Here is a 60295-nt window from a genome sequence, read left to right on the forward strand (position 1 = left end):
GGTGTTAGAAAAACCAGGGATCTGTTATGGGATTGCAGCTAAATGGCTGTCATGTGCCAATGAGAAGCTCATATTGTGCTAATGGTTTTAATGAGCCGTCTTTTCAGATGTTGCTGTGTTTTCTTTCTACAAGTCCAGTTTGCTAGGGCAGATACATTCAATCTGTATAGTTCTCCAGTATAATAACAGGCGCAGCTCCAACAAAATGCTGCCAACTCCCGAATCACCCGGCACAGCCAATTTTAAATTTAGGAAACAGATTATCCACGCTAGTGTTGTGGATTGTGACATTTAGCCTTTTGCCATTTCCTACAGGCATCATAACTAATAACCATCCAGGGTTGTATCCTGGCAACCAGCACATGAGAAGCAACAGAAGGGTCAAAAAGAGCAGTCACAGCTGCTTTGTGTACAATGCGAGAGCTGTTTACAGTATGTGCATACACCTGTGTGTGTGTGTACGTGTGAGAGAGAGAGAGTTTATGTACGTGCTTCACACACATTCAAACTCTGGCAGCAGTATGCAGGCAGAAACACACTAGGGTTTCATAAACATCACAACAAGCAGGCTGCAAAGAAATATGTGGTAATTACATATCGTGTAGAGCAGCTGTTGTGTGTTTCATAATATGCTGTCGCTAAGAGAAGACATCAGCATTACATTAGTGTGGGTTGTCGTGCCCGGATTGTAAAATAACCAGAAAAACACAAAGTGTGCTTAACAAATACTGGATATGTAGCTCTGCCTGGTTTCCTGAGAATGAGGTAGACTTTTGGTTTGGACTGTTTATTTGGTTCTGCGCAAGATATGTGAACCAGTAAGGGTGGAGGTGATTGAAAGAGTTGCATGTAAGATTCTTGTGTCTATTATCATTGTTTTGAATGGTTTCCTGTGAAGTTTTTTACGTTTGGCAGCTATGGTTCGCAAAGTTCTTGGCTTACTACAGCTTAATATGAAAAAAAAAAAAGTTTACTTGTGAACACATCACAGACTGGATATCCACGAGTTGCCTAATCAAAGACTGATTTTCCCTTTCTAAGACTCTTTCATCTGAAACTTTCGAAGTCCTGTGGGTGTAAAACTTTCCAGTATTTCACAAGAAAAGAGCAAAGATTTAAGAAAACACTGTAAAAATAGCTGAAGTTTGCTCCAATTCTCTTCCTTGGCAAATAGGTTAATCTTGTGACCTTGGATGTTCAACTCCTTGTATATGCATCAAGCACAAAAAGAAAGATACAACAAAAACAGCTTTATTTAACTGTCAATGCATTTTAAACCTCAGATATTGTCTATAGCCATGCTTGCATGCGGTTTTGAGATAAGTACTAACATCATGCACATGATGATGCTAATATAGTGATGATTTAGGCACATATTCAGCATCTTAGTTTATTGGTTTGCCGGTATTCCGTACCTTCATACATTAACATACTGGAAAAAAAAAAAAATTTGACCTGATGACGGCGCCAGATGAAAAATCAGAGGATCACTAATCTTTTGGGTACATGAAATTCTGTACAAAATGTTATGCCAATCCCTCTAGTAGCTGTTCAGAAAAACCACAAAAGTCAATATCTTCATGCCGTTAGAGGAGAAGTTAGAGGATCCAATAAAGACCATGAATATCTGGACCATATTTCATGGAAACACTTCCAATAGTTATTGATATTTCAATCTGGACCAAAGTGGTGGACCAGATGACAGACCAACATTGCCATCCCTAAATTGACTCTAGGATTGTCATGACTCGAGCCAATCCACAGTACAAAGAGTAATAACTGACCTTGTTTGCTATTTGCCATTGAAGATGCTATTTATGGGGAAATGCTTTCTGGGCTGCAGATTTTATTTTCCCCAATCTGTTTGTTGGTCTCAAAGACATAAAACAAACAGTAACAATATGAAGTGGTTTCATCAGTTTCAGCTGCCAATACAAGAACTTTTTGTTTTGCTGTTGTTGATGCGATTGATATCCAGCTTTATAAATACGTTGTTGCGCCATGATGGAAGCAATCTGCCTTGGATGTGTTAACAATGCAGGGTTCAACACATCCAAAATAATAAAGAAGTGAGAATGTCTTCATCACATTTTCTTCAACAAGAGGAACCAAATGCAGACTCAAAGGTGAAGTGAACAAAAGTAACTTTAATGGCTTACTAACAAAAAACGTCTGTCGAGTAGAGACGAAAGAAAACTGAGTTCAAGAATCCAAAAATAAATTAAAAGTCCAGTAGAAGCCCAAACAAACAAAAGAACTGGGAAAGGGTCAGGGGAAATACACAGGACGAGGGAACAGAAACTTGTACCAAGGAACTTTAACAGAACTCGAACACAAACCACAGTACTAGCCAAGAGCTACAGTATAACTTCACAATGAAGCACAGGGACAGGACAGACAACCAGACACAGGTGAAACTAACAAGGGGCAATTGAAACCAATCACAGAGGACCAGATAATCAAAAGTGGCAGGAAACACAAAGGCAGGAAGTTAATAAGCACAAGACTTACAAAATAAAACAGAAAACACTAAAAAACAAGCTCAAAGGTTTGAGTTCTGGAAGTTCTGTCAGGTAAGAAGTATACTCACTGCCAAGGTTTGCTGAGAAACGCTGACAGTTGTGTGTTTACAATGAAAACTCCACCGGGCAGCTTTAACAAGGAGCCCTGCTCGCTGCTGCTTGTTTCTGCGCTCTGATCCTCTTGATTTCAATTTATCTTTATTGTCCCTGTGGGGAAATTCTTCATGTAGCCAGATGCATGAAAGCATATAACACAAATACAGGCATAACACACTGACTCAAGAGTCATAAATCCCTGTGTTGATCAACCATAAAGCTGCATTAAAGTAAAAAAAAACAAAGTACAAACAATGTCCTTCTAACTACCTTGTAACAAAGTACAAATTCTTGTTTGCAGTGCATGCAACATTACAGTTGAACTGTGTTAATATCGTCTAGATTTGAGATCAGATATCTCTGTACTACATTGCTACACGTGCGTAAAAAAACTAGCCTTTTTTCCTCATCTTCTGCTGATGGTTTCTGAATGTGGTTTGGACTGAACAACAACCTCCCTCACTTCATCACGGATGTTTGTTTTTGCTGAAGTAAGATCTTGGCAGCAGGGCCAGCATTGTTTTCAGCTCACGATAATCTTCTCTTTAACTCAGCACAATAAAAAAAATGCTACTGTCCTGACCAAACCTGTGGCACACAAGTCCACGATAAACCACAAAAATCCACAGGTCCAAGGAAGAAACACACAACTCAGCTTTAATGTAGAAAGGGTCATATGGCACCATGACGCTACAGTTGAAAAATAATCAAGATGTTGATTCAAGTCGCAGAAGCACAATTAAATAATCCACTTCCTCACAATCAAAGACCAATCATGACTAATCATGATTACAATATCTTGCACCGTAATCAGGATTAGAAGACATAATCATGCAGAGTAAAGCTTTACACATCGCCACCCTCAGAGTTTTCAAATTAAGTTTTATACATTGTGAAAAAAGATTTGCCCTTTTATTTTCTCCATTAAGCTGCAGCTGCAATGAAGCATGACAGGCGGAACAGTAAACATTTAGATAGCCAGTCCACCCACACATATTGGCCACATGGAAACTTCTGTGTGTGTGTGTGTGTGTGTGTGTGTGTGTGTGTGTGTGTGTTGTATTTTGGTCTTGGGTCTTTTAGCCCTGTATGTGTGTGATTTGCTTGTTGTCCATCATTCATGCAGTGTTTTTGGTTGTTAGCCGCCAGTCATGGGTGGTTCGTAGCGGACCCCCTCTGGAAGACGGTTAAATGAAGTTGCAGTTTAGTTGAACTCACGATTAAAGAACTGACGTCATAGAGTTTAAATCCTTGATAAGGACTGAATCATCTTGTCAAAACAGTCAGAACACAGATGAAACCACACATGTCAAAATAATAAAAAAAAAACAACAACACAGAAATGATTGGGACATAATGACCAATGGTAAAATCTGAACCATGTGATACATCTGATACATTTCTTTTTCTGATTTTTCTAAAAAGGTTCTGAATGGTACAGAGGAAATTACTGTATAATTTAAGGCCATACAACATAAATAAACATAAACATACATTATAAATAAAATTCACTCTGAAGTCTGTCACCCATAGAGAAAGTTTGCAGAAAGTCTACAGAAAATCAATGGTGGAAGACGTTCACAGAAGTCGTTCACAGAATATGGCAGAAATATAATAAAATAAGCATGGAAACTACGTTTCCATTTGTGTATAATCTCTTGAAAATAGGAATGATTATGTTTTTGTTACTTTAAAATTAGCTTTTTATATCTACAGATGCTGTGGGTCCTCAAAGAGTCTGCAATGCTGAACCATGTTTCTACAGTAGCCCAGAATGGACAAACCAAACTCTTTCCTTTTGCACATTTTGTGGCCACCTTTTTTTCTCCATCATGCTATGAAGGAGAGGGTGAGATGGGGGGCAATTAGCAACTACTCCACTAAATCCTGCATACTGGTCTATTAAGTAATCAGAAAATTGTACTTAAAGTATCAAAACTAAAAGTACTGTGGGGGGACTTCATTTTCACTCTTCAGGCCTCAGTCGGATATTTCAATGTAACCACTTGGGAGAAAATGTTTCTGGTGGATGGTGGCATGATAACAGGCCACAACTGGACAAGTGCTTGTTTATAGGTGCGCACAAGATATAAAGCCTTTGGTTCAATCATTCACAATGCGTTGGTGTTTAAAAAGTTTCGCACATTTTATATCTTAGTATATCTGAAAAACAAAATAAAAACAGGCAAGAGATCACAGATGATAAAGAGTGTAACAAAAACAAAGCAACAAAGATGACAGAAGTGCTGGCTGCAGAGTTTATACAGTGGCTGATGACAAATGTGGAGCCGGTGTCTAAACAGGTGAGCGTTCAGGTGATGTGTTAGGCCAGGAAATGCAGTCCAGTGGGGACCACTGGTGGCCAGGTGAGGAATCATAATGTTAAAATAAGATTATTGCTCCACTGCAAAGATGTAGATGTAAATTTAATTCCATATGTGTTACACCGTAACACCTGTAAATATCAACATTGTCATAAAGTTTGACTGATAGAAGTTTAGTATGAAGGACATGGCCAGATTTCACAGAAAAATACATTTGTAAAGTCTGTTTTGGTCCACTTGGTGTCCACTTGTGCTAAATAAATCCAATATTCACTTTCTTTTGAGCTCTATTTTGGTCTGTTTTTGGTTTGGACAATCCCTGAAAGTAGTATATTTATATATAAATATATCTATTTTCCTCTGTTTTATACATTTTAATACATTCTTATGTACTTTGTTTTTACTTTTCTTTTCCCTTATCTGTTTTTACATTTAAGTCTGATTTATCACTTGCTATATTCTTTTCTTGAGTTTTCAACTTTTCTTTTTTTTTCTCCAGTGTTAACTCGTTGCAAAATGATGAGCTAGCACTTCTTCAGTTTCTCAGTTTGTGTTTGCGAGGGGTGGGGGTGGTTGTGGTTGTTTTATTGTGTGATGCACTTTGTAAGCACAGTTTGTTTGTATGAAAAGTATTGTATAAATAAAGTCGGATTGATTGATTGGGGTATTAGTGAAGGATTTAGCTGTTAAATCTGCTAAATGGCTATGCTATTCTGAGGTAGACAGGTAATGCATGGTGTGTTTCTAGAACATTTTTGGCTGAAAGGGTTGAGGAAAGTGATGATACTGAAACAAAATAGCCACAACAATGTCGTTTCAAGATCAAAGATGCTAAAATGCTTCATAGATCTGGGAGGAAGTGAAGTTGGGTGATCATTTTTTGTAAGTTTGTTCTCTACAAGTGACCCCTTTTACATTTCATACAAAGAAAACTGTGATATAAAACTAAACCTAAAGTGGATCCTGATTGGTAAAACCAACCTACAGTGTAGACTATAGGGTGTTTCATTTGAACCTAAGTCAGTGTGAATGACACCAATATCTGCTTTGTCACAGCAAAAGAAACCAGTGGGACCAGCTGGGAGAATGATCTGATTCCCAGTGGAGCGACAGCTCTGCCGTTTGCCAAATACACAGTGAGTTAACCAGCACTTAAGTCAGCAGCATCTCCCCGAATTAGAAAACAAAACAAAGCTCCAAAATTGCTGAAGCAGCAGAATGTCACACATGGGATCAAAAACAGATGTGTTGCCTCTGTGGAGCCTGACAGAGCGACTCCCAGACAGCGCAGTGACATCCGAGCCAGGGGTCTTATGATGGCGATGTTGTCTGTTTAGCATCCATCATACACTTCTATAAATGTTCTCAGGCTGGTGGCAACCAGAGCCTCGCTTAATCCAAGGCCCTCCTGCTGAAATAAAAACCGCAGAGTCAAAGAGGAAGAAAGGCCTTTTTCCAAAGATGGGACAACCATCGTCTTCCTCACACACACGCACAAGCGCACACACATCTATCTTTCTCTTTCATTTCCCAACAGCTCCGACTCGCTGAGGCTTTCATGTGTGTTGAAAGGCATCGGCTGGCTGCAGTACACACAGCATTAAGGAACACTTAGCAAAGGCAAGCCTTGCAGCTTTGGTGCAGATGTGAAATGGAGAGCGCCACTTAGATTGGGTGATAATTTGTAGAGCATTAATGTTGTTTCACATGTAAGCCTTCAGATGATGAACCGGTGATTTGTCCATCAAGCTGCAGAGCCATATGAAGACTAATGCTAATGAGAGGGAGACATACCGAGTGGTCTGTTGGGAGCTGAGGACATGAAGTGATACTGTACTGGAATGAATACTGTAATCCCTGACATCGAAAAAAAATGACAAAGGCCATTTCGCTTGTATGCCTGGCAAGAATGCTGCAGGGACAGAGTGTACACAGGGAGATTTACCTTAATTAAGGATTATAGGCTTGGAGAATTCCTTTCTGCATTATAGTGAATTATCTTAATGTAGATTCATCACAGGACATGATAAATCTGCAATATTCTATCTGGACTGACAGAAAATAACAGTTTTGAAGGTCAAATACTTGATCAAACAATCTCACCCCAATGTCTACTAACAAGCTCAGTCTGGAGCTTTTGACCAGCAGTGTAAATGAGCATGTGTATATATTTAAGGCAAACCTATGCACTCAGAAACCATGATGGTTTATTCTTCTACTGTTCCCTGACAACTGTGCAAACTCATGTGCTGATGAAGACTGTGTGATATGGGCAAAAGCTCCAAGTTCAGAAGTAATTTATAAAGTGAAGTTTATAAAGTGTTTTTTTTTGGGGGGTGTATTTTTAAGTCTGAAAGTGAGTATCTTTGGGTTTTTGATGAGATGTGAAAATGTCACCTAATTAACTCCAGACCTACTAACACTGAAACAGCACCCAGTTTTTTTAATCCAATATCTGAATTTTGTATATAATATGTTTCAAGTTGTTGTGAGGATCAGGCAAAGTTCACTGCTTGTTTTATACACATTCACAGTCAAATCAAAAGTCACTTAACACCAACCAGTGAAAACAAGAGCTTAGAATGCTTTTAATTACAAATCATTTAAGTCAAGCTGGGGTTTGCACTGCAGCTCTGTGAGCAGCTCAATGCCACATCCTTTTATAAATACTGGGAAAACTCTTAAGTCAACATGGAAATCATCTTAATGGGAATTATGTTTTGATGACGTTTGTGGATTCAAGGATGGGAGGGGGGGTCAAAACTCTGGAGGGTCTCCATGGGAAAATCGAACGGCGGCTCTTTAGCACCTTCCTTCAAGATGAATAGTGTTGAGATCTGCAAAATGCATTATGGTTATCTTGTTGGAACAACGCTTTTGGGAATCACTTTGTTCCAATCTGAAGTCTGCATCGTCATGATTTTATGAAGCACACACATGATTACTTTGCTGCACGGCCTCTAAGAAATGTAATCATGTGTTAATGGTAGCATGTTTCTTATGTCATTACTAACACAAATAGCTTATTGCTTACTGAAACAGCACCCGCGTCCATTTGAGTCGACAGGAATAACATATGTTGTATTTTTGTAAAGGCCATGTCCTATAATGTAACATGCAATGTTCACACTTTGGAAATATAGTGCAATTAATCCTTAAACACATCATAAGCTCCTCTGCCATTCGGTGAAGTCCAGCAGCCATCTGGACAACATCCAAAAACAGCACCCCCCTCCTCTAACCCTGCCCCCCAAGAAAATCAGGAAGACAGAGTCATGTCAGTCCTCGTGAGTGTTTTACATCTTACCATACTGTAGAACAATGTGCCCTTTGTGTATACAACCCTCTCCTCCTTACCTACAGGGAGAAGGTGGGGGGTTTGCTCCTGATGTTGCTCCTGCCTGATATCTTTCAGACCTTGCCATGTCACACTAGAGGAGATGCTGTGAGGTTTATTTGAATTCATCTCATATTTACCTCCCACGCTCTGATTATCATTGTGAGAGTTTTTATTATCTCAGCATCAGCGTGGTACAACCTTCCCAAAATGCTCCGGTCAACAGACCTCTCTGCAGGTCCAAGCCCCTCTGCTAGCCCGTAGTAATTTACCCAGATTTGGGCTGTCACTCTTCGCTGGGTTCACGGCTCCCTGCGTTTTCTCTCGTGGCCTCTCTCCCCTCGTTGATGGAGAAGATAAGCATGTTGCATTCCGAATCACTGAGCTATGACAAAAAAAAGGGGTTCTGCTCAATAAGCCAGATGTAAATAATTGTTGAAAGCAATATAGGGCCCTGCGTTGTGGAGTCCGCTTGGTGTTTTGGTTGGCTGTAAGCGAGGTGGCTCAGTTTCATTAGGGTCCTGAAATGCCTTTTTAAATGTTTTGTTCAGGCCCAGCATTATTTAAAGACTGCACAGAGTGACACTAAAAAAGAGGATAACTTACCACCCAAATGATTTGGAACGGGAGGTAACCACAACCTGAAAGTCGCAATTTTTAAAAAAAGTGCTGATGCTTACATGCATCTAAATCAGTCGCTTACAACTGCAGGGAAGAAAAGGTTTCTAAAGCGGCTTTTAAATAAATACTTTTTTTATTCTGTTATTGGCTTTTTACAGGTACAAAGCATACAGCATGTTATAGTTTTATCAAAAGTGGAAAATACTGATGTTACATATGTAACAAATGTAAAAAATAAGTCTTCAATCTTACTTTCCCCGAAAGTAAGGACATACATTTCAGCATATGAAAATATCCATAAAAACACAGCTTAAGTAATTTAAGTTAATAAACAGTACAAAAATGTAGAAACCATACATGTCAAAATAATGGACAAGGACACCAACAACAAATGACTCCATGATTTCTCATGAATTAAAAAAATTTACACAAGTTCATAGTGTTTTAGTTGGGGTCATGTTTATAAGATCCATACATCATCATTATCATCATCGTCGTTGCCCAAAAAACACTTGGCAGGTCAGAAAATGCTAACTCAAATTTGTGACAAACAACACTATCCCCCCAAAACCTCCTCTCCTACTGAACTTAGGCCAGAAAAACAGAAGAGGAAAAGTCCTCCCCCGAGCTGAAATCCTCAAATGTCTGTAAGGCAGGGGACTTGATTAATCCTCACTCTTGGAGCGTTTAGCCAGTCTTCTGTGAGAAAACACACCAGTAAAGATAGACACAGAGAAAAGGGATCATAACAGTGGTGAGGTCCGCCATACCGTGCGAGCAAAATGGTGCACTTACTTTCACACCGAAGGCTGTGTCCTGTCACGTACAGGTGCAGTCAGATCAAACACACATGCTTCCTTTTAAGTAAATTAAAAATTGACCCCTAAAAAGACTGAAACCGGGAGTTTTCTTTTGCTCCACAGCCCATTGGAATTCTCTTCCTGTGAGTGTTAATATTATCTACCTTCTTATCTCTCAGCTGTGAATTGTAGAAGTTTTTGGAAAGGAGAGGCAATATTGGTAATAAAAAACAGAAATGTTTGATCAAGATAGCATGAATGGAGCTTTGCAGTCAGTGAATGGAATTCAGACATGGATTTCTTTTTTCTCTTTTTTGAGCCTTTCGGTGTCAATGGATACGCTGTAATGAGGCCTCAGAGAGATGAATGCATGATTGTACAGTTTGGACCTAGAAAAGACTGGTAAACTATTCCAAGGTGGCTAATGACAAAATCTGTCAGATTACAGGTGCCATTTTTCTGCCTTACTGCATTGAAAGTCGTCTTATAATCTTGAATAATGTAAAAAACATGTAGTCCAATGTTCTCTTGAAATATACAGTCTTCCTTTTTCTTTTTTTTAAATGGAGAACATCACCATATTGTACAACATCGTAATAAATAGTCTCATACATATTGCTCAGCTTCTCCTTCATTTAGAATGGTCACTGAGCCATCCCCACTGTTCATTTCAATGTCTTTTGCTGCTGCGTTCTCAGGAAGCAAGGCTAAGTCCTTGAACACGTCTACATAATGTCCAAAACCAGGGCCCCAGTTCAACAGATTGTCCCAGTTGAAGCCCCCAGCTTGCTGGCCCAGTTTGTGGGGCAGGGTGTAGTGCTGGTCAGTAGGGGGCATCTGGGAAATGCCAGGCCCACCTTCTGCCCTCCGGCTCGAGTATCGCCTCTGCTTGAGCCTCCCACCATAGTCCTCATCATCAGCATCTGACTCATTGACTTGTGAGAGTTTGGGAACTCGGGAGCTGTAAGACACCGGCTTTTCCCGGTCATACTCCATCTCTGAGCAGGTGAAGGAGTCATGTGAGTCACTTTCTGAAGAGGACTCTGGGGCAGGGATGCCATCAGCAGGGTTACGGACCCTTGACAGCGGCCTACGGCAGTCCTCCTCTGAGCTGGAGCGCCCGTGATCAGCGCTGCAGATACTGGGGTTGCGTGGGCGTGGAGTATTCAGCCGCTCCACTTCCTCAATGGACAGCCCCACAGGAGGCCCTGTCTCCAGGGGAATTTGCTCGATTGGCTGCTTGAGCCGACTGCCGGGCCTGGAGGTGTGACCATGGCCGGCCATTGTCTGCGGGCTCTTGCTGCGCCTCCCCAGCCGGGTGGCGTAGTTGAACATTGGTGGTGGCTGGCACATGTCATTGTGCAGGTCCAGCGGGCTGCCCTCACGGCGAGCCAAGTTGAGTTCTCTGGTTGGAGTGTTTCGGTAAAAAGATGAGGGTTTGGTGAACGGGGCTGGGGAGTGTCTGGAGAGAGGGTTTGGCGTAGGGCATGCAGAGTGGGAGTGGCTGAGTGGGGTGGACCTCAGTGCTTGAGTGTATTGAGGCTGGTAGGTGTAGCTTGTTGCTCCAAGGGGTAAGGGAGACTGTCTGGCGAAGCCCAGTGGGCTGTGTCTCTGGATGGAGAACTTGGGTGTATGGCTGCGGAACTGCTTGTAGTGTTGGATTATATCTGCATCCGAAGGGGCAATACTGCTGGCATTGTCTATGTCATAGTGTTCAATGTCTGCCTCAGGGCCATTACAGGGGGCACAGGGGGCACTGGGGACGGTCTCATTATTGTGGGGAATGTCTGTTTCATCGTAGATTAGATAAGGGTTCTCCCTCTCAATAATGTCCGGTTTGGGATTCCCTTCTGGTTGCTTGCGTACCGTCATGTCATCTCCATACGGCGGGATGTTATCCGGGTCATCGAAAGCTACATTCTCACTACCCTTTTTCTTTTTCTTCTTCTTCTTCTCCTTGGGTTTCTTCTCCTTGGGTTCCTTTGGCACTTTGGTCTTGTTACGGCCCTTGCAGTGGTTGCACAGAATCAGGCTGAGAACCACCAAGGCAAGGACAGTGGCACAGCTGCCAACAATAGCGGGAACCGCCCAAATGGGGAGGACCATCGTCTCCGCTGTAGGGCTTGGACTGCAGACAAACGCTCCGTTGTTGGCCGTCTTGCAGACAGTACCCTCAGGACACTGGACGCCCAGACAGGCCACCAAGGTCTCACAAGTCTTGCCTGTGTAGAACTCGGAGCAGACACAGGTGAAGCCTGACTGGGGGTCTGGCACACAGCTGCCATGGTTCTGGCAAGGATTAGAGGCGCAGTCACCAGGGGGAACACACTGGTATGTATACCACTGGTTGACGCACATCAAGCCGTCCCAGCATGGGCTGCTCTCACACAGGTTGGGACCTCTGCAACCGATCTTGACAGATGAACTGGTCTTAGTTAAGGTGACGAGGCTGTGCTCTCCGGTAAATGGCAGGTTCTCCCCATTGTACTTCACATAGGCCAAGCAGCCATCAAAACCTTCAAAAGAATAAAGAGAAAACTGGTTCAGATAACAAGAAACAGCCATCAGCAGCTAACAAGGACATAACAGTGCCCTGGAGGGGAATAATTTCCGATTGCCACAAGACTGATGAGTTCTGAAAATGTCTACTGACGCCGGATTCCTTGAAAATAGCAGGAACTAGGAGCCATAATCAGAGCTAAAAGAATTTTGTTTAGAGAGATAATTGGTTCAAGATTTAAACAAAAATGAGAAAATTCCTTCTGGAAAGCACCTCCTTAAAAAAAACAAAAACATATTTTAAAAATGGGCCGAATCAATCACTGGCCAATTTGAAAGAAATATGAAATATTTTCTATCAGAGAATCCATCGTCAGAGCTGTTATAGCTTCAAGACATACATCTGGGTTGGATGAATGTCTCTGTGTCTAATTCAATCTTTTGCTTCGTGTGTTGCCTAACAGTACTGCCTCACTGATGTAAATAGATTTTTATTGAATTTATCCCAATGCAGATTAAATCCATTTGTGTCTTTTCATTAGCTCTTGAAAAGTGAGTACACAACAGAACATGACTGTTCAGACACACACTGAGGTAAGAACAGATGGGCAGCTTGCCACAGATCTGCATGCTCAGATTTTGCTTGTTTTACACATGCCCTGGTCATTGTGTAAAAAAGGTCAACAAATCATTAAAACTGCTTATTCTTACCATATTAGTCCATAGTATTATGTTGTTCCCTCCCTCCCCTCCCTTGAAATTTTGAAATTTACTGTGTTGCATTACCTCCCTCTGGAAACACTCTCTTTCACCTTTTCCAAACTGTTCTTAACTCATGCTCGAGGACATCTGAACTGTGATTTAAGTTTAAACTAAGAGAGAGATGAGAGTCCATGAAAATGAGGCGAAAACACCGAAAGTCGTCAAAGGAGGGTGCTCCAAGACAAAGTCAAATTAAATCAGTATTAACTATTTTGTCCATAAATGATACTCTGATAGACTCAACTACAGCAAATTCATAGGAGGTAAATCTCACCAGTGTCAAATAGAAACAGATTTCAGGCCAGTTTCACAGAGTCTTGTTGAACTGCCACCAAATATGGTCAGCAGTTTGCACCGCGGACTATTAATTCATTTGAGAGGAAAAAAAAGAAAAAAAAAAGGTTTGTCCTCGATTTATAAGGGCTCACGAGATCATGAGCGCTCTGTCACACACACACACGTATAGTATGTAGAGAAGGTTTCCATAACATGTGAAAACACTGCTGCGTTAGTAATTTACTGTGCGTAAAGAGTGGGTGAGTTTCTTAGCCAGCATTTGAAAGCTTCAGCATGTGTGTTTGACACAGCACGTAAATACACATGCACGTTCACACACATATATGGAAATATTGTGTACATGCAATGGAATCCAAGGATGTTGACAGTTTTGGAGAGGCCAATATCTAAACGGCGACTTTTAGACTTTTAGATATGACAAATGTCTTGTCAAAACATTCTAAAAATCAAGTGTTCTTTAAAAGGGTTGAAACCCTCTAAGGCAGTTTTTAGATCATCGTGGGACACTAAAACTGTCTGATGAATGATAAAAATGAACATGGCCCATCCCCACTACAAACATTAGGTACTCTAAATTGAAACTATGTTTAAAAACGTGCACAAAATCTTTAGTGGCTCAAGGACACCGGTAATGAGGAAGCTGTTTCTGCTTAGGGGTAAAATTGCCCATCTTCTAATCACAATGGTGTATTTATAATCCATTTGGGCTGAAGAAGAATGAGATAATTCATTCTGTTGAGAATGAGTGACTGCTTTTATTTTCGGGCTTGAGACTCACCTGCTGCAGTTTTCTGCTGAGCCGGTCCGGGTGGTATCCCTCCTAGGGAGAAGGTTAAAACACTGAGACCACCAAAGTCCTGTGTGGCATGCTGGATGACCCTGGAGTAGCTGCTGTCTACTTGGAGTGCTGTGGTCGAGCCGTTCTTGACCAGCTGGAGTGTGTGCCACTGGCCGTCAGAGAGAACTGCGTCTCCCACGGTTCGCTCCACCTTTCCTCCGACACCCGCGTCTGAGATGTAGTGGATGTTGCCATTCCTTAGCTGAGAGACAAAACAAAGATGGAGGATGAGTGGAATGTCACACATTAATGGGTAACTGATCACACAAGAAGTTATCAAATGACAAACTGACTTCAGGTGCTTGTGTTTTTTTGCTTTCCTGGGTGAAAGAGAAACACAAAAAGCTTTTCAGTGTTGAAATATGAAAAAAGAAAAATTTTATGTGTGGTGACATCACATTCAGTCACAAAAAGTTCAACTTGTGTTTGTTTTCATGTGTTGTACTACTGCAAATTAGTTGTTACATGCCGTGGCAGATTTTGGTAATATTTAACCAATAATTCATGTTGACAGAAGAACTATGAATTGTAACATCTTGATATGAGAACTTAATCTGTTCCACACAAACAAGACTAAAAAACCACATCCATGCTAGCAGCTTTGCGAAGCTTCACAGTGGCGTTTAGAGCTGAATCCAAATGTTAGTATGCTAACATACCCACTATTGCAATAGCATTGTGATCGTGAATTAATTTGGCCATGATAATCATGAAGTGAAAATCTGATATTATGACAGCCCTGAATTGGAAGTATGAAAACAGTAAAAATTTGACCTGATGATGCCGCTAGATGAAGATTCAGGGGAACGTTAAAGTGATTAAGTCATCTTGTTAGGAATATGAAAGTCTGAACCAAATCCATCCAATAGTTGTTGGGATATTTCAGTCTATACTAAAGTAGTGGACAGAGCGTACACCAGTCTGTATACAGTAAGTATATGTTAATATCAGCACTAAGCAGTGGATCATAGATTAGAGATGAATTGTCAACAGACTGAGTAAGATACTTGACAAACTGCTCGATCCCTAAATCCACATACTGTTAAAATTCTTAATTTCAAGTGTATGATAAATGATGTTATCTGAGGGGATTCATATTAACTGGAGCTAAAAATGCACTTTTTCTGATTAATGCAATGACATAGTATGATGTAGTATCAATCATAAGCGATAAGTCTTCTCTCAGTTTCCACAAAACTACCACCACACTGCTGATGTTGAGGGCAGAAATCGAAAACAAATATGCAGCTTGACGCTCATAAATCTTTCTCCCAGCAGGACATGCTGCAATGAATCATGTCCTCACGACTTGTGTGAGCAGCTTATGTTATTCAGATAGATGATGATCAAAAACTTGCTTACAACAGATTCAACAGAGACAACATGCTCATTCAAACGCCCTCTGGTTGAAGGCTCTTTCCAGAAAAGAGAGGACAGAGTGCGTCTTTAAAAGAAATTAATCAAGCTCGGTTTGGCATGGACAACAAATTTGCAGCTAGCACTGTGCATGGTAATCTCATATGTGTACTCCTCACTTTCATGGAAAAGTAATCCCGTTCTCCTCCCTTCAAAGACCCCCAAAAATCAGCAATGATAAGTAGCTTCCGGAAGAATTGATTTAAAATGGGAAAAGCGGATATCCCCCCAAGCCAGAGAATACTGAGTGCTCTAAACCTGGAAAACCAATCATGAACTTTATCTATTAAACATCTTGTTTTTTTTTTTTTTAAATCTCAGTATATAGTTCTGACTTTCAACATATGTACATATAGAGTTTGTATTCCCTTGCTGGTCTGCCTTTTTGGGCGTCATGGTGCTTATAATACTTTTCTGGACTATTTAGGAAGCTGTTATGGTGATTCGATGAGCACCAGAAGCTGCTCAGAGCCGGAAAACAAAATCATAAGAGAGACCGTCTGATACTAAAGTGGGAAAGGGGCTGGTGGTGTTGAGGGTGGAAAGGGTCTAAAAGGAAAATTGAAGAGGATGAATGAGCGTTCAGGACTTTTTGGGCAGCTGCCCAGGATCAGTCAGAGAGAAGGGGGTGCTGAACAGGATGAGAGGGAAAAAAAGAGGACTTAGACTAAAGGGAGGCGGCTGAGAAAGACCCATATAGTTTGTCTATAGTTGGAAAGAGTGTGGGGGGTGGTGACTGGTGTTGTATGAGGTGAATCAAAGCAAGGAGACGGTGTACAGACACACAGGCATGTTTGTATGCCATCCATTACAACTTACGTACTGTACATACAAAATTAAGCTAATGTTGGGATCCTGTAGTCCAAATATTCAGGAGACCTTTCAGCATTAGTGTCAGGATGTTTGGACAAACACAAAGCAACACGTGCTCACGACTGCAAATATGCTTTTGGAGATGCAACATATCATCTGGCAGCCATATTGTAGTCTTAAAGGAAAGGATGAGCCAAAGCTGTGACTAGAAATGAACCATAATCAGGAGACCTTTGAACATTAGCTCACGAGCCTTATGAATCTGCAGTGAAGCATAAATTACTGTTACCATTGATTTTGCTGTAATGTATAATATGTACATGGACCATTTCCTGTCATAGTATCCAAAAATCTAATGCAAATCTACCTTTACAGACTGATGCTTGACACCAGATTTGTGATACAAATACAAAACCTACTGTATATATGAATGATTACTGGGGTATTGAGGTTGACCTTAATTTAAAAAAAATAATTAAACGATGCATGATAACAGATTTCTTTAAAAAGATTGACCCTAGGACTATGACTGTTAATTTTCTGATGTAGATAATGCACATTAATGTATAATTTCCTCACCTTTTTTCTACACTACCTGCTGATAATACCAGCTTTTATTTAAGTATTTACTTCCCTCTCTTGCGTACCTTAATGGTTGTATAGTTGCTGCTCTCCTGCACATGCAGCAGGGTGCCGCTCTTGCTGCGTGTCCTGAACTTGACCTCCAAACGGCTGGGACTGGCTCGCTCAGAAGTCACACCCTGCAGTGATTGTCTCAGAAGGACATCACGTTTAGGGCCCTGCTTCAGGGAGTAGTCCAAACGGCCAGTACCATCCAGGGACAGGGCGGTGTCTGCTGTCATGTCTGTGGGAAAAAAAGATAGGGTTAGAATATCCTCAGTCCTGCCTGACTTCACAGACATTTCATTAGCGACTGTAAAACTAATATTTCCACTTGGAGCTGGCCGACAGTCATTTCCAAATGATTTTCCTAATCTGACTGCCATAACCACAAATTGGTTCTTAGATTCTCACCAGTGGTTAGAAATACCATAAGTGAAAGATAGAGGTCAATCCAGAGAACAGCCTGTGCGCCCTTAAGTTATACAATGAACCCATAGCTACACCCTCTTTAGAGATTCACCTCAATACGTGAAATGTAATCTCCAAGATTTCTGGTCTGGTTGTGTTAACCTCAAGCTTCGCTAATCTGCACAATGATCTCATTTTCTTGAGCTACAATTCAATAATTGGGTATAATATAAGTTACAGAAAACAAACTTTACAGTTTTATTTGAATGCACAATAAACTTTAATTAAGTTTTCTAACCCTGGTCCTAACAAGCACAAAATAATGTAGTCATGTCAATAAAATCCTTTTTTTTTTTTTTTGAGATGTGAGGCTCATTTAACAGAACCTCAGAACCCTTGTTACCCATTTATGTTGCATTTATATACTCAGTTTAAATGAAATGAAATGCAAATGGAATTCAAGAGTTTCCTCAAAGACGTGAAGATTTCAATGTAACGCAAAATCAGTTCAATGAAATAAAGCTGCAACCAGTGGACTTGAAGTGAAATAAATCTGTTTAATCATTTGCATTAAGTGACAAATTCACACTGTTGATGAATAGAAAACTGACTTAATCAATCTATCTATCTATCTATCTATCTATCTATCTATCTATCTATCTATCTATCTATCTATCTATCTATCTATCTATCTATCTATCTATCTATCTATCTATATATATATATATATATATATGTGTGTGTGTGTGTGTGTGTGTGTGTGTGTGTGTGTGTGTGTATATATGTATATGTATATGTATATATATATATATATTAGCTGTGTTGCACCATAAACTTTTATATCGCCCTGCTGGAGTATACTGTACATTGTTTTACTAACAGGAGTGGTTTGTAAACCATTATGGGACAGATGTTGATGCAGTTGAACTAGCTAGTTCACCAACCAGCCCTGTTAGAAGTCACTGCAGTCGAAAGAAACTTTCTAAAATGATTGTGACCACAAGAGTGCATGTGTCACGATACTGTTAGCTCAAAATTTAGACATTTCACAATAACCTCTTCCTCCTACAAAGAGGTTGTTTCTTCTTGAACTTCACTGAACTTCCTTTCATTTTTCTCTTTCGTGAGGATGACACACAGGACTCTGAGAGAGAACACTCCATTTGTATTAGAAGAAAGGTCCTGTGATCCTGTTTCGTGCCATGAAACAAACCAGAAGATTTCCCACAAAATGAAACCCAATGACAGAGAACAATCCAGTGTCGAGGTTCCCAGACTTCTAAATGTATAATGTTTGTCTCCAGCAACAATATGAAAGTTTCAAAATAAATGTGGTAATGATTATTGGTGACATTCCTAAACATACTGTAGCACCTTACACAGTAGCTGGCACTTTTTTGGGGCCTCAAAGGTTTCTCAGTCTGTTCTCATTCTCTGATGTCAAGTCTGACTATTTATACAATGGAATACACAAATGCTTTGAAGTAAAACTCAGAATGCAGTGATGTGGCCTATATTAAGCTACATGGTGCAATTCGATGACTCATGAGGGAAGAATCATAAATAGTCATGATAGAATATTCCTTAGTAAGTGCAGCCTCAGCAATAAAAAGACACTTCAAAGGCATATACTTACATTTCTCACAGAATTTGCCAGTGAAGCCATCCACGCACTGGCACTGCTGCCAGGACCAGTGGTCCAAACAGGTTCCCCCATGTCTGCAGGGGCTGGCGGTGCAGGCTCCTTCCAGTCTCGGACATCTACAGACACACAAACCGACAATCAGACAGTCAGTTTGACAAGTCAGCTGCACAGTCGGGCAGCTGGGGGGTCCGCCGAAAAAGAAACTCATAAAAAAAGGGGGCAGATGAGCTGTGATTTCTCTGCCCATGCTACAATACAAAAAAGCCCATAAAGAACCCCCGAGAGAATTTGCATATTAAAAGATCTGTCCTCGCCTCACTATTCAACAGCAGCACAGAGGAGAGAAAGTTTTCTCCGGAATTCTGCAATTGGTTTCCCTCGTCAAAAATCTGCCATTCGTATTAAAAAAACCCATCTTTTTAAAATCTCTCGAGAGGGTTTGAGAGTGTGAACAGATGTCCCACAGCGAGAGTCGAGGAGGTTAGAGAAGACGGACAGATGGGAAGAAGAGGGAGATGATGGAGAGTGGGGGTAGAGTTGTACGGACCTGTCAAGGATGCCACGCGATGCCAGCGCCTGACTGGGCTCCAGCGGGCGCCCGTTGACGGCGAACTCCATGATGCAGCCGACAAAGTCGTGGGTGGCGACCTGACCGCGCCGATGAAGGACGGGTTCTATTGATCTGACACCTCCCACCGAGAGCCTGTTGGGCTGCACGTCCAGGATCCTGCACACACACACAGACACACACAAGAGACACATGAACAGAAGCACACAGAGGCTTTAATGCACACAGACACAAAAGAACATATGCACAGGAACCCAAAAGCTTGCAAGTACATTCATGTATTCAGCAGCATGCACACACACTCATGCAGAAAGACACTGCGGGTCAGCGAGTTTCACAACAACATGGTCCTGAGACCTTTACAAATAAACCTTCTGCAGACCTCTGTGGCCCCTCCCCATCTGCCAAATCGATCTCTTTCAATGTCTCACACACACGCACAATACACACACACACACACACACACACATATGTACAGTCTCAAGTTTTCACCCCACATGGCCTGGCGCAGAGCTGTCTCTGTGTAAAGACCATGATCATTCCATAATTTAATGAAGGTTTACATCATATATTGTATATTTACAACAGATGACTTCATTTATACTTCACTGCACAAAAATGTTTGAGAAATGCATGTTGCATGTCAAGCAGTTTGGGTTAAGACAATTATTAGAAATGGAGACAAACAAGGGAGAGCTTTTATTAAAGTTTTTTTTAATTTTTTTTTATGTGTGACTCAGTTTAATTTAGATTTTGGCTAAAAGGTTAACTGCATGTTACAGATATGCTGGGGCTGAACATATCTGATGAAGAAATCTATTGTTAGACTAAAACCCAGTGTGGTTCCTTATCTACACCAGTGGTTCCCCACCTGGAGGTCAGAACCACCACAATGGATCATGAGATGAATCTGGGGGGTCGCCAGGGGATTATAGGTAATTATAGTAAATAGTCACAGTTTCAGAGTTTCATATGTAAACTGCAGGATCATTTTACCTCTCAAAGCCTATGAAATATACAAATAAAACCACACTATCTGATTAACTTGTCACAACTGGGACAGATGTGAGAAGTGATGAGTTACTCTAAAGGGTCAGAGGACAAAAAAGGTTGGAAAGAACAAACCAGTACACACTTTGTGAAAAAGATTGAACTCAGATATGGCAATGACCAAGTAAAAACTGGAGAGAATTCAGTAAATATGTTCAGACCAGGTGCAGAGAAACTTTTGGTTCTCTATTATTTTCCTTTATTTTGCCAGACATGGAAAATTTCATTACACACTGAGTTTTCCAAGCCTTGAAACAGAAACTGTCAACACTATTTGAATGTATACAGTTGGATCATAGAAACAGAACATCTGTGTACTGTGTGTGTGTGCATGTGTGTGTGTGATTTTCTTACCAGTCAGTGTGTACTGCCACATTGCTCACAGCACAGTAGCCTTGTTCCTGGTCATCGCCACACAGGTCCACAGTCAGGGATGCAGCCTACAAGATGACAGAAACACACACACGCACATACGCATGTCATGTGTGATTGTCTTTAAGGCTCACAGCTGTTAGGTCACACTGTTTTTCCTGGACGCGTTTCAGATTCTTGAATGGTAGGCTGTGGTTGACATAGTTGGTTGCAGAGCTTAAACATCAACAAGCTGTGTCATTCGCTGTTGTTCTGTGGCAGAGGGTGACCCATCAAACACTTAATCAATATCAGTCACTCAGCTTCTTTCTCTTTATCATATGGATCATTTGGGACTTACATGACGTAGTACTAGTACCTTATTGGAAAGGTGCTGTCTTGCACCTATCTCAATAGGAACTAGGTGAGGTAGAAAAAAAATAAAAACTCTTTGAATGTGGGAGAGAAGTCAATATTTAATCTTGGAGTGACTTATTATTTTCTAAGCATTTTTTTTTATCTCCTTTCCTATGATATAAAAGTCAATATTTTCAAGGAATTATGTAGAACAAACATGCATGCTAACTCCTGAAAGCAAAGAACAAACATATGTAACATTGCTGTTACAGTGCTGTATAGACAGATTTGTGATCTTTGAACAGAGCTAGGCTAGCTGTTTCCCAGTTTCCATTGTACCGTCCACCACATATGTGTTTTAGTGCTTCTTGTTTTAGGAGGCGAAGGAGCGAATCCTCTAAAGCATCATATTTGCAGCATGATCTCAGACTACATTTGTACATTTTTGGACCAAAGATGCACAGGAATGACTAATTTTCTTCTCATGCACTGTAGCGCAACTTTTACTGCAGGGTTCTGCTTCCACCTATAATTTCTTTCCGTTTATTTGTATAACTAAGTCCTGTTAAACAGTTAGTGTGAGCTCCGTCCACAAAATGGCTTGTGGGCCGGTTACTTTTCATCAATTCATCAAAGTGGTTGATGTGAGGGTGGCATAAAAATGCCACACATTACAGGAAACAATTCCTATTTCCCGTTAATGGTACCAAAGCGTTTGACCAGATGTGGGTTATTCTCTTGCTGTCTCTGTGCTCTGAGAGGGAACGACCCTACTAGGAAGAAAAGAAATGGGCTAGTGAGGAAACTGTCCGGAAAAGCGCGTGAAAGTGTTGAAAAACCGGGGCAATCATGCTCCACCTCTCCTGGATCTAAAGTAAACACGGACCACACTGGCCCGGATCTCAGACACAAATCATCCAGGAGAGCATGACCCCACCAAGCACACACGCACACACATTCTTGTTCTGTCTTTAGTACACTTGAGTCAGACACATGGACACGTACACAGAACCGAGGCAGAGCACTCATACACACCAACACGGTGACAACAAGCCGAGAAACAACAGGACTTGGACACATTCGTGACTCTCTAAAGGGCCATAAAGAACGTCAGAACCACATGAACATTTTATTAATGTCTTTCGATGGGATCAAAGGCACTACAGCCATTCTTTAAATAAAGTACACTGCACTCGCTGTCAAGTGTCTTACTCTGTGGTGGAAAAAATATTTATCTCAAGAAACCCTTCGGAAATGAATACTGAATGTAACACGAAAAGAGAAGTATCGTGTTTTGGTGCTTGGATAATACTGAAGGAAATGTGAAGAAAGCACCACTGGAGATCATTGTTTTCCCCATGACTAATGATGGAAGGACCATAGGATTGCTCTCTGTTGTGGTGCAGGCACTGAGTAACTTCTGTTACGCATTTGTTTTGTGCTTGTTTCTAGGACAAATAATTCAGCTAATCAAAAACTTGATGATTAGATGCTGTTGCTAATCAGCTACAGCAAGTCCTAATCTGTCAAACTACATTTACAGACCACATCCACAGAAGATTCTGTTGTTTGTTCTGACTTAAAACTCCAAAAAAAAAAAAAAAAAAAGTAGCTGCTCTCTTTTCCAAACAGTCAGTTACTGTCATGTGATCACACTAATTGAAGTGGTGATTTCCTGCCTTAAAAAAATTCATAACAGACGCTGCAAAACTGGAGAATCATTAAGGATCCAAACTACTTGGATCACAGCCCGTTCCTCCTGCTGTGATCAGGAAGTAGGTTCCGGCCACACCAGGCCAGCACTGAGAGGCTCAGGAAGAGCTTCTGCCCTCAGACCACTAGGCTCCTAAACTACAACCTTACTTAATACTTGCTCATTTACTCCTCATTACTATCATCATTGGTATAATTTAGGTCCATTACTTACTTATTACCTCAATCATAACCATTTTTTATTACTATCCTATTTGACACTAGTTTTGAATAGAAAAAATAATGAGCTTACAGAAATATATTAGTATTAATATAATTAGATTAATTAAAATAATTAGGATTGTACCTGTATGATTATATGTACAATTAAACCGCTGCAAGCTGCAGAACGAGCAGAACGAGCAGAACAAGTAGCCTTCTGTAGCACTATGATGATACTGATGAAGACTTATGTACAGGTGGCAACTTTGGCATCTCTGCATCTTTTTTGTCTTTAATCAACATTTTTATATCAACAGTGCATCAAATGAATATGTGTATTCTAAATTCACACCAATAGCAGGCAGTACACTACCTGCCCAGCACCAAGCATCAGAAAGACCATGTTGGTGACTAGTTAGTAAAAATATCAGAGCATTTACTAGTAATGGTCAAATGGTGGGGAACTGTAAGAAGAATACAAACTGGACTTATATGTGTGGCCAGACATGATTCAATCAGTAATTATATCAAAAGGTTGATGGCATTTAAACCAGTCTACATTTTTTACTGTATTTACTGTGAAACTCACTGTGCCACTATGTCAATTATAGCATTTGACAATCAAATGGATTCAGACAGTGATGATTGTAACAATATCTCTGAACTCTCTGCTCCCTCTGATTACTTGGAAGAAGTAGTGCATGACCATGTCCATGGTTTCTGTCTGCTTTAGACAGACGGCTCAGACTTCAGGAGGCAGGAACTGGGAACAGACCTAAAGTCTGACCACTGAAATGACCTAGGGCACCTTTTTCAAACATTGTGATCAGGTTCACTTTACACTGCCTGAGGGAGTTGGCACTTGGGGTATGACATAGACACACACACACACACACACACACACGCACACACACACACACACAAACATATATTTCTCTGTCATTCTTCAAGTGCCCTTACATGGCCCACCTCTGCATACTATGCACAGGGCACTATAGGCGGACAGAATCATCGTTCTCAACGTGTGCTGTATTCCTTTCCATCCCGTCACTCTGCACCATCTCTAAACTGACAATTTAACGATTTTACCAGCTTCCTATGAAACTCTCAGTGCACGGTGGGAAATGACAGATTTGAAGTCCAGCAGGAGAGCTACATTATAGATGGTTTGACAGGGCCTGGTTGGATTTTTTTCCCTCTTTTCTTGCCACTGCATTGCTGGCAGAGAGAAGCCTCTCATTCAGAGCACAGGAGAATTTCAACCTTCAGGGTCATTTTAGATCCTCGTATTGTAAATCACAACGCGCAATAAAATATAATTACAAACCATGAAAACCATAAGCTGAGCTACCCGTGGTTTGGGGGGAGTTTAATTATCATCTGATGGTGCAAAAAAGAATATAAGGCCAAATTTGGATGCAGGTTTCAGCTATAAAAGCCCAGGACATAAATGCTATTGATAGTGCAGCCCACGTACATCTATACCATGTGGCAGTTTTTTTCAGATGTTTATGCTACTGAAGCCACAAGAACTGTTAAGCCACTAAATAAATTTTTTTCCAAGAATCCATGAGCTAATTTCTACCATAAAAATAGACATTCTTACCATCCCGGCTCTTCTGGCAATGACTGTGTGGAACTGCCCATCTGAAACTTTTATCATGGTCATCAGTTTATAAGTTCCACTTCCTAAGTTGAAGGAGAAGCGCATTCGCCCCTCGAAGATCTCCAGAGCCAGAAACTCCGCCTTGTCTCCGGTCTGGTTATCGTGGTTGTACATAAGCAGAGCGTTGCTCTTCAGGGTAGCAAACTTGATATATATGTAGTTATTGTTGGGATCCAGGGACGGAAACTCCATGTAAGAAAGCTCCTCAAAGCCATAACTGTTGAGTTCACAGTGTTTGCCGAAAACCCCTGAGGACAGAAAACAGACCAGAAGACGACTCAGAGAGGAAGCCAATGAATGATTCACGGTGCTGCTGTAATAAAAATATCCACAGATAAAACAGAATCCTTATTGAGCGATATTATATGTTCTGTATTTAGCAGTAACAAAGAAGATATCACTGCTGTCTTGTCAGTACTCAAACTGGAGGCATACTGATGACAGCAGTAATACAAAGCATGAAAAATGGAGGCACAAAATGAAATGACAGCGTCCACATTTGTTTAAGAAATCACCGATTAATAACTTTCTCAACTTTCTCTTCTTTGGGAAGATTGGATGAAATTGTCCATCTTGCTTTTCAATTTAGCAGGGCTCACTAATACCCTAAAAAGTTTCCTACTATTACTTACCAAATGGACAATGACAGTAATATCCATCCACCCGATTCTGACAGGACCCGCCATTAAAACAAGGGTTACACTCACAGTGATTGATGATGGAATCACACGTTTTGCCTGGGTTCACAGAACAACACAAATTAAAATGGATGAGGTGGCAGACAACACAGGAAAACCCAGAGGGGAACACAGTTCACTTTCCCCACAGGCCAAGTCATGCAGGCCTTTCATCACCTCACAGCTGAGAAATGCACTGAAAAAAAGTCTGGGCTCCAACAAATCATTTGAACTTGTAGTGTGGCTTTAAATCTTAGTTTTGTTGAAACAACCATAAAATATATAATAGGAAGATGTAATTCCACCTGTCATTGTGCAGTTTCTCTAATCTTCAATATTTTATGATGCTATTTTAGAATAAAAATCACTTGTCCAAAATGACATCATTTGATCCAAAACAACATCTTGAAACTTTCATAGGAAAAGAGAAATGATCTCACTCAATTGGCAGATTCTTCTCACTAAGAATAATCAGATTTTCAAACTTGTTGCAAGATCAAATTACGTTTAAACCACGTTTTTTTTTCAGTGCACAAAGACAAACAGTTACAATGTACATGAATCTGTGTCATGTAATTGGCGAACATCTAAATAAGGTGAAATGTTTAATGTCATGGAACGTGGCACTCATAATAAAAACAATGGACTTTTCACTGGCAAGACAATAAATGATTCAGGCATGATAAGATACACAAAAACTGACAATGAACTTCTGAAAATATATCTTAGGCTGCAAATCTTGCGACAAGTTGCTTAATGGAGACAGATTCTGCTGCCAAAAACGGGAGGAAAACAGGAAGTTGAGAGTTCACTGTGAGGGCATGTAAACTACTGTAAGTCAATAGGTGCATTTCTCCAGGAGGGTTATTTATCTTGATGGAACCTGAAGATTTGTGGTCATTTTTTATCGTCATAATAAAAAGGGACAATAATGACTTGACTTGAGGCAAATTGCCTGCTACGGCCCACTTTGAAAATGTCTTTCAGATGCTTGAGTCAGCAGCTGGACAACATGCAAGATTCAAATGACTGTTCTAAGTAATTCCCCTTAAAATCCTCCCCCCTTTTATCAAGAGTAATAATGCAGTGTATTCATTACATTTACAAACGAAAAGGCCTGATTGGATCTTTTATAAAGCTGCTCATTTATCAAGCAACTCAAAACAGAGCCAAATGAGACATCCTTGATTAAGAAATCCTTTTGTGTACAGTTGGATTAGAAATGTATCTGTGTGTGGTCATAGCTGCATGCACATTAACACACAATGAAATGTGATACTGGTGAACTGTGTGTGAAGTTTGAGTCTACACTCAAGCCCTGACACGGTCAGCTTCGCATCATCTTATTTATTAAAGCAAACATGGCAGGCTGATATGCATCACAGCTGATACCCCCCAACTAGTAATCTCAAAACCAAACTGTTTTTGGCAGCCATGTGTGTATGCTATGGCTACAACACCTCTTGGAAACATTCAGAAGAAAATATTTTCCTTGAACTCAAACCCATGAGTGTGATTACATTATTGTGTGAGTGTCAGTATGTGTCCCAACATTTTTTTTCGCCCCTATCATGAGTGACTTGGTGGTCAGACAATCAAATGTGACTCCTACGTGTATAGTACCTGCGAAGCCGGATTTGCAGAGGCAGTTGAAGCCGCCAGGGAAGTTCTGGCACAGCGCCCCATTCTTGCAGGGATTGGAAAGGCATTCATTGACGTCCCTCTCACAGGCCATCCCGGTAAAACCTTCAGGACAGGTGCAGGAGAAACCTCCAACCAGATTGTGGCAGGTGCCGCCATTGTGGCATGGTGATGGCTGGCACTCATCAATGTCTGTCTCACACAGAGCTCCTGTGTATCCTGGCCTGCAGCTGCAGGCGTAGGGCTGCAGGGGGTGGTTGGAAACAAGGATCACTGGGACACTTTCTTCTGTCTTCATATCAGGCCCGACACTGAGACGCCTCTTGCAGCTGCCTCCATTCTGGCACGGGTTACGTGTGCAAGGATCATGGTCCACTGCATCTATTTGCACCCCACTCTGCCTATATAAAATGTCTTTGATACTCTGGAAGAATGTGGCCACGCCGCTGGGGTTGACATATTGTCCATGGCCCCGTTTCACAGCTGCCATTAAGAAAGTCTGATTGTTGAGTTCAAACGCTCCATAAAGCAGCACCCCTGTGCCCAGGCCTGCTAGCTGAGAGTTGGCAATGCGTAGGAAGCTGAGGTAGTGGTTGGTAAGGAAGCTTTTGACTCCTTGAGAATGGAGTCGGATGAGTATGCTGTTGTCCACTGTGGCATTTGTGAACCCCATGAATAGGACTCGGGCTGTGTTGCTGACTGAGCCATGGACACCATCACTGCTACGGATAGTTATTTCAAAAGTTCCATCTGTCGAGCGGGCTTTAGAGTTGAGGTTGCATGTTCCAGTCGGGATACTAAACAGACCAGAAGATGGAGGAATAAGGGAGCAGTGAAACCTATCTTGAATGTCAGGGTCTTGGGGTTTGACATCTCCCAAAGAACCCCCAGGAAACATGTTCCCAAAGTAGTGGACAAAGATCTCCATGGACCTTGGCTCTGAAGGATTGTCATTCTGATCATTTATTTTGACGTGAATTGTTCCTGTTGAAGACATTTGAGGCACACCCGAGTCTTTGATCACAACAGAGAGGTAGAAGTCGCTAATCTGTTCTCTGTCGATCTCCCGACTGGTGGTTAAAACTCCAGCTGAACTAAGGCTGAAGTAGCTGTTGGCAGATCCAGAATTTAAAAGGCTGAATAAGAAAGGGCCTTGGTTTGGGGGTAGATCTGGGTCAGACGCTGTTAGCGTTGTAACTGCAGTGCCAGCTCTCTGATTCTCCATTACCTCAGCATAAGCCGTTGTCAAAGTTGGACCGTTATCATTGATATCTTCCAGATTCACAATCACGGTAGTGCTTCCGGTTGCAGGAGGTGTGCCAGTATCCACAGCATGGATTGTAAGATTATACACAGGAGTTGTTTCTCTGTCTAGCTCTGCAGCCACAGACACTTGGCCAGTTTTTGGGTTGATGGTGAAAACATTTTTATCAAACTCAGGAGCAATGGAGTATGAAAATCTGCTCCAGCTTGGGACAGAGTCTGAGTCCTCGGCACTCACAAAAGTAACCAGACCACCAGGCGAAAGACCTTCACTGATCTGCACATCATACAGTTCTTGGGTAAAGACAGGAGGGTCGTTGGCATCAAGAATTGTAATATTCACAAACACCTCGTCAATATCTGCACCACGGATGCTTCCTGTGTTCTTTGCCAACACCTTCAGTGAAATTTTTTCCTCTTTCTCACGGTCTAGAGTACCTGTGACATAAATCTGGCCTGTTCTCTTATTGATGCCAAAGCCCTTCTTTCTGCTCTTCCCAAAAATGAGGTAGTATACCACTCCATCATCTCCTTGGTCTCGATCGCTGGCGAACACTTCCCCAACCACTGTGCCTTTTGGAGCAGCTTCAGAGATTTCAAAGTAGTACTGTTTAGAGACAAAGCGGGGTACGTATTCATTGGCTCCCTTTAGCTGAATGTTGACATTGGCGAAGCTGCAGCGCTCCTCGTCTGGGACATTGAAGGCCTTTACTGTTAAATGGTAGACCTGCTTAGCCTCATAATCCAAGAAGCCCTGGGTGGTGATAGTGCCTGTATTCGGGTCAATAACAAAGAGGTCACTGTCTGATGACTGTATCACGTACGCCATGACTGCGTTTGCTCCCGAATCACGGTCTATGCCATTCACTTTGACCACAGTGGTGCCACTGGGAACGTTCTCCTGTACAATGGGGAAGTACTCATCAGGATCAAACACAGGAGGGTTGTCATTCACATCAGTCACATGTATTGTGACAGACACATAGCTTGTTTTTGCAATCCAACCGCCATCCGTGGCTGAAACTCTAAGCTCATGTTGTTTCTTCTCTTCAAAGTCCAGAGGCTGCGCTAGGGATAACACTCCAGTTTTACCATTAAGTGAAAACAGACCTTTGTCGTTGCCTGAAGTAATATTGTATGTGATAAGGCCATTCATTTCTTTATCCTTGTCTCTGGCAGACAGGGTCCTTATTGCTGTTCCCACAGCAAGGCTTTCAGGTACAGTAGCTGAAATTTGGCTTTGTGAGAACTCAGGCGTATGGTGGTTTTCCTCTGTGACTGCAATTCGCACTGATGTTTGCGTCGACAAAGGGGGATTTCCTCTGTCATTTGCTGTGATCTCAATGAGGAAAATTTTATTCATATCATATATAAGGGACGAGGCTACAGTAATCCATCCACTTGCCTTATCTAGTTTGAATTTATTAGAGCTGTTTCCACCTGTTATTGAGAACTCAACCTCTGAATTCAGACCAAAGTCTTTTTTGTCATGAGCTACAATCCTAATCAGTCTTGTACCAACCTTAACACTTTTAGTGACAGGGGTAAAGTAGCTAGGTGAATCAAACTCAGGAGGGTTATCATTGCTGTCTACAATGTTTACAATAACTGTTGTCTCACTCATCAAAGGCTTGACTGCCCGGTCTGAGGCTGTGACAATAAAGCTGTGGCGATTTATATTTATACTACTAGCACCTGTTGAGTTCTGATATTTTAACTGCTGCTTCACAAATATTTCTCCAGTGCTGGCGTTAATTCTGAAATATTCTGACTGAGACCGAATAAAATAGAAGATTTTGCCGTTGAAACCCTCATCAGGATCTGTGGCAGACACCTGTGTGACCAGGGAGCCCATCTCAGTGAGCTCAGGGTAGTCCAGATAGTAAGAGGGACGACTAAATCTGGGTGCATTATCATTAATATCTGTAATAAATATAGTGACGTCTGTGCTTACTGTCCAGCCAGAGTCATGAGCAGACACTTTGACAATGTAATGATCTGTGTCTTCTCTATTGAGTGGCCTACTTATTGTTATGTCTCCTGTGTTTGGATTAATACTGAACGGAAGGCTGCTATCTGTAATTGAATACCGGCTAATGGCATTTGAACCAGCATCCTCGTCCGTGGTGGTGACTCTGGTGACAGTGTAACCCACTGGAGCATTTTCAGCCACTGTAGCACTAAAGATCTTGGAAAACCTGGGAGCGTTGTCATTCACATCCAGTACACTGATTAGCACTTTGACTGCTGTGTTTTTGGGTGGCAACCCCCGGTCCGTGGCTTTGACTTTCAAAGTGTACTGAGCCACCTTCTCCCGGTCCAGTGGCCTGGTGGTTCGTATTTCACCAGTTGCTCTATTTATGCTGAAACTGTTCTCCTTGTTGCCGTCAATGATAGCATACTCAAGCTGTCCATTTGGCCCACTGTCCAGGTCAACAGCAGAGACCATCAGCACCCGCTGAGGTGAAAGGTTCTCCAGTATCTCAGCATGGAAGGGGTCCTTGTCAAACACTGGGTGATTGTCATTCACATCCAGTACTGTTATTTCCACTTTCTCATAGGAGGAATAAGGTGGGAAGCCTTGATCTCTGGCCTCAATCCAGAGAACATACTTCTGAATGTGTTCATAATCTAATGGGTGTCTGATAGACAACTCGCCTGATAGCTGGTCAATATGAAAAGCATAATCCAGGTTGCCGCTGGCAATGTAATATGACAATGGTCCACCCCTCATAGAAGACCCAGTCACTGTTGTAACAATGTGATTTGTCGGTTGGCTCTCAGGGAACGTGAATGCACGCTCCTTCACTTTGATGACAGGGAAGTTTCCTCCTGTAACAAAGCGGACAGTCACGGTGGTCGTATCCGTTTTGGGGTTAGCTCCACCGTCTTTTACTCGAACTGTAAGGGTAACTTCTGAGCTTCCAGTTAGTTTTTCATTGGCAGTGATGGCACCTCTGACAGGGTCAATCTTGAACTTCTCAGAGTTGCGCCCTATCAGGGAATAGTGCAGTTGGGCGTTGGAGCCTGAATCCTCGTCAGTGACAGTAACAGCAAAGACCAGGGACCCTAAAGACATGAGATGAGTTTTTGTCGTCAGGTTTTTGTGTGATAAGCTGTTTTTGTTTCAAAGATGCTGACAATGCATAACCCTCCATACAAACATATATTGTGAATATATGAGGGATAGTAAAAGAAAAGAAAAAAATCAAAAACACGCAGCTTTAACAATACTTTTCCTTAATAATAAAGGCTTATTTCAATGTATTGCTTATGTATTTTGTTCTGTTTCTTGAATATTAGGCTAAAGTTAAAGATATCTAAAAAAAAAAGAACAGTAACAGTGAGAACAGGTGCAAACCATTAAATTTTTTTAGCGCCTTTTAGGGCATGTACTAACCTGCTGCAGTAGAGGCGGGTATATGGGTGACGTAAGGGTGGTGGTGGAAATGAGGCGGGTTATCGTTGATGTCAGCCACCGTCACGGACACGGTGGCAGAACTGGACAAGCCCTGGGGCTGCCCTCCATCTGTTGCCACAACCAGCAGTTGGTAATCGGCCCTATCTTCTCGATTCAGCAGGGAGCTGGTAATAATCTGTCCTGTAGCCGGGTTGATGGAGAACTGGCCATGTCCTCCAGTCAGGCTGTAGCTGTGGGAGAAGATAAATAAGGACAAGCTTCAGTGAAAGCTTTGTCATTCTAATTTTTAATGTGCCTGCATAAATTTGCATGTTTTTGGTATTTCAAAAAAGTCATTCGATTGTGACACGGCAAAGTATGAAATTAGTCAGGGAGTCTACTTCAGTTCAACTTTTATATTATAGTGAGGTAACTGTGTTATTACAGGTGGTTCTAATGTAAGGTTTAACATGAGTCATTCCCCTTTACAGTAACAGTTTCTACATTTTGTTGCTGTGCTGCCAGTGACTGAGGGGTCTTCTGCAGTACTGTCACAATGTGGTCTATAGAGGGCACTGTTTCAAGCTACACAAAAGCACATTTATTAAAAGAATACACTCAGTAAGGGTGACCACATTGTACTGGCATGATATCAAATTAGTTAACGGACTGAGGCATCAAGCTTAATTTTCTATCACTGTTTTCTGCTTCACTATTCATACAGTCTCTGTGGTTCAGGCGTATTCAATTTAGTTTATTATTATAAATTATTTATTTATTGTAAAACATGGTATTTATAAAAAGCAAAAAAGAAGATTCAGTAGCTATAACGAAATGTATAACTTACAACATATATATGAACAAAACATAAAGTACATGTATAAATAGCATCACATAAATAAAGCTTTTCAGAACTGAGGGGCCACAGTCTTTGGCTTTCAAACTAATATCATGTTTCACCCTGTATCTCACAAGTCCCCAGCAGGACCCAGACATAAATGTAAACTGACACATACATGTACACACCAGTGCATATTTTGAAAAGGCTTCAGAAAAAGCATCCCCCTCCAGAGATGGGATGACAAATTACAGAACAACGTGTGAAAGCAGAGTGAACGCAAAGCTTATTTAGACATCATCAACAACATAAACTGTCCACAGATGTTTGTGGTCTGAACAGAGTCGGGAGACAAGACCTGGTTTGGGACTTACATTTAACGGGCTGTGAAAATCAAAACTAATAACTAAAAGGTAACCGGTTCTGGTCTCCATTAAGAGCTTCAAACCCCCCTGGACCCCTGATGGGCACAACTCGTACTGTCATTGACAATTAACATCCTCATTACTGTGTTTTGGGAAACTGGAGCGCGCTGAGGTACCCCCCAACGTGCAACCAGTGGGGATACTGAGGAGAGAGGAGGGGTCAGACTTGAGTCAGTGTCCGGCTTGAGAAAGCACGGTCAGAAGCTCTTACAAGCCCCCCCATTGAGGGGGCTGTGAGTGTGAATAAGCTGTCGTCCAGCTTAAGAATCATGGCCGAAACAATGACTTCGGGTGTTGACTAAAACTCTACACTCTGCTCCTAAACTCCTGTTAACAATTGCAACATCGGCTTGGAATTTCACAAAGCTGGTGATGAGGTAAAACATTTTACTGAAGGCGTGAGGAAAGCTAAAACCCAGTCCTGTATGGCCCTGAAAGGGTATTTTCACACCAGGGAATCAAAGCATACTAAAGCTGACCTGATTACTCACAGTAGTTACTGGAACTGTACAGAGAGACACAGATCTCCTCTGGATTGTAAAAAATGGCTTCATCAGTCTTATGCACACAAAAGATTTTATTCCTGCATTAATTTGTTGGTAATGACGTAAAATTTAGAAATTAATCTCCAGTGCAAATTATCTACTGTTTCCTTCAGAAGTCCCTGGAACAAAATAATCAAACTATGAGGTAATTTCTGGATTTTTTTTATTGGTGCATGCTTTTTCTTCTTTTCTGTATTTGCTTCTTCTATCAAACTGTTAACCTTGCAATTAAAAGTGGAGGCAGAAATTAAATCTGTTAAAGTTTTGCTTTGTATATTCTGGAAATGACATAAAATCTTAAATTTTATTTTATTTTAAGATTGTACTTTTAGTCATTTCATATAATTTGTGTAAATATTTTAGTTGGTAATAATTTCAATATGAGACCCCATTATAAATCAGTCAAGTCAATTTTTACATCTTGGCCATGGAAGCCTCGTGGGTAATGAACCTTAATGTCTTCAGTTTGAGTTCTCTCTTAATGATCTAATAAAAACATAAAGATACAGACATATACTAGAAAACATGAAACCAATAGAAAAGAGACAACAAGCAGAAATGTGAAGGAATGAAGCAGGTTTTTTTATGGGTCACATGTTTTCAATAGAGTATGGAGAAAAATCATCCACACGGAACTATTCTCAAAAGTATACAAGAAAAATTTGTTCCCTAAAAATGAAAAAAAGTAAAAAGATCAGAAAACATGCGAAAGGAACCATAAAAGTGCAAGGCTAAGTATACCTTATAACTCCATTGACGCCCACATCTGCATCGGAGCTGTTGACCAATAGCACATCTGTCCCTGTCGGGGCGTCCTCCATGATGGTGGTGTGGAAGTTGGAGGAGGTGAAAACAGGGACGTTATCGTTCACATCGCTCACCAGAACTGTTATGGTCCCTGTTCCACTCAGAGATGGAGAACCTGGAGATGAAGGGAGACAAGAAGAAAAATAAAATAACTATGAGTGACAATAGCGGTTTGCTTTTCCTTCACATAGTAAAAAAAGAAGTGAAGGAGAAACTGCCTCAATGTCCAGGACAGAAGCAACTCATTACACTTTCCATTCACATGACAGACGTCCTTTTTGTGCCATAGCAAGCTGGTAAAAGGGACACAGTAACATGTGAACAGCATTAAGGCTCACATTAAACACACTATGACTTATTGTACATGACTTGTCATTTGCAGTGAGATCCACACTGAACCAATTCATACTCCTGTTAGGGCTCAGCCACAATATTTCTGCTGCATTTAATTCAAGCAAATTTCTCTGGCGATCGGTTTGGGTTTCCATCAGACGCCGTACTGCCACATCAACACACAGAAAAGAACACATCAAAAGGGCTCAATGTCTCTGAAACCAAATCTTTCAGGCGTCCTTCCTGGGGTCTTGGACACTCATAGATTTAATTTCCACAGTGAGGTATCTATTTTAAGGTGCACGGCACTGAGCGAGTTAGTCTGTGGAATTTGAGCGAGGAGAAATGCTATTTTCAGCAAAAATTTGACCGTTTTTCTCCCAGAGTGGGTGACGAAACAGGGCTCACTGGGCCCCCGGGGGATGGATTTAAATCAATAGCAGATGAAAACGAGCCGCAATGCAGAAAAACCTGAAGAGAGAAAAAAAAAAAAAATCAGACATCTGCCTTGCTTGCACTGGTCTTTATAATCCTTCCTTAAATGGCACGCTGAACTGCCTGATATATATTCCAAATATAAACAGAGGTTCAGCCTTGTTACTGAACATCACAATATAGGATTTGGGGACATCGTTAAAGACTTGGAGGTATTTCGAGGTCTTAATGATTTGCATATGTGTTGTTTATGAGGACAGAGAGCACCTGAGGATTGAGAAGAGCTGTCTGAGCAACTTTTTCCCACCTCTAACATGTAGTCGTTCCCTTCTGGAGCTCTCTTTAGGAATCTATGTGCATGTGTCAACTATAACACATCCAAACAAAAACATACACAATCCTGGAGCTTGCGCGTCCTGTGCTTGTGTACTCAGCTGTTGAAAACATCAGATGCTTGAACTTGTGTACTGCAAGGGGACTGGATTAATAAGAGATAATAAAAAACATTTGGACGATGGCCACCAAAATTCTCTCATAATGCAGAGCTTTGCAAAATCAAAACATAAGGAATCTGAGAAAAGACAGTGTTGAGGGTTGGAGGGTCAGAGAAGAAAGCTTGAGGGACAAGATGAATCTATTGCTCAGCCAGTGAGGATTATCTTATAAATAAGATAAAATCAGGGCAACATGCTCATTAAATTTTGTGCCAAGTCTTCTCATTTGAAAGTCAGATGAAATATCTTTTCGTCAGCGCCTCCTTAGATGCTACATGAGTCCACATACTAGGTTTAGAAATTAGGTATTTTAGCCAAGCTAGTCTCTGGTCGAGACTCAAATATTTCAGCAAATATTGGGTGGATTGCTATGAACTTTGGGCCAGATATTAATGGTCCCCAGAGGATGAATCCTACTGCCTCTGGTGACTTTCCTCAATCTACCATTAGATACACAAGGTCACATTTGTTGTTTGCTACAGGCACAGTGAATTCTAATAGATTTGGTGACTTTTATCTAAGTGTTGATGAACCTACAAAGAATTATCTGCAGGTCCCCTCAGCTTTATATTGAGTTTCAGCTCACTTTTTAGCTGTCCAGTTTGCAACTTTACCATTTTGGTTCACTCTTACTGCTGCAATCGCATTGTTTTTGCAGCAGGCAGCTGTTTTCTGTGAATAATCCACACAATTAGACTAACTGGTGAACATAATGGAGCGTTTAGCAGTTAAAGAACCAGATATTTGCCTCAGGAGTCGTTAGAGCTCAGAGAGTGAATATTGGACATTTACCAGGTGACCAGAGACACAAATACCATACCACTAAACAGCAACTTTTTGTCCATAAGATAAAACCAGAAGAATCTGTGAGAATCTGAGAGTGATATTTAATTGCTATGGTGCTTGACAATTTTCAAAAACATTGCAGTGTAGTTACTAGAGCCACACTTTTTCTGTTCTTGAGAAAGAAATGAAATTCCCTATAAGCGGCTGCTGTTAAACTGCTGACACCAAACTGTGACCTCCCTGTGGGCAGAGAGGAGAAATTTCCTCATGAAGATCAACAAATTTGAACATTATTGTGGGGTTTGGAGACCACTGCAGCTTTTCTCAGGACGGCAAGGGGATTCCTCACAAAATGAGATTTCAGATAGTTTACTGTAACATCACTTTACCGCCTGGCTTTAAGATAATAAACAGACATTCGACCTTAAGCTTGTCATGAATCCAGCTTTTCTGGTCAGAACAGAAGTGGCTAACATGTGCGTTCAGGATAAACAGAGCTGAATTCCAGAAGCAAAATAAATGATACAAACAGAGGTAACAGTAAACAATTTTCATCCCAAAAGAAGCCCAGAAACCATACAATCTTTAGAGACTCTTTACCAAAGTGAGTCATGTCCTCTGCAGTTCCAACTTAGACTTTACTGGTGTTTTAAGAATCCTGTGTTTATAACCAAATATAGGCATTGTTGCATTTTGAGGTGATTATGTATTTCCACCTTTACAAATATTTGCAATTAAGAGAATACCGCTTATAAACAAAATCATTGCCGATTTATACAGGGAAACCCACGACAACTTTGGTGTCAAATGCAAAGAATTAAAAGCAGGAGAAACACAAGCCAAGCGGAAAATGTAAATTGTGGTATGCAATTTAGGTAGCAACCAGTCTATACTGTATCATCACAGGGCTATTATGTAATCAGAGGACCACAACATGTGGCTAAGTGCCCAAACAAATGTAGTCAGCAGGACTACTTAATCGACATCATACATGATTGTGTCTTTTCTCATCCTCCTCTCGCCTCAGGCTGCGGTGTCACGCGTTCGAGCGCGCAACGTGATTGAATTGACATGAGTCATCATTTGGGAGGTTGTCATGGCAACGGATTAGAGGAGCTCCTTGCACCTCCTCAGCTCATCCTCTTAACTGAGGAGCGATCCAAGTCAGCAAGGTGTCTGTATCACTTTAAGTTAACCGGCGTGGAGCCGCTGCTGCCAGGCAGAGTGTATTTGACAGTCAGCAACTCGCTAAGACTGTTGTTGATCAAAGATGTTCTGTGCAGGCTGGAGCTGCTGGGCTGATAATTGGCTCTGGGAGCTAAGTGGCTTTGTCTTCAAAAGAATCTACCCAGAGACAGAGTGAATGGAAAAATATTTGTTTTTATTTTGAATATGGAACGAGCTGCAATATTTCAAACTGCCTTCTGTTACACAGTGAGTGCGGTTGCTGCATTTCAATAGCATTGTTTCCCAACTAAGAGCGGAAGCCGGCCAAGCTACAAGTTTTGTGTGTGTGTGTGTGTTAGTGTGTGTATGTGGAGCACACTGCCCTCCTTCCAGGCGTTTCACTTTTGCACAGGATGTGATGTCACAACCTGTTTACTGCCTCAGGAGAATGAACAACCTGCTCCACCACCAGTTGTGTGACCTTTGACCTGCATTGCCTCCGTCACCAAACACATCAGGGACTCTGAGGCACAGGACACTGTCCTCCCAGATAATCCTTAGTAAGCACAGAGCAAAGAGACCCCACCCCCTTTAGTGAAGACCTAAATTGCTCTCAAATGCTCCCAAAGCCCCCTGACGCTCATCTGTAAGTCCCTGACCCTCTGCTGACCCCGCCTTCGTGGACAAGCGTGGGTTTGAACGGGGCTTTTTTTTTTTTTTTTTACATCTTTCTCGGTGTATCATTTCTCACATAGCATCATGCGCCTCTGTGCAGCCTCAGGACGTGCCTTCTTAGCCTCCTAGGGCTCACCGATATCACATAACCCCTGGCAGCTGTTTCCCCCCAAACCTGCTGTCCAATGTGTTAACAGTTCAGATCTATCTTGTTACATCGCGTGGGCTGACAGATTTAGTCATCAAGGAACACTATATCTTGGCAGGTATGCAAATATATGTAAATGGCAGTTGTTTCAAATAGTTATGGTGAGGGTGAGACATTCTTAAGATTCATATGATGGCGGCTGCTAAATAACGGGGTCAACATCGCAGCTGAGTATGCCGTCTGTTTCCGATTCTTAAATTTCCCCCAGAATACCATACCTGTAATAGTAAGAAAAACAAACTGAGAACAGTTTATTCAAAATAGCCTTTATCCCTGTCTTCTTTTTCTGGGAGGGAGTGACTCAACAGGAGAGGAATGCTCTCCAAGAGTGCTGAGAAATGCCAGCATCTCCTCCAAACACTCTATGCTGGAATCTGGCAAAGTCCAGGGAAGAGTGTCAGCGTCAATGATTTAGATTTCTACCGAGTGCTGTCACCTTGTGCACCACGGCTCAAGCCGAGGAGGAGGGGGGCAGGAGGGGGTTGGTGGTGGGGATATGGCAAAACTATGCCTAAATCTGGCAGCTCACAATCTGGCTCTCTGCTATACGACAAATGACATCATTCTGCCATGGAAAGACGGCTGGTGGAAATTTGCAGCGGGAAGTCAGCTGCCTACCGGTGGCTGCCATGCACTGTGGTTAGAAAACTATTTTTTCCATTGGCAGCTCCTATCCCCAGACCCTTTATTCTTTTTCTTTCTACAGTTGTTTTGTACATTTTACACTTTTTTTTATAAGGCTGCAAACAACCGGAGCCTGTTTTATTTGCCTGTTGTAGCGGCTGACATTTGAAGGTACAGCACCAATGTCAGAAAACTCTAATCAAAGATACTCAAGTAATCGAAGAGATCACTAAGTGAGACACAAACACAACCCGGTCACATCTTGTGTATCTTCCACACAAGAAGTGGCCGCTCCATTCTTATGACCATGACGCTTAAAGACCTTTAATTTGGAGATTGTTTGTTTGCCAAAACAGATAAGGTAATTAAGGCACTACCTCACCTCTGTCTGAAGATTGTGCTTGGAGCATAATCTTATTCCAGAGGTTAATTTTAGGTCACTTAGGAAAGCAAACTGCCATGATTTGACACTACTTTCCTGGCCATTATAGCCTTGCATCACTTGTATTTAACCCATGTTGAAAAGTTATCTAGGCTCCAGATAAACTGTGTACTTTTACACAAGCACCTTTGCTGTGGCTAGATTGTTTTGGAAGCAAATGCCACTCATGGCTTACAATCCAGGCGAGTGTGTGTGTATATTTGATCTAAATTCATCTAGGTTATTATTGCACACGAGGAAGTGGGGTTTGGTTCCAGAGGAGCATGCTTCAATCAGTAAAGAAAATACTGGACCTTGTGGTACCATGTTTCCATTAGGTGGTTTTGCCCTAGAAAGCTGCACTGCAGTCACTGAGCTCTAGAGTGGTATGGATACTATAAGGATAAGTCCGAACTAAGTCCTGGTGATAACCCTGTCTCCAAGACTGAGGGTATTCTCCATGGGAACACATCAGACTGATGGTATTCAGATAACTGTTTTCTAGCCTATGAGCAGCCCTTACATTATAGGGATAAAGAAGCTGGCGTCAGTGCACCTCATTTCACACAAAGATTCCGCCGGAGAGCTCAAAGCTCTGGAGCCACATGAGGATTCCTCCCTGCTTTAATTGAATCTAGAACTGCCATTACCATTTAATTAAACGCAGCACATTCCCTTCAGATCTGGGAATGACACAGTTGGGGCAGTGGCAACCAAAACAGAGCCCTCTGTTTGATATTTCACAATAATCCCAGAGAACTTAAAGTGCTTGTAAAACTGGCGGTGGGAATGACATTCAATTCTGTCTGCTAATATTTCACTGCTTCATCTGAGCTCAGATCTAAGAGGTTTGTTTCAGTGCGGATCACGTTTGGAGAAAATGGGAGAACCCAGGATAACCCTAAAGAATCATTATCCAAAATAAAAAGCTTCTAGGAACCTGAGACTAAACTAGGACCAGCTGACCATCTGTTGCCTCTTCTTCCATCCTACCGATCCACAGACAGTTTTTCTCTGTAAGCCTCTCAACCCAGAAAGTATTGTCTAGCATAAACATATGGCAGGGTCTAAGCACCTTATTAGTGTACATTACCACCAGACAAATCACATTAACCTCCATGAAGGTGGTGTGGCCATACTTTCTGAACCGGAGGGGGTACATATACATGTGTTAATGACGATTAAGCTATCTGTTTTTTGACCGCTGCAGCTGCTATGAGGGCGCACACTGCTGTGAGAGCTTTGCAGGGGGTTGATTTGAAGGAAACAGCAGCACCCACCTCCTGGGAAAAGGCACTGCGTTGCCCTGAGTTGCTCAGTCTAAGCCGTGCTAAGAAGCAGTTTTGAGTGTCTCTGCTGGCACAAGAGATAATCTCTTCCTTTAGTATATATTGACTGATGTTTTATCGATAAAGAGACAAACAAGAACAAATCGTGGATGATCAAACAACTGGGTTCATTAAACTGGGAAGTCCAGGACAGGTTGACTTAGGAAAGATAGATGAATGTGTAAACTTATGAGACAGCCCATCTGTAGCCTGAAGCTTAAGGCTAAACGGTTAATTACGGTTTATGGACTGCGGATAGATTGTGCTCTTAAGGGACAGCGTAAATAAAACACATCATTACTCAGAGGAGAGAGAATTGGCCGCCATCAAGGCAAAATTGACATTTTTCTGCCTCTGAGAACCTGTTGCTTTGCGACAAAGCTCCTTTTAATGCGACCCCGTCCAGCACCCATGAATGGCCTCGGAGGAGCTGAGTGCAGGGTGTGAGCTGTCCCACTGCACAGTTTGCCAAACACAACAGAGTAAACAGAGGTTTTCTCACAGTTAACAAGCAAGCGTGTGAAAGGGATATCTCAGTCGAACACTGAAAGCTGCTATCCGGTATAAGAGAGAATAGTTCTAATAATACAGCAATCTGAGAGGCATTCGTCAAATTAAACTTAAAATGTTATACAGCCTGCCAGTTATTTATGGAGTGCTGTGTCTGAATGCTTTTTGCATAATTCCTTCCCCATATGTTAAGGATAGGGTTTGGCGGTTTGCAGGCATTCAAGGAAAGCGTATCGACAGACACAAAGTGCTGCTTTTTCCTCATATTTTAGAGCCTGTGGTGAAATTTAATAAAGTGATTTGACTTTTGTGTTTTTATTACAATAGCACTTTTATTTTCTGTGTTGTTGAATACTTGGAAATCCCTATTTAGCGGGGCATCTGTGGACCAATCAGTGACTATTTTCCATTTTATGGTGACACAGCAAAACTAACAGATCATAACCAGCGTGAGAGGTGGAAAACATACACTGGCAGTATAATTTGCCCATAACACAACTCTATAATGTTCATACATGGGCAATATAAATCTAAAATATGACTTTGGAAAAGTGTTTAAGAGTGGAAACATGCATACTTATTCACACACACATTACATACTACAGGTTATTCAAATGTAAAGCAACAGCAGCTACGCACAGCTACAACTGGCTATGATATAATCAGCTTTGTGAGAATGTGATGTGCTAACCGGGCTCCTAAGAGAAACACAACAAATAAACATCATTAAAAAGTGTATTTTGCCAGGCTAAAGCACTAATCATCCAAGCCACACCACCTTTTTAAACCCCCACATTACTTACCAAAGCTATTTACACAAACATTCAAATCCAGCAATTGTTAAAGTGTACCAGGGAGTGGAAAAGAGAAAACAGGCGATAGGAAAAAACTCTGCAAGACCACATTGTTACTGCAAAGTTTTTTAAGAGCTGATCCAGAATGTTACTGCTCTGTTAAAGTTCATTTGAGGAACCTGATATTTTATTTGGCGAAGTCTTGTGTTGCCACTAGACTGTAGACTAGCTGAAACCTTCAGAAATGGACCCCATTAAAGATTTATTGTGGCAAGCATTAGACAGTGATCTAGCAATGCCTCGGCCAGGTTTTAACACCCAGTTATCAGTGTTCGTTCGTAATTTAATTTGCTCTACAGTATATTTCTATTTCCCAAATATGCCATAGATGGACAGACATATATTAATGTAAAATATTCTTTGTTGTTCTTGCTCTAAACCTGATGACACAGTGAAGATTGGCACATCATTATTCAACTGGGGGGGGCACTCTGGAGACTGGAGGGTTTATACACCAGATTCATGGGAGCCATTTAAGAGAATAAAAGATCCTGCTTTAAAATAGGGAATGGTCATTAAAATTCTTTATCTGCTAAGCGGTCGTTTCGGTCGTTTAGCCCCCCAAAACTTCCCCTCACCCACCAGCTAAAAGGTTATATACAGAGTGGCACTATGGAGCAATGTGCCGAAGGCATGTGAAAGACATGGGATTTCTATGCGACCGTATCCTCCATAATAGGCATGGGCCAAGGGATTTACTGTGCCTTCTCTTTAATAAATGTGACCAAACATGGTGCATGTCAATGTGCCCTGAGGACGCTCTCACCACACGCAGACTCACACAAACTCAGAAGCAACAGACATAAAACACAACTACAAACATATAAACACACACAAAACCAATAATATGTCCACACACAAGCAATGTGTGTACACCACTGTCACACAAACTAGTTCATCTCCTCAATGTAATCGAAATTTTCCATCAATTTTGGTCAATTTTAATTTAATTTCCCAGTATAACTCATCTCAGGCTTCTCAAATAAGCTGGAAAACTTTTATTCTGATTTGATTTATTCAAGGATTTGCTAAACACATTGAAACCAAGGCATGTTGAAGGACGAATGCTTGTTTTCAACATAATCTTAATTAACACAGAGAATATAATAAACACACAGAACGGAATATAATAAACACACAGAACATGATGAGTGAAATTAAAGAATCAACTTTGTGAAGGTTCTCAGTCATCCAGCTCATATTTCTTACTAGCCCTCACATAGAAGAAAAGATTATTTGCATGGATACAACAATAGCAAACATTTAATTGATGACTCAAATAAACTCCAATACTGACAACTTGATATTTAATGGAATATGTTCCATATTACTTTAAAAGAAGCTTCTGGTTTAAAGAATGGAGAGAATGCTATCAAACTCTGGGATACTTGCAAAGTCCAACACCTGACCAGCTGCCAGATGATTAAAAATATGTTACCTTCAACCACAGATGCCCACCTAAAGCTATTCCATAAACAATCAGTGGCAAAAGTATTTGACTGTGTTGCTCTACTGGAAATCTTGTTGTTTCACGTTCTTCCATGGGGGCATAACTTGTAAGTTGCTAAGCAGTGGCTTACAAATCTGATTTGCCTGCAGCTGATCCCAGATGTTGACCCAGCGTTTAGATCAGTCTTGGACCCTGCAGCCCCTGCTGTCTCTCCATACCTGCACAACTAGTTAACTCATAAATGCTGCAAGACAGCTTTCCATAAATAAGGAAAAGAGAGAAAAAAAATAACATAATATCCCAGGTCTGATCTTAAAGTTTCCTCTCAACAAGACGTCTTGTAAAACACCTTTAAGCTGCTTGTATGGATGCCACATTTCGGGGGAGGGCTGTACACAGCTTTTCAAATAATGACAGACGTTTGCCAAATTCTGCCGTTCTCCTGAGCCAGAACCCATTATGGGAACCGGCACCCGGTGAGCTCTTTTGTTTCCATCCATTTCATGACAGATTTCAGTCAGCACAGCAGCAGAGAGGGTCCTGAAGCTCCGCTCGGGCTGCGATTAATGAGTTTACCTTCACTGAAATGACTGAAAATATCCCAGGAGGATGGACCACTATAGCACAATGCAGCTGGCACACAATCTTGCCTGAATACATGGAAGTCAGTCAATGATTCATTCACAGAAGTTTAAAAAAGTTGAAAAAGCACATGTCTCTGATCATAAGTCATGCAGCACTTGTGTTAACACAAAATTATCTCTTCTGCTCATGATGAAGTGTTTGCAGGGCACAGTGGCTTCTGCAGAACTCTGACTTGACTATCATATAAATACCAAATATGACAATACAACATATTCTTTGACAAACAGATTAAGTCCTTGTCTGCCAGAATACTTTTACAGACGGAAAGATTAGTGTGATAAATCCTTTTAGTTTTTTTTTCCCTCTCTGGTACATGGTGTTTAGGAGTAAAACTAGTCAAATTGGACAGTACAAGAAGATAAAGGCAGACTTTAACATGTTAAGATAAATGTCTGTGGTTGAAAATAGGTCATGGTAGACAGCAGACTTGGAGACATGTCTGCACCATCCACCTTCAACATTTCCTGCCAGATAGCGCCTGGGAGAACCATTTCCCCCCACTGTCTCAGCCGAGGCCTCAAAAATGTGAGAAAATGCTTCTGGGTAATTTGGCCTGTACTATGATTATGGGGTTTTTGATATTTTGATATTCTACCCCAAATCCCTTTTTCTGCCTCTCACCAACATTGTACTGAAACATCCTGTCAAAATATTTTGGAATTGTTGTCAGGGCTCTAAATATGGACTCCTTGTGAAACATACAAAAAGGGATCGAATCCTAATTAGTATGTTCGCTTGTTGGGCAACTTTGTCCATGTGGCACAAACCTCTGAACACTATATGAAGCAAGAGATTTTCAACAAAACATGGAGAAGACATTTTGACTTGATTATCTGAAAATTTCATGCCGGTACACAGATTTTTTGATTAATGTACGCTTATAATGAAAATGTAACAATCTCTACCACAAATATGCTGCTGATTCACTGACTAGGAAATGGATATAAACACAAAAAAGTGTATTTGTGTTCAAGTATTTAACATTTTTTCACTTCATGCAACATTGTTCCAATTCTCACCAAAGCCTTGCGCACAGTCAAAAATACACAGGGTTATGAATGGTCACATGGTCAGTCCAGGAATGAAACAGAACCAGCCTCAGACCATGACGGCCGTGCCAGAGCAGCTCGGGGAAACATATACTTAACTGGGATACCATGTGATTTGGCTGCAATGGGGATACGCATGTACTCCTTTAACTGCACATTAACTGGCCTCTATGCAATAACAAGTTAACCTTTTATCTGGCTATAACAAGCTCTACCGCTGTATCCAAATAAACAGAGGATGCTGTTCAATCGAACCCGCTGAAAGGACTTCTGGAGAATAGGTCAAAAAAACACCCACTATTTTGCAAGCTAAAAACTCCTGAATGTTTAGGTTATTGTGCCACACAAAAGGAGCCCTGTGCACACTATGAAATCAAAATGCTGTTTGTTGACATTGCTGTTAGTTCTTGAAAATATTCCTTTTCAGCTCAGTTTTTGCTGGCTGATTACAAAATATGTTTCTAGCCTTGCTACAATTCAACAATGTCCGTGTAAGGACACATTACACGGTGCTCAGTTCTCACCAGATTTACCAGATCATGGATGATAAAGTTGAACAAGTTGAATGTGGTAACAGTTCAGATATAAACAACTGATTTTGGAACACTATAAACTGAAACAGAATACTGAAAGGCCAGCATGAAATCGTCTTTCAAACATTTCAAGATGGTATCAGCCACCCTCGCAGCTCCAAACTTCCAGTGCGGTCTTACCTGAGTCAGTGGCTGTAATCAGCAGGGTGTATTTCCCCTGAGCCTCGCGGTCCAGAGTTTGTGTCAGGCTCAGCTGACCGCTAGACGACAGGCTGAATGCGGCCTCATCATTCCCACTGCTTAGCATGTAGCTCAGCTGGCCGTTGGCACCTTGATCGTCGTCTCTGGCAACAACCTGGAAAACAGAAACAAACTTTTCAGAAAATCAAACTTGTACAAGAAATGTGTTTTTCATTTTCGTCTGAAAACTACAGTTTGAATTTAAAGAACTGGAGAGCCAGAGAGGAGCTGTAACAACAAGGCTGCAGTGGTGGAGTAATTACAGTAATAAATACAACAGTAGGTATATTTACTCAAGAACCATACTTTAGTGTTTCTATATCTTTACCAAGGCATCATATTCTACAGTAGTTGATCATATGTTTTACATGTAAAATCGGTCTCATTTTATATAAAGTACCTAAAAATTATGTTTAAGTACAGGTCTTGAGTCAAAATACTTTCCATCGCTGGAGATAAGCTGCTTTCGGCTTTATAAATAAACTTGCCTTGACATTGTAATGTAGTGACCAGATGTATTAGCTGACAAGTGATCTCCTCAATCAAAAAAAATCAAATCCTTGCACAGTCGCATTTTTAAAGTTTTATTATCTCTGGATGTTTTTGTATTCTTGCAAGTTTTATTCACACAACCAAATATCACTAGAGGTAACCCAGTGTAACCATCATCCTTACTGGATCTTCCCACCGAAGCAGCTGAGAGTTAATTACCATCACGGTGCTGAGCGGCACTATGAAGTTAATTGTTGAGGCAAGGAAGATCATTACTTATTCACTTTGTCTAATCAGACTTTTCCAGAGAATCCACAGAAAAAAAGTAATGTAAAATGACTCTACTTTAGGCTGCTGTAGGGATTAAGGATAGACACTCATTTAATCGTTTCAGAGTATGAACTATTAGTAAGTCTGATTTTTCCCCTTATGCTGCAGCATTACACTACCACACTTCACTGATGTGCCCAAACGCTTTGTGGGTTCTCCAGCCCTCCCTGCCATGTATGCCGCAGACAGCCAGGTTAGTGTACAGATGTGTGTTCCTGTGTGGCAAAACCCACCAAGTCTGGACCCCTTCCCACCACATAACTGTACCCTCATTTCCTCACAAGGTACACAAGCGTAAGAAAATGGAATTGCGCCGTCACTGGAAATCAGGCCTTCCCCTCCATTTTTTATATATGGCTCATTTAGTCATCAGGGTGGTTGGGATGTTAATTGCCTTGTCATGCAATTTAGCCAAGTTTCATATTTCAGTGAAATCCTATAAAGCTCTAATTGTGCAGAGCAAATTGCAGTCATATATCAGTTCTTTATCATTTCAGTCAGACATTTGTTTAACAAAATAAGACCACCATGGTAAGTGGTTTAGTGCACTGATACTGCTCACATACCTGCACTTATTAACTTAGTATTACTACAGATTTGGTTAAGGCATTAGCTTATTTAAGGTTTTAGAACTGTCATTCAAAACACTGCCTTCTTTTTACTCACAAGTCCTGTCTGTGAATGTTAATCATGTCCTAACTGCTTAAATTCCAATGAATGTCTTGACAAGGGAAAAACAAAACAAACATACTGACCTGCAGGATGTTTTTTGGTAGGTTCTCCAAGTTCTCCTGAACATGGACAGTGTAAGGAGAGAGCTCAAACACAGGGGAGCAGTCGTTGACGTCCAACAACACAATGTTGACTGTTGTACGGTCCACCCTGGGGCTGCTTCCTCGGTCTGCAGCTTGGACCACCAGGGAATAGGATGAACGTGCCTCACGGTCCAGCTGCTTGGCCACTGAAATCACCCCTGTAACTGAATCAATCCTGAAATCAGAGTTGGTGTTGCCTCCTGAGATAGAAAATCGGATCTGCCCATTGGTGCCCTCATCCGCATCGCTTGCGAACACCTGGATGACATCTGTCCCAGTCAAAGTGTTCTCCTCAATCTCAATATCATAGATATTCTGTGAGAAACTTGGTGTGTTGTCGTTAACATCCAGAACCACCATAGTCACATCCATTGTTGAAGACAGAGGGGGTTCACCTTTATCTGTAGCTACGACTGTGAGAGTGTAGTTGGAAAGCTCCTCACGGTCGAGTTCCCCAACCAACCTGACATCTCCATCAATTGTACCGATGCTGAACTTGTTACCAAAGGGTCCTCTGAGGGCGTACTCAACGTAGCTGTTGGGTCCACTGTCAGCATCTGTGGCCTGGGCGGTGAACACGACCGTGTCCACTGGTGTGTTCTCCTGGATGTAGGTCATCTTTTGAGAACTAAAGGTTGGCGGGCAGTCGTTGACATCCAGAAGAATAACCGACACCTGAGCAGTGCTGGTGAAGCGGGTCATGGGAGATGGAGCTAGGTCATTGACTGTGACCATAAGGTTGTAGAAGGACTGGGTTTCTCTGTCCAAGGCCTTCTTGGTTTGGAGAACTCCTTCCTTGGTGATGACAAAGTGGCCTTGGGGATCACCAGATGCAATTCTGTAGAGGAGTTGGGCATTTAGGCCTGGAAAACAGAAAGCAGAAAATCTGAAGACAATATATTCAGCACCTACAAATTCTGTTTAGTGACTGCAGGTAACAATTACTATAATTTTCATTGTGGACTAATCTGCAGATTTACTTCTCGGACCTATTCATAGTTTGGAATGCACTCAATCTCAAGTGTTTTATACCAAAAGATACTGAACAACAATGAAACAAACAAAAGACTGAGATCTTTAATTACATTTAGATTTTGCTCCCAAGGTTAAATGTGTTAGTTTCCCCGATTGGAAAACTAACAAAACCTGGTGCCAAACTTGAGTTGGGGTAAACTGGAGGAATCTGTGGAGAAGCAGGAATTAAATGCAATGCTCTCTCTTGTTAGAGGGAGTTAGGGTATATTTTTAAATAAAATCTTCTTGAGTGACAGTTGCAGGGCCAAAAATAAATTAATCTGCAAGGAAATATTTTAGCATGACCTTGTATTAAACAAATAACCAGATAACAAACAGACAGTACAGCATAACAGAGGTCGAATGTTGACATCCATTGTTCCAGATCTTAATATTCTGTATGTATCTGAATCAGGTACATATATGCGTTATCAGCATCCATTTCCACAAATTGTGCATGTCTAACAGCTGGGGCTCTGGCTGCTACTCTTGTCCTCCAAGCTGACAATCCATTCATGTAGCATGACAGATTGCTATCAAAAGAGAAACACCACTGCAAACCACTTCCGAAACTGATAGTGTGGTCATGCCGTTTTGGAAAATCCCTCACAATTTAAACATTTATTTAAATTAGATAACTATAGTGTGATAGTGTGGGTGGATGCGGTAAACTATCTAACCTTGAAATCTGGCCTTATCCGCCGCATTCCCCAGGAACTGGGGGTTAAAATGAGCTTAAATTGAGCATCTGTAATTCAACTCAACGGGGTATTCATGTGGAAAGCGCCGGCACCTTCCCACACTCCAGCGTGTATTTACAGTACACAAGTAATCCCTTATCAAAAGCTTGAGTGTTACTTCCATCCGAGTTTAGGCTATGCCGTGTAGAGACAAAGTCTGGGGATCAGGGGTCAGGACTTAGGAAGTGCTAACAATGGCAGCGTTTTATTTTGACAGTGGAAAGCAGCAACTACATATCTGAGAGGATGACGCGGTCAGATTATATGGACAGCGGAGAAAGAAGCCAGACTCTGGTTAAGAACTAGGCAGCGTATTTCCCAGGAATGTAGGTCACAATAACCACATTAGGCCTGGGTGAAGCGGTAATTACAGCAGAGGAGAGTAGTGGTGACTGTTCAAATACCACACGGCACTTCACAGACACGAAACCCACCACCTGAAACGCAGAAAATAACTCGAGCCACTTAATCATACGGTGAAGATGCATTTCATCAAATCATTCACGCATGACACGAAATAAAAATGAAAAATAAAATGTAGGTTTGAGAGCTTCTGTGTAACCAACTGTCATAACAAAATGACAGGCCTATATTAAATTAAGCTTCTATGGCTAACTCACACTTGATTTATGCAGTACAAAAGTACATAACTGCTCAAAATATTCCCACAGAACTGTTTCCTTTAAATATGTTGACATCTCTGGGATACTTGACAAGGGTTTAACTTCATTTAACTGGGATTTCATTTTAATCAATAATTTTCATGACTTGCTGATACATTTTTCTTGCTTACATTTTACGCAATTCAAGTTTCATTTGTTTTTGTTAAATATGTTTTGTATATTTGTATTATTTTTGCAGATTCCAGTTAAGTTTAGTGTCCAATATTTGTTGCTATCTTAAATTTTTGCTATTTTCATATCTGAAAACAACTTATTGTATGTTGTTATTACTAATCTGTTACTCTCAAATATTGATATCTACATTGACCTAAAAGCATAAAGTATTTATCTTGTATTTGATACCATTTCTAATGCAATTTTCCACATGCACATACCATCATCAGCATCGGTTGCTCCAACAGTAACAATACTGGATCCAGGCGGCAGACTCTCGGAGACAGACGTGCTGTACACACTGGTGTTAAAGATCGGGGGATTGTCATTCACATCTAGGATGTTGAAATACACTCTGACTGTGCTGGCCTGCCCCCCTCCATCCAGGGCCTTCGCTGTCAGAATATAGTACTGCTGAGTCTCGTAGTCCAGCGGACGTGTTACATTGAAAACACCCGTCACCGGGTTCAGGAGGAACGTCTCGTCCTCATCGTCCTCCTCCAGTGAATAGGTGACCTCTCCGTTCACCCCTGAGTCAGAGTCGCTGGCCAGGATCGCCGCCACGATGGAGCCTGTGAGAGTCAGACGGGTTGTAACATGGAGGCGAGAAGTTAGACTTTACTGCCCTATAGAACAAAATGACTTTAATATATCTGCAGGGGGTTATTAGGACTGTTTATTAATACAGTGATTCAGTGATCGCTACGCTAGTTGCTAAAATAACAGACTCACATGGCTCGTACCGATTTGGAAACAAAAGTCCAGCTTTCACTGGTTAGATAAAGCTACAACTGAGCAAACAGCTGTGTTTTTATTAGTATTTTACATGATCACATCTTAATTAAATCCTCACAGGATGTTCTGCTTTGCTTTCCAAACTTATTGTTGTGATTGAAGCGGTGAGAGGGATGAAGGAGCTGTGCCAGACATTTGTCAGTATCGATATAAATCATGCTGGTTGCTGATAGATTCCATATAAATCAAATATTAGTTACTGTCCCTTTGACCTATTAAACTCTTAATTTTCCCCTTAAGGAAGATACAGAGGATTTTGGAAAGCTGTAACAGTCATATAAAAATGTTCAAAAAATGTAAAAAGAAAAAAAGAAACTTTTATAAACTGCTACAAAGAAGCTGCTCCTAATAATTTGATGACCTTAACAGAGCTGTCTAAGTTCAGTCTAAGGGCTTTTGCAGAAGACAAAATATTGCCTGTCTGAGTCTACAATCTTCTACTTTACGTCTTCATTTCTTTGCATTTTGTTTCATTGAGTAATGCTAAGACCTTACCTGGCGCCATGTCTTCAGGGATGTCAAACGAATATGTGACACGGGAGAACTTGGGCGTGTGGTCGTTGACATCCTTCACGGTGATGTTCAGCCTCATGTCAGAAGACTGTTTTCCATCGTCTGCACGCACCAGAAGGGAATACTTTGAACGTCGTTCCCGATCCAGCTTCTTGGTGGCAATCAGATCACCTGATTCAGGATCAATCCGGAAGCTGTCATCTGCCCCACTGATGATTGTATATGTCACAAGAGCATTGGGACCCTGAGGGGAAGATGGAAAATTCGGTATTATAGGTTGTACAGTTTTTCATTGTTTCAAAATGAGCTCATCTCAGCCAGCAGACCAGAACAAATTTCACTATTTGCTAGCCATGTTTTCTAGAACATTGTTCCAACTTTCTCCTTCTCAGGAATCAAAAGTGAAAAAACCTCAGATAACTTAGAAGTACTTTGCTGAACTTTATGTGTTCTCAAACTGTAGGAGAGGAAAAGCATCATGATTACAAGCATCAAAGCAACTCGAGCTGGTCGGAAATTAGATTGTTTATCACACATGTTAGTGTGTCACGATGTCTCTAGATCAAACTACCTACTTCTCTAACATGAATGAAAGCCTTCACTGTGACTTTTTCACAGAGACACACCACAAGGAAAGGCTTGTGGTTTCAAAAAGACCATGCATTAGATCACAAATCAAGATGGAAGAAGACGGATGTAAAGGGATTATGCGCAGCTGACCTGTACAAATATGAGACAAACTCCAAACTTTCTGAATGACTTTGATTCGACACTAACTCAAAGAAAAAAGAGAAAAACTTATGTTTAAAACTTAATTTATGGCATTGGAGACACACTGCATTAAATTTCTTTTATAACTGTTATGAGGCCCTCAGCCTAGTCTTCTTTAAACAAGTGGAAAAAGATCTGTTGGTGCAGTGCAGATTATTTCAATCTACTTCCAAATAAAAATCAACTTGTTTACAGAATTTGAAGAAATATGTGTCTTGAAAGACGTTTTAAGAAAATATGGCTTTTAACACTCGAAGGAAATAATAAATACTTCATATAATGGAGATTTATCAGTGCAGTAACTCTAAACACGTCCTTCAACCTCTAAAATCTGTCAAAACAAAGACTACTTTTATGCAGTTGAATCACATAATATATAATAAAAAGCATCATTTGAAAGGCTTATCAAAAAGAGGTCAGGTCACACTGGACTGAGAAAAAGGAAAAGAAACACAGAAGCTGAATGGTGGTGTTCTAGTGAGACTACCTCTCGGTCTTTGAACTTCTGGGGCTATAGTGTTCCACTATAAATGCAACTAATAGATCCCCTGTTACCTTGGACAAGTACAAGCGCCATGACACATGTGATGGCTATAGCGAGAGGCTTTGGAATAGGAGAGGAGGACTGAATGCGATATGACAACTGAATGAGCTTGACGACAGAGCTTGACATTTATATTTGTGCCGGGGACAATAAGAGATCAGACAACTGTCTCACTCTATGTCTTCTGCCAAAAAAGAAAAGGCAACATCAAAAAGCTACTGCTATTCAGTGAGATAAAGCTCCGGTTACAGTTGGTTAAGAGCTAAGCTAAAAGAGACTCTTTCAGCTATGTCTGATGTTTGCTTGATGCTTTTTGATCCTGCCAGGACAATGGGGAGGCTTATGCTGAGAGGCATTGCATTAAGCTGCTGCTGTATCTGCATATTGACACATTTACTGCCTTGGTGGACAATGGTTCTCACATGACAAACTATATTTTACATGTTGAAGGGTAACAGTAGCTGCTGGAGGATGTAAGCGGTGCGTTGTGATGCAAAGAGGCACGCTGTCTCTCACCTCTCGCTTAATCTGCACCTTTCAGGCATGTACTTGCTGAGCACGTAAGTTAGATATTCAACCCCTCGTGAACAATTAAGAAGTTTTCTGTGGGAACAAAGGAGCTATTTTTAGGGCATTACCATAAAGTGAAACTTTTCTCAACTCCCTGTTGTTGTGCTGCTCTTTGCTCTTTAGCATCTTTGCCTTTGTTTCCAGCGAAAAAAGCTGCATGTTTAAAGTTGCCCTGATCAACATTTTTATATTTAAATGTCTGAAAAAAAAAACAAAAAAAAACATGTGTAATGTGAAAGCGGTTATTAGTGGTGAGGAACTTATAGTACTATTACCCTATTACTATTTCCTGTCTGCTCTACAGAGTGTTTTAGTGTCTGTCAATCAGTTTTGGTTCCCTCTCATGGCTCTCATTAGTATCATTTCCAGCAGTAGCAGCACAGTTACTGTACAGCCCCTGTGCAGAACCAAACTGCTGGTAGACAAAGTTAGAAACTATCTAGTGAAAACAGTGGAGGGTTTAAAGGAAACCAAGTGTGTAGGATTTAGTGGAATCTAGCAGTGTTGTTGATTACAATCCGCTTGCCTCACCCTCTCCTTTCCATTGTAAAGGACAAACTACGGAGGCCAAAAAATATATGAAGAATGTTCTGGGCTACTGCTGAAACATGACGGTTCAACATAGCAGGCCCTGGAAGAGGACCTGCTGTGTCTGTAGTTATAAAAGGCTCATTCAAAAACCCAACAAATCATATTTTGAGCTGATTGAATCATAGTTATGCAGATTATACTTAATTTCTCACAGGTTGTGTAAATAAAGCCCTTTAGATCTTACACACTGGGCTTTTAATTGATGGTTGAGACCAAAGCAAGAGCTAAAAAGTTAAGGTATATTAATTTCAGCTGTCAGTTGGACAGCACAAAGAGTAATGCTATGGTTGGACAGTGCCTGTTGGTTAGAGTTCCTGTGCATTAAACCTCCATTATTTTTGTACTCATTTTGATGATGCACGCACAGACCCGAATAAATTCCGTCTGTCACAAAAACAAATATTCTCTTTCCCTTCTAACTTTAACAGACTTTGTGCATAAATGTTAATGCACCAACAAGTCTGGACATGGCGGCCATTTGCCAAAAGCTTCAGACCGAGTCAATATTGTACAGCCAAGTTCATGACTTGCTCTTATCTCTTTCCCGTGGCCTGTTTTTATAACGGATAAAACCTCCATCTTCTTGACCCAGACTCTCATTGCATTACCAGAGAACTGGTCAAAGATCCAGCCTCAGTAAAAAATGAGGGAAACGAGGAGGACGGAGTGAGGCTCAGCTCATCTAAGGACCCTGCTGTCATCAATCAGTGGCTCCAGATCTGGCAATCCCATCAGCCACCTGGGCTGCAGTCCGGAACCCAACACCCGCGGATTGCCAATTAATTTTCTGATAGGGTTCAAAGGCAGAGCAAGGGAGGTGGGAGAGGCTGAGCAAGGGGTCCATCTAGGCCACAGTCCAATGCACACACATACCTATACAACTCATGAACACAGGGAAGTTTTAAACACATACCATCATTCTCATTATAATTTCTCTCTCTTTACTGAACTAACATAAGTAATTAAGATCTTACACACACAAACACACACTCTTGTCCTCTTGACCTTCACTCAAGGGTCTGACTACTTTACAGCTCTCCGAAGACAACGTGGGTTGTTTGGGAGGGGGGGGGGCATGCTGACCAATTAAACAGTGGCGTTCCAGGGAGTAAAGCGAACCAGACTGGAGGAGCAGAAGGAAACTCATTTAGCAGATGAGTGATTTTTGGGAGCAGGCAGTTCCTATGAGAAGTGAGAGGTGCGAAGCAGACAGCGCCGGCGGGGATAGTGGGCTTCCTGTATGCAACAGTACCGAACAAGCAAGCCAATTATAACACAGACTTCAGAAAAACAAGCAATGTGTTGTCACTGAGCACTCAAAGATAAAGTCTATGAAAGATACAGTAGAGATGGCCCAGATGGCTACACTGCTGCTCAGTAACTCTGTTTTGAATGCATTCACAACTGCAAAAAGTGTACTTGCAGTGGGTGTGTACGCTTCTGGAACATATTATTGTTCATTTTGTGGCAAAATTCACTTTCAGTCCTCTCCTAAAACACCCATTGTACTTAACGTCATTAAGAAAGGTTTTTACCTGACATATTTTCCACATAAGGTCAGAATTCTAATAAAACATTCATAGCCTTTCCAAAAGCACAAAAGGCAGCATATTTCTTTCAAATGAGGTGAGAAACATTTTCAGAGAGGCCCAGCCTGCATCCTTTATATTGATTTTCTTTCAGTTCTAATGCAACCTCTTCCTTCTTTTTTTGGGGGGTGGAAATAGGCGTAGTGAAAAACGGATGCGTAGAAACAGCGTTTTAATACCCTCACACATGAATCCCACATGTAGCACTGTTAAATTGGATGGGATCATTATGATGTCTGAATTCAGCCCGTCAGCTGGCCAACAGCTTGCACTCTTGGCTACTCTGCACTGGCTCACACATGTGGCTTTCTCAACAAGGGTTCCAAATACGTTCCGTACGCTTAGTGTCAGCGCAACTTAAGTTTCCTGCGTAAGGATGTGGGCAAAGACTTGGCTGGCCTCATATCTGGCTCCAAGAGAGAGCTGGAATGAAGTACAGGCTTCCATTTAGCAACCTATTCATGGCTGCACTGAAGTTTGGAGTAAACATCTCTAGAATCTGTAATTCCTAAAAAGGCTTTAGGTTCTACATTCTCTTCAAGTGTTTCTATGTTTTCCTTTTCATCTGAATCTCTGCCGGGAAGCCAAATGTGGCTTCTCTTCAATGCAAGCCCTTTAAATGTATCATTTTGGAATACTTATGTGCATACATGGGAAAGAAAAAAATGAATGATTTTCTACAAATGACTCTAAGCCTTAAGTTTCATCTCACAGCTGAGGCTGGCGGCCTTCTTAAATTCAGATATGAGGAAAAAGTGAACAACTGCACAGTTTGATTTCAATACCATATGCTAAACCTTTCAAGATCAAAGCTGGAAATACTTTGGCGCTGAAAAAAGAAAAATAATCAAATAATGTCCTTAAAATCCCCAAGCTGAAAAGACTGACCTGCATCCAGGTCTGAGATTTACAGTCAATATAGTATTCCGATAAAAAAAAAAAATGGCCAGAAGTGAGACTTTGTACGACTTTTCTCACATTCGGAGAGAAAAGAAGGAGGTGAGGTAACAGCTGTGCAATAAAAGACGTGTGGCCTCATAAGTTAACATTAAATTTGAGTCCATATTCACTCTGTCTAATCTCTCTCCCCTCTATGGCCTGACTTTTTCCATTCATTTCAACTGTGTCCTTTGGCGTGGGTGAGGGACCGCAGACCTTGGAGATGCAGGCAGAGCCTGTGTTTCGCTCACTGCAGGATTTAATGTCCATATCCTGCCTAAAGCGGCTAAAGATGGAGCCTTTAACTAATTGAGAGTGATGCCGGTGATGTAATGTGAACCATGGGGACCGCGTAGGGACTATCAGAGCAGCAGGCCGAAAAATCAATCGCTGGCCGTTCTCCTCTAGGCTCAGTGACACCAGTGGCCTCAACATGTCTCAGATAACGTCAACACGTGAGAGAGAGAAGGATGATTCTGTCTTGGCCACTTTGTGTCACTGCTGTTTTCAGGTGTGCTGACAAAGTTCATGGGTTAAACTAATCGCAATGTACTCTCAAGTCTAGCCTCTAAAACTCCTCATGTGGCTCCACTCTTTATTGCTCAGTGTATTGCTCATATGTAAGTAATCAATTTACAGTATGAGATTCAGGGTGAATCGTTTTGGGTGTGAGCTATGTTTCAACATAGCTTTTATATGTACACATTTACATTTTAAACATTTGACATATTTAATTTCCCACCCCAATGAAAGTCTATGAAATCAATGGCACTTAATAAAATTATGCTGCCTCATTTCAGACTTCAAGGTAATGGCAAAAGGCATTTGGTTATCACGGAATACATATAAAACATGGATGTTGTATCCATGACGTCACCCGTAGGTTTTTGAAGAGCCGTTGTAAATGTAGTGGCTCTGGCTGCTGCCATCTCTGTAGTCCTGCTTCTGCCGCCTCCATGCTGATCCAAAAAAGATGCCATCGTCCTCAGTACAGTTGAACGATTAAATACAATACAACCATTTTCTGTATGTTTATTTCTGCTGTGAAGTGGGGCATTTTAATATGCAGACTTATGGAGACTGACTTGTTTTGTAGCCAGCATCAAGAGGCCGTATGAGGACCTGCAGTTTTTGGCTTTGCCGCCAGCTTCATTTCATTGCCACAGAGGTGGCGGTTAGGCATTCTTAGACACCACACAGTGAAGGCCTCGAGTCAGTCTCAATTTTTTTCTCCATATAGGGACGTAAAGTCTCTCACCAGTCTCCAAAGAGAGGCATAAAATGTGTTTGCTATCTTAAACGTCAGAAAGTTTACTTTTTACCATTAGATCATCTTCTATTTTGCTGTTCTTATGGCTCTGACTATCTTGTCTGTTTGAGCTTTACTGCTTTAATTGTGAAGCACTGTGTAACTTTTGTTTTGCAAAGTGCTGTACTAAGACATATTTACTTTCTCACTATATCAGATAATGAATGTGTTACCGCTCTGACCTTCATGATAAATATTACAGGTTTGTTGAGTTTCCCTGGGGCCAGATAGTTTCCTACCACAGTCTTGATGTTGTTTGAATGACTTTTCTGCCCTGAATATGTGCAATTTTTTTGGCATGAAAATGGTCCAACGTAAAGATACTAAATGTCGACTTAACTCCATTTCAATATTGACAGCTGCGCTGGCCTCAAAAACCCATTTGAATCTATAGTGGTTTCCACACTGTAGGAACAAAAATGTAGAGCATATTTTTTAATTCAAATCACTCCCAGGATATCTATTCTGAAAGCAGTGGACTGGAAAACGGGCACAGAGAACTACAAAAACACTGTCAGACAGAATAGAAACTTGGGGAGCCATTACCTCGTCTGCATCCGTGGCTGTTAGCTGCATTATCTTGAAGCCATCTCCAACATTCTCCTCAATGGTCACATCAAGAATGTCATTAGGGAAAACAGGCGGGTTGTCATTGACGTCCTGCAGTGTGATCTCCACCTGCAGAGGAAGAATAAACAACACAGTTTCCGTTAAAGTTCTGCCAAACTCGGCCTGCTACAACTGTTAAGATCGCTGCAAAGAGAGAGAGAGAAAAAAAAAAGAAACACGTCCATCTTCTTAGATTTCAGATGATGAAGAAGCTGTGGAAAGAAGGGAACGATATCATTCTCTGACTCCAGAGAGGTGAAGTGTGAAAAGATGAAGTGTATTGACTTAAAAGGTCAAAAAGTAAAGAGACTGAATTATTGTTTTATCCAAAGATCATTTATATCAATAGTCTGTCCTTAAAGCCAACCTACATATTTGTTCAACAATGAATAAAACCAGATTGTTTTCACATTTGTTGTCCAATGCCATCATAATTAGGTTAGTTATGCCTCTAGTGGTAACTAATCTAAATAATTATATAAAAAAGTAACACCTGATACACTAAAAATTAACCTAGCAGCCAAGCTTAGCACAGTAGCAGTCACTACAAGTACTGTAGTAGCGGTAGCAGGAGTATTAGTCCTGCTCCAGATAAAATACTGCTGAACTGCCATAAACTGACATATCTAGAGATCTCCATCGTACTCTATTGTCACTGTATCTCAAGGAGAGTGTACAATACTTGAGGCTCTTTTCCATAGAGACTGACAGTAAGCGTAACAGAAGAGCAAACTAACTGCAGCTATGGGATTTTCACTTTTATGTCTTATAAACCTAAATAAACACACATTACTGTAGACCACAGACCCCCCAAGTGGATAAACTTCGTCCAAGTGAGACTTGATAATCTAAATTTAATACAGACACAGCAGTGGTAAGAGTAAAACCTATGATTAGATCAATTGTTTATATAAATTATGTGATCTCAAGTAAGTGACATTTAACTTTTCCTGATTTTACAAAGGACCATATGAGCCCACTTAAGGGCCCCCAATGGTTGTCCCACCACACTTGGAGAGGAACCCTCCGTCACCATCTTAGCTTGCAGTGAATACAGTAGATGGCCAAAAGTATGTGGACATCCTTTTCCACGTCCCTTTTTGTGCTTTTGTTTTTCATTGTCTTGGAAAGGTGCCTTAGGTTCAATTAAGGGAAATATTAATACTACAACATACTGTGTTTTAGACAATAGTGTGCTTTTAACTTAGTGGCAACAATTTGGGGAAGGCCTTTCCTGTTACAACATGCCTGACAATGCCCACATGAACAAAGCCAGGTCCTTAAAGAAATTACTTTCTTAGTTCGGTAGTTAAACCCTATCCAACACAGTGCAAACGAAGCATCCCAAAGGATGCAATGAAGCATCAGTGCCTCAAATGTCAAATGCTCAAAAAAAAGAAAAGAAAAAAAAACACTGAAAGAGAACAAGAATTAAAAGAAATATAGAAAAATATAACAGTAATAGTTTGTACATATATTTGCTGTAACAGATCCAATAACAATCAAACCAACCTAATTACATGCAACTACTTATGGCAGGACAGAGAGGCATACGAGTTCAGCTATGCAAATGTCAGAGGGA

At 41.2% G+C, this 60295-nt stretch overlaps 1 protein-coding gene across 1 annotated transcript; it reads right to left on the bottom strand.

Moving 5' to 3' along the window:
* Nucleotides 1–9033: 9033 nt before the first annotated feature.
* Nucleotides 9034–59749, bottom strand: fat4 (FAT atypical cadherin 4). Its single transcript, XM_019258438.2, has 17 exons — nt 59720–59749; nt 58651–58782; nt 51774–52035; nt 50705–51055; nt 47834–48756; nt 46197–46371; nt 34439–34619; nt 31890–32140; nt 27209–31558; nt 25541–25645; nt 24849–25156; nt 20975–21060; nt 19550–19729; nt 18994–19118; nt 16973–17190; nt 14037–14298; nt 9034–12216 (listed from the first exon to the last, which is right to left on the bottom strand). The coding sequence occupies exons 1-17, from the start codon at nt 59747–59749 to the stop codon at nt 10307–10309; spliced, it is 9849 nt and encodes a 3282-aa protein (XP_019113983.2). The 3' UTR covers nt 9034–10306.
* Nucleotides 59750–60295: the final 546 nt, after the last annotated feature.

This window comes from Larimichthys crocea, chromosome I (assembly GCF_000972845.2).
Source record: "Larimichthys crocea isolate SSNF chromosome I, L_crocea_2.0, whole genome shotgun sequence".
Taxonomy (NCBI): domain Eukaryota; kingdom Metazoa; phylum Chordata; class Actinopteri; family Sciaenidae; genus Larimichthys; species Larimichthys crocea.

Excerpts from the sequence above, each read along its gene's own strand:
- fat4 (XM_019258438.2), bottom strand. The coding sequence starts at position 59,749 with ATGGTGACGGAGGGTTCCTCTCCAAGTGTG. Across the intron at positions 19,730-20,974 it reads GTGGCAGTACACACTGACTG|GATCCTGGACGTGCAGCCCA; the intron begins GTAAGAAAATCA and ends GTGTGTGTGCAG. Across the intron at positions 19,119-19,549 it reads TCGCGTGGCATCCTTGACAG|ATGTCCGAGACTGGAAGGAG; the intron begins GTCCGTACAACT and ends GTGTGTCTGTAG.